The sequence below is a fragment of the Staurois parvus genome, unplaced genomic scaffold, assembly GCF_062004578.1.
Source record: "Staurois parvus isolate SC_StPar_1 unplaced genomic scaffold, SC_StPar_1.0 ptg000706l, whole genome shotgun sequence".
Lineage (NCBI taxonomy): Eukaryota > Metazoa > Chordata > Amphibia > Anura > Ranidae > Staurois > Staurois parvus.
This window is the reverse complement of record NW_028318502.1, coordinates 1697196-1769284: the sequence shown is the minus strand read 5'-3', so window position 1 is coordinate 1769284 and position 72089 is coordinate 1697196. Positions and strand designations below refer to the sequence as shown.

General features: G+C 43.2%; 1 protein-coding gene across 1 annotated transcript; it reads right to left on the bottom strand.

Annotated features, from left to right (window-relative positions):
• Nucleotides 1–26049: 26049 nt before the first annotated feature.
• On the bottom strand, nucleotides 26050–52609 carry LOC149445860 (vomeronasal type-2 receptor 116-like). Its single transcript, XM_089653312.1, has 5 exons — nucleotides 52355–52609; nucleotides 48428–49216; nucleotides 40863–41081; nucleotides 30489–30612; nucleotides 26050–27397 (listed from the first exon to the last, which is right to left on the bottom strand). The coding sequence occupies exons 1-5, from the start codon at nucleotides 52607–52609 to the stop codon at nucleotides 26505–26507; spliced, it is 2280 nt and encodes a 759-aa protein (XP_089509438.1). The 3' UTR covers nucleotides 26050–26504.
• Between the last annotated feature and the right edge of the window lie 19480 nt (nucleotides 52610–72089).

Sequence of the window (72089 nt, the reverse complement as noted above, 5' to 3'; positions counted from 1 at the left end):
AGATCATATCCCCCCCTTATGTATTATACATGGTGATCATATCCCCCCCTTATGTATTATACATGGAGATCATACCCCCCTTATGTATTATACATGGTGATCATATCCCCCCCTTATGTATTATACATGGAGATCATATCCCCCCTTATGTATTATACATGGAGATCATATCCCCTTATGTATTATACATGGAGATCACATCCCCCTTATGTATTATACATGGAGATCATATCCCCCCTTATGTATTATACATGGAGATCATATCCCCCTTATGTATTATACATGGAGATCATATCCCCCCTTATGTATTATACATGGAGATCATATCCCCCCCTTATGTATTATACATGGAGATCATATCCCCCCTTATGTATTATACATGGAGATCATATCCCCCTTATGTATTATACATGGAGATCATATCCCCCTTATGTATTATACATGGAGATCATATCCCCCCTTATGTATTATACATGGAGATCATATCCCCCTTATGTATTATACATGGAGATCATATCCCCCCTTATGTATTATATATGGAGATCATATCCCCCTTATGTATTATACATGGAGATCATATCCCCTCTTTTGTATTATACAGGGAGATCATATCCCCCCTTATGTATTATACATGGAGATCATATCCCCTTATGTATTATACATGGAGATCACATCCCCCTTATGTATTATACATGGAGATCATATCCCCCCTTATGTATTATACATGGTGATCATATCCCCCTTATGTATTATACATGGAGATCATATCCCCCCTTATGTATTATACATGGAGATCATATCCCCCCTTATGTATTATACATGGAGATCATATCCCCCCCTTTTGTATTATACATGGAGATCATATCCCCCTTATGTATTATACATGGAGATCATATCCCCCCTTATGTATTATACATGGAGATCATATCCCCCTTATGTATTATACATGGAGATCATATCCCCCTTATGTATTATACATGGAGATCATATCCCCCCTTATGTATTATACATGGTGATCATATCCCCCTTATGTATTATACATGGAGATCATATCCCCCCTTATGTATTATATATGGAGATCATATCCCCCTTATGTATTATACATGGAGATCATATCCCCTCTTTTGTATTATACAGGGTGATCATATCCCCCTTATGTATTATACATGGAGATCATATCCCCCCTTATGTATTATACATGGAGATCATATCCCCCTTATGTATTATACATGGAGATCATATCCCCCTTATGTATTATACATGGTGATCATATCCCCCTTATGTATTATACATGGTGATCATATCCCCCCTTATGTATTATACATGGAGATCATATCCCCCCCCCCCCTTATGTATTACACATGGAGATCATATCCCCCCCCTTATGTATTACACATGGAGATCATATCCCCCTTTATGTATTATACACGGAGATCATATCCCCCCTTATGTATTATACATGGAGATCATATCCCCCCCTTTATGTATTACACATGGAGTTCATATCCCCCTTATGTATTATACATGGAGATCATCTCACCCCCCCCCCCCTTATGTATTACACATGGAGATCATATCCCCCTTTATGTATTATACATGGAGATAATATCCCCCCTTATGTATTATACATGGAGATCATATCCCCCTTTATGTATTATACATGGTGATCATATCCCCCTTATGTATTATACATGGAGATCATATCCCCCCCCTTATGTATTATACATGGAGATCATATCCCCCCCTTATGTATTATACATGGAGATCATATCCTCCCTTATGTATTATACATGGAGATCATATCCCCCTTATGTATTATACATGGTGATCATATCCCCCTTATGTATTATACATGGTGATCATATCCCCCCCTTATGTATTACACATGGAGATCATATCCCCCTTATGTATTATACATGGAGATCATATCCCCCCCCTTATGTATTACACATGGAGATCATATCCCCCTTTATGTATTATACAAGGAGATCATATCCCCCCTTATGTATTATACATGGAGATTATATCCCCCCTTTATGTATTACACATGGAGTTCATATCCCCCTTATGTATTATACATGGAGATCATCTCACCCCCCCCCCCTTATGTATTACACATGGAGATCATATCCCCCTTTATGTATTATACATGGAGATCATATCCCCCCTATGTATTATACATGGAGATCATATCCCCCCTTATGTATTATACATGGCGATCATATCCCCCCTTATGTATTATACATGGAGATCATATCCCCCCTTATGTATTATACATGGAGATCATATCCCCCCTTATGTATTATACATGGAGATCATATCCCCCCTTATGTATTATACATGGAGATCATATCCCCCCTTATGTATTATACATGGTGATCATATCCCCCCCCCCTTATGTATTATACATGGAGATCATATCCCCCCCTTATGTATTATACATGGAGATCATATCCCCTCTTATGTATTATACATGGTGATCATATCCCCCCTTATGTATTATACATGGAGATCATATCCCCCTTATGTATTATACATGGAGATCATATCCCCCCTTATGTATTATACATGGTGATCATATCCCCCTTATGTATTATACATGGTGATCATATCCCCCCTTATGTATTATACATGGAGATCATATCCCCCCCCCTTATGTATTACACATGGAGATCATATCCCCCCCCTTATGTATTACACATGGAGATCATATCCCCCTTTATGTATTATACACGGAGATCATATCCCCCCTTATGTATTATACATGGAGATCATATCCCCCCCTTTATGTATTACACATGGAGTTCATATCCCCCTTATGTATTATACATGGAGATCATCTCACCCCCCCTCCTTATGTATTACACATGGAGATCATATCCCCCTTTATGTATTATACATGGAGATCATATCCCCCCTTATGTATTATACATGGAGATCATATCCCCCCTTATGTATTATACATGGAGATCATATCCCCCCTTATGTATTATACATGGAGATCATATCCCCCCTTATGTATTATACATGGAGATCATATCCCCCCCTTATGTATTATACATGGAGATCATATCCTCCCTTATGTATTATACATGGAGATCATATCCCCCTTATGTATTATACATGGTGATCATATCCCCCTTATGTATTATACATGGTGATCATATCCCCCCCCTTATGTATTACACATGGAGATCATATCCCCCCTTATGTATTATACATGGTGATCATATCCCCCCCTTATGTATTATACATGGAGATCATATCCCCCCTTATGTATTATACATGGAGATCATATCCCCCTTATGTATTAAACATGGTGATCATATCTCCCTTATGTATTATACATGGTGATCATATCCCCCCTTATGTATCATACATGGTGATCATATCCCCCTTATGTATTATACATGGAGATCATATCCCCCCCTTATGTATTACACATGGAGATCATATCCCCCTTATGTATTATACATGGAGATCATATCCCCCCTTATGTATTATACATGGTGATCATATCCCCCCTTATGTATTATACATGGAGATCATATCCCCCCTTATGTATTATACATGGAGATCATATCCCCCCTTATGTATTATACATGGTGATCATATCCCCCCCCCCCTTATGTATTATACATGGAGATCATATCCCCCCCTTATGTATTATACATGGAGATCATATCCCCTCTTATGTATTATACATGGTGATCATATCCCCCCTTATGTATTATACATGGAGATCATATCCCCCTTATGTATTATACATGGAGATCATATCCCCCCTTATGTATTATACATGGTGATCATATCCCCTCTTATGTATTATACATGGTGATCATATCCCCCCTTATGTATTATACATGGAGATCATATCCCCCCCCCTTATGTATTACACATGGAGATCATATCCCCCCCCTTATGTATTACACATGGAGATCATATCCCCCTTTATGTATTATACACGGAGATCATATCCCCCCTTATGTATTATACATGGAGATCATATCCCCCCCTTTATGTATTACACATGGAGTTCATATCCCCCTTATGTATTATACATGGAGATCATCTCACCCCCCCTCCTTATGTATTACACATGGAGATCATATCCCCCTTTATGTATTATACATGGAGATCATATCCCCCCTTATGTATTATACATGGAGATCATATCCCCCCTTATGTATTATACATGGAGATCATATCCCCCCTTATGTATTATACATGGAGATCATATCCCCCCTTATGTATTATACATGGAGATCATATCCCCCCCTTATGTATTATACATGGAGATCATATCCTCCCTTATGTATTATACATGGAGATCATATCCCCCTTATGTATTATACATGGAGATCATATCCCCCCTTATGTATTATACATGGAGATCATATCCCCCTTATGTATTATACATGGTGATCATATCCCCCCTTATGTATTATACATGGAGATCATATCCCCCCCCCCTTATGTATTATACATGGAGATCATATCCCCCCTTATGTATTATACATGGTGATCATATCCCTCCTTATGTATTATACATGGAGATAATATCCCCCCTTATGTATTATACATGGAGATCATATCCCCCCTTATGTATTATACATGGTGATCATATCCCCCCTTATGTATTATACATGGAGATCATATCCCCCCCCTTATGTATTATACATGGAGATCATATCCCCCCCTTATGTATTATACATGGAGATCATATCCCCCCTTATGTATTATACATGGAGATCATATCCCCCTTTATGTATTATACATGGAGATCATATCCCCCCTTATGTATTATACATGGAGATCATATCCCCCCTTATGTATTATACATGGAGATCATATCCCCCCTTATGTATTATGCATGGAGATCATATCCCCCTTATGTATTATACATGGAGATCATATCCCCCCTTATGTATTATACATGGAGATCATATGCCCTCTTATGTATTATACATGGTGATCATATCCCCCCCTCATGTATTATACATGGAGATCATATCCCCCCTTATGTATTATACATGGAGATCATATCCCCCTTATGTATTATACATGGAGATCATGTCCCCCTTATGTATTATACACGGAGATCATACCCCCCCTTATGTATTATACATGGAGATCATATCCCCCCTTATGTATTATACATGGTGATCATATCCCCCCTTATGTATTATACATGGAGATCATATCCCCCTTATGTATTATACATGGTGATCATATCCCCCTTATGTATTATACATGGAGATCACATCCCCCCTTATGTATTATACATGGAGATCATATCCCCCCTTATGTATTATACATGGAGATCACATCCCCCCTTATGTATTATATATGGAGATCATATCCCCCCCTTATGCATTATACATGGAGATCATATCCCCCCTTATGTATTATACATGGAGATCATATCCCCCCTTATGTACTATACATGGAGATATATATGAGTGGTGAGGCAGTGATCAGGGAAAATAATAAAAAGAAAAATTCCCAGCTCAACTTACCGACCAGCCTGCTACCAATCGTATTGTCCTGTTTAGCAGTTTGCATTAACCGCTTCCTCGCCACCATATGGCAGAAATACTGCTACATGGCATGCACAAAATCACGTATATACTGTATATGTGATTTTGGACTTCTGGATAGAGAGTGCACGCACGCGCCCTACCCGCACCCCCATTCGAGGCCTCGGCTGTCAATCATCGGGTCCCGAACGGTGATTTCTCTCCGGCACCCGGTGATCGGCGAGTATCTCTGACAGGGAAGAGACCTGTGTATATACAACATAGATCTCTCTCCTGTCAGCTCCTTCACACTGCTTTATATGGCTATGCATAGCAGAGCCATACAAAGCAGTGTGCTTACAGCGGAAAGCACAGACACAGCCTCATAGCAAAACAGCACACAGTTAACCCTTTTATCACCACAGATGTTAACCCCTTCCTGCCCAGTGCCATTAGTACAGTGTTAGTGCTTTTTATTAGCACTGATCACTGTATTGGTGTCACTGGGGATGTCAGTGACACCAAGTTAGTTCCCCCCCAGTGTCAGAATGCCCGCCGCAGTCCCACTATAAGCTGCTGATTGCTGCCATTACTAGTAAAAAAAAAAAAAATTCCAGTATGTATACCACAGTTTATAAACGCTATAACATTCACATAAAGCAATTAATTTACACGTATTGGGATTTTTTGGCAAAGACATGGAGCAGAATACATTTTGGCCTAAATTTATGATGAAATTTGATTTTTTTTATATTTTTTTCCTGGATATGTTTTATAGCAAACAGTCAAAAATATAGTTTTTTTTCTCAAAAGTGTTTTTTTTTGTTTAAAGAGCAAAAAATAAAAAGTGCACAGGTGATCAAATACCACCGAAAGAAAGCTCTATTTGTGGGGAAAAAGGACATAAATTTAATGTGGGTGCAGCGTTGCAATTGTCAGTTTAACGCAGCGCCTTATCGCCAAAAATGGCCCCGGTCAGGAAGGGGGGTAAGTGGTTAAAAACAGGGGTTTAGTTTGCACACATTTACAAATACATGAATAAGCTGCAGAGCATCTTCATGGCACCCCAGTATTCTGCAGTTCCTAACTCAATAGTTTGGAGAGCCTTCAATGTAGCAGCACATGTATCATAATGGAGGGACTGAGGGCAGGTGAGATTGAGGGAGCCCACCCCTCCTTAACCACTTGCCAACCACTCTATAGACGAATGATGGCTACATTGCGGTCTTCCAGTTCTGAGAGGGCGTATCTCTCTCCTCCATTCATAGAGAGAAAAAAAAACAAGGGGGCTGGGCTGTACAGTGACTGATCACTGTGATAGACCATCAGAGGCTATCACAGCGATCATGTGACCCAGAATCGGGAGTCCGGGGTCCCAATTGTTAGAACGGGACCCGGTGCTCTAAGTGGCACTATAGCCTTTGTGCTGGGAGCACGCCATGCGGTGCGCTCCCAGCAGAAAGACAGGTGCGCAAATGTGCAGCCCCACAGAAAAAATCCCAGTTCTGTGAGGCCGCATATTTGTGTTATGTCGGAGTCAAGGGGTTAAGACGTGTAAATTTCAAATTGATGTTCTTTGGTAAAAGAACAGATTCTGTGAAAATCCATCAAATCCCAGGGGGGCATATGGCCTTAATGAGGAACAGATGATTAATTTCCTTGAGGGGAATACTTGGATTGACTCCGACCTCCTTGACCCCCCACCTCCTTCAGGTTTAGCTAACAAATCTTCTTTATTCCCTAGTTTTGGTACAAATAGATATCTCCAATTATTTCTCGAATCAGTGACTGCTGAGATACGAGCAATGGATTGGGATTCAATTGTACTGACTACAGATGATTTGACATCGGGGGGAACGACTAGCCTTTTAGGAAATGGGTAAGTTACCTGGATGGATTGTTAAACCTAAAAGGGGGTAATGTAGTCCTCTGGCAGGAGAAAGATTATGTGGATGAAAAATGTAGTAGTAACCCCTTCCTGGGGCTTGTTGGTGAAATTAATCATTGGATTGATAGAGCATTTGAAGTGAGACTGCTTACTAAAAAAAGAATATCAATACCTCTTGTGGAGGTATATAACATTCCTACTTTTTATGTCACTCCCAAAGTACATCAACAAGCCACCAGGAAGACCTATTGTTTCTGGGGTAGGTAGCCCCTTGGAAAAATGGTTAAATATGTTGACCAGCGAATTAAACATCTTGTGAAGGAACTTCCCTCCTGTGTACTTGACTCTACCAATATTCTTTGCAGGTTTTCTGATCTATCTATTCCAAAGGATTGTATCCTGGCTGGTATAGACATTGAATTCTTTTACTCGTCTATCCCTCATGCGACTGGAATACATGCAGTTTCCCAATGGCTTGATATTTTCAATCCAATGGCAGGTCCCCATAATACATTTCTTGTTGAATTCTCAAATTGATGCTTACCAATAACTTTTTCATCTTTGATAAGAAGTATTTCTGCCAAATAAGAGGAGTTGCAGTGGGAGCTGCATGTACACCTTCCTATCATGCCTGCATCTAGGATGGTGGGAAAGGGAAAACATTGATGCTGAAGTGGCTTTTGACTTACATGTACTACTATGGGTTTGGTATATCGATGATGTGCTGGTGGTATGGAGAGGTACTGTGGAACAGTTTGAGAATTTAATTGCCAAGCTCAATAGGAATGATACAAATATTTTACTTACATATAAAGTAGATCCTTATCAGATTGAGTTTTTGGACTGGCTAGTAAGCAAGTCTACATCTACATTGACTACAAAAACTTTCAGAAAGCCTACAGCTGATAACAGCCTCCTTCATGCCACTAACCATCACCCCTGGCATTTAAATAGAGGGATCCCCACAAGACAGTTCCTTAGATTTCAGAGGAATTGCTTGAATCCTAGAGAATTTCATGAGGCAACTATCCATCTGGGTATCAAGGTTCTGTCCACGGCAGAAGTTCTGGAAGATCTGCTATTTCTGCCAGTACCCTGCATGGCCGCAGAAGCACACATTAGCCTCAGTTTGGTGTCAGACGGCCTTTATAAGGAGGCTCATCACTTTCCCAAGTTGCTGGATGATCTCTAGCTCCCCGTGCCTTGTTCCTTTTTTCTGTGTTATTGTGATTTCCTGACACCAACTCGACTTGCTCTTGGATCTGTCTACTCTGCTTATCCCTTTGAGGACCAAGGGACGTATTTGTCCCATGTTTTTAATTGCGTGTATCATCTGATTAAGAACTTAAAACTTTTTTTTTTTTCGTTTGAGTCAAAATATTAGTACTTATCAACAAACAACAAATGGATCTAGCTTTTTGCCAATTATTTCATGAAATGGCTTAGTTACAGCAACTGAAGTGTACGAACTTTAAAAACAAAAAAAATTGATTCTTTTGGCGTTCCAAAAACTTGCGGTCCTCAAAGGGTTAACACCTGATCTGACCTCAGCTAGGCTTACCGATACTGTCTCTCTCTGTCTCGCTCCTCTGTGTATGACCTCGGCTATCCCATCTGACTATGTCTGCTCTGATTCCCACCTGGTACCTGACCTTGGCTTGAACCGGCTATCCATTAAATTTCTAAATCCCTGAAGGGCTTGCATACCTCATACAGGCGCCATCTCTCTACAGACCTATCTCTGTACATCACCTGTGCTTTTGGTTGGATCACCAACCAGCACTCCTACAGGCAACCTGTGCAACTTTGGGCCTGACTCCTGCTGTCCCACTCTCAGGGGAGTCTGGAACTTAGCCACAAGGGAAGCCCGCTCTCGATTGGCCTTCATCACCAGGTACGTGACACTGGGTAAGAGATTGAAAGCAAGGGGGTACCCTAACTCTGTAGTTAAGGATGGTAAGCACAAGGCATGGCATCGAAGTAGGGAGGATATCCTGAATAAGTAAGGTGTATGCTCTAAATTCACACAGAATCGTCAAGACAAAATAGGTATTGTTACTACATATGGTACCCACTGGGATCGATTGCGATCAGTATTGGATAGACATTGGCATATATTATTGCTGGATGGTAGGCTAAAGGAAATTTTAGGCCCCAGACCCAATTTAATTGCCAGGAGAGCCCCAACTATCGGTGATGCCTTGGTCCACAGTGAGTACATTCCCACCAAAAAAACAAACACTACTTTACCTTTTACTAAACCAATAGTGGGCATGTATCCGTGTGGACATTGCAGCATCTGTAAATATGTGGTAAAAACTAAAGTTTTTGGAAATTCGAATAATATCAGACTTTTTGCTTGCCAATAAAAATTTCATTATTTTGTATACCTGCATCTGAATTTTAAATATAATACAGTATATACTGAATATCTAGCAAAAGAAACAACTAAACAGGTTAACATTTATTTCTCTCAGCATTCTTCATACTGGAAAACAGTTCTGTAGTAAAGTATTATTAGACATCTTCTCCAGAGAACAGCCGGAGTTCGTTCTATTGGATGGAAGTTTAGAGGCACATTTAGACTTTTGTATTTCATGTGTCTTATACTGTAAAATATTTTAACCTCCCTGGCGGTATGATTATTTCAGATTTTTTGGTGCTGAAAGAGGTACCATTATTTTGCATAGAAATATGTAGTTTTTTTTATTGTAGGCTGTAATATTTAGGAATAACTCACTGAAATCTGTCCGAACAAGAGTCTAGAAAAACATCCCGGATATGATAAAATTTGAAACACAAAATCATAAATTATATTTTAATAAATAATCATAAAAAATAATAATATAATAATAATACATTTAATTCAATAATATAATCAAACCAAAAACACTGAAATGTGAAATATAGCGCCAAGTTCGTACATCGCTGAGCTCAGTCGCAGAATCGTTTTCAGTGTCTGATGATGAATTTCCCCCACGAATCATTATCACTCAATTCTGCAAGTGGTTCTGATTTACTATCGCTGTTCTCTAGCCGGTCTAAAACCGCGTCTGACCTAAAGGGACGCTTTTTGGACACCATGGACGTTTCTCAGTTTCCAGGCAGAAAGGGCGGTAACAATGCAGGCAGGGTGCCGGACAAAGCACTCGGGACAAAATGTATGTGAAATGGGTTGAAACAGCAATGTTTTACTATGTAAAATTAGTTTTGAAAAAAATGACATTTTTTTAAAATTTTAAAATTTTTCACCGCCGGCGGCGCCCGTACGTCCCGACGTCACAGGGACCGGAACACAGAAGCCGGATGCCGGTATTAGCCGGAGGAGATGGCCGGGGACGCTGCAGGGGACACATCGCGGGAGCGAAGGACAAGTGCTGCAGGGACTCCCTATGCAGCGCCGCATGGTAAGCCCGAGTATAGCTCAGGGGGGGGGTTACCGCTTTTGGTACAGAAACTTTACCCCGAGCTACACTCGGGAATACCGCTAAGGAGGTTAATATCCCCGTAGAGTGATTCTAAGCCTTCTGTGTGCCGTTCTCCCGGGACTACCGACACCTGAGCTGAGCCGGCTCTGGAGACACCACAAGACCCACACATGATTACAGTGGTGGGACCGCGCCATTCACAATACAACAAAAGAACAACTAAGTCATCGAAGAACAAACCTGATATTTTATTGGATAAAAGTTTCTGCCAGATTCAGACACTTAATTTACTGATCACTTACTGATCACCATCTGCTTTCCAATACATATTGTCATTATACAGGTGTTGCCTTGTCTCCTTCACTTTAACTATTCATTCACCCATTTAGTTTAGATGAATAGCAATGAAATACAACAGAATAAATAAAATAACAGTAAAAGCAATATCATTGTTATTATTATTATTTATTTATTTATTTTTTAATAACAAGCACTATGCATTTCATTGATACAATTGTATAGTGACGTTTCATATGTACATTGCAGCCCTAGTTTGCTATCGGTATTGAACAGTCAGATATTGATGCTTTTGGACTTTTTTCCTGTTTAACCACTTGCCCTCCGGAGGATTTACCCCCCTTAATGACCCGCCTCTTTTTGCCACTCGACGCTGCACTAATTCAAGTGATAATTGCACGGTCATGCAACGCTGCACCCAAACAAAATTTACGTCCTTTTTTTCACACAAATAGAGCTTTCTTTCGGTGGTATTTGATCACCTGTGCGCTTTTTATTTTTCACGCTATAAACAAAAAAACCCCTAAAATTTTGAGGAAAAACAATATTTTTTACTTTACTCTATTGGACGTATATATTGGTATTAAATTCTTGCTATTTTTAAGGCTAATAGACTAGTTATTGTCACAAAGGTCACCCCCATGAGGTACATGTACCAATGCAAAAAAAATATTAGGAGTCTTCTCATCCATGTAAGGGTCTTCTCATCCAGCTTCGAGTGCTTACTGGAAAAGCACAAATTCTTTAAATGGCGTGCTTGGGGGATGCCGAAAAGCTGTACGTAGTCTTATGAAACAGTACATTGTTCGGTCTCAGTAATCTCAGAAATTGCACACACTGGCAATGCATTTTTGACTATGGAATTTTTTTCTTGGTTAGCTTGGTTTATACACAGTAGTTTCCCTAAGGGAACATGGAGTTCATCCATCCAGACCCTTACCCAGACATGAATCCTGGGTGGCCAGGAAAAGGGAAACAGGAATGCAGCCCCCCACTTCCTATATCAGACCAGGTCACCTGCCTTTAAACTTTTGGAGAAATTGCAAGCGATGGGAACAAAGTCTTCCCCCTTGCAAAGTACCCTTTTCCTAATGTTGAGGAACAAGGACCTCCACCCTACCTCCAATGCCCGAGAAGAATTAGGAATTTTTATAGTGTCTAGATTTTAGAATGGATAGTTTAATGGATGAGTTTATGTGAAATTTCCAATAACATGTAAATAATGTTGTAATTGGGAATATATTTTAGTTAGATAGGAATATTGAGTGTTTCTCCATTATACCACTTCTAGTGTCCCAATTGGTGTTACTGTGAAAATGTTTTCTACTTCATTGCTTTTCCTTATCACAGGTGATCAAATACCACCAAAAGAAAGCTCTATTTATGGGAAAAAAAGGATGTAAATTTCATTTGGGTGCTCCCTGCAAAGTACTTTCCTTTTTTGAAAGGCCTCTCTCTAGGGCAGCGGTCCCCAATAATTTGGGCATCGGGAACTAGTTTAGTGAAAGTCAATTTTTTCCATGGATCGGTGGGAGCAATATGACCTGCCACCACATGCAGTCACTTGCCACTCACTCCTTAGGTTTACACTCCTATGAGAATCTAATACCATTGCTGGACTGACAGGAGACGGAGCTCAGGCAGTAATGCAAGTGGCTGAGAGGGCTTATTCACACAGATGTGTTACTGCATTGTATACCATCTGTCACTGCAAGGACATACATGTACCACTCACAATGCAGTGCAGTCTATGGCTGAGCTGCAGTGTGCTGTGATAAACTGAAGATATGTTGTATTTTATCACCGTGCACCATGTTGAATCGCATGGCAATGTACAACAGCACAGAGTATTGCGCTGCTTTGAATTGCCATGAATCAAGGGTACTGTACATTTTATACACTTCAAATAAAGTTTTATACAAAACCAAAAAAAAAAGGGAGCTGAATCGTGCACCACACTAACCCCTATCCAGGGGCGAACTGACAACTCATGGGGCCTCCGGGCAATAGGGGATCATGGGGCCCCTGTGTCCTTGCCCAAATTCAAAAAAGCCTATGAAAAAGGTACCAGGGGCATCTCATGGAGCCCCCTACTGACCCCGGGCCCTCGGGCAGTGCCTGAGTTTCCAAATGGTCAGTCCACCCCTGCCCCTATCACAGCCAGGAAAGGACAGTTGCCAGAATGGTAAAGTGCATGAGATTACATATCAAGCCTCCTGCTGTGTGGTCTGGCTCTTAGCAGGCCATGGAACGGTACCAGTTCATGGCCCCGGTGGTTTGAGCACCTCTGCTCTAGGGACCAGTTTTAGATCAGGTAGTCCCTCCAAAATGGAGAGAAAGGGACATGGTATTTTACACTTTCCCCTGCATATTTCTCAGTACCTTCGTTGTCAGTTTCATATATATGATGGAGTCTGACTGAAGAAGTCAGTCCTTTCAACTTAGTCCTCTGATTCTAATGGAGGAACATCAGTATATTGTGCTTCTTGTAACCCATCATCCTGCTATGACTGAGTAATCATCTTCTCTCAGATGGAATTAGACCCTATGTCTAAACCCCTTCTTGTGCTGATGTCCTTTAATTCCTCAATAGATCCCTTGCTTTTGATCAAAGTCGTCTATTTCCAACTTCTTATTAACATCCTTTTTAGTAGCTTTAGCAGGGTAACATTCTGTATACCTCTATACCGAGCCTGATTCCATAACTTCGAATGAAATTGTTCTATTTATCAGTCAATACAGGCTGTTTGAATTCTATTGGGCTTTCCTGGGAGACTTTTAATATAAAGAGACTCTATATGGAGGATGATAATCATCATCAGGTATTATACTCTCATCAGGCCAGGTATAAAATATAGTTGCTCTAGTTGGATTAAACATTTCAGGAAGTCCCATTCCTGACATACATTTATTCTCTCTGAGCCATGTCTATGCTTGCTGCCAACAAGGGGCGGACTGACAACTCATGGGGTCCTCGGGCAATAGGGGATCATGGGGCCCCTGTGTCCTTGTCCAAAATCAAAAAAGCCTATGAAAAAGGTACCAGGGGCATCTAATGGGGCTCCCTACTGACCCCAAGCCCTCGGGCAGTGCCCGAGTTTCCAAATGGTCAGTCCGCCCCTGCTGCCAACGTCCATCACTAACTAGCTTTGGCCCATAATTTTGAATAAACTGTTCCCACTGTTGAATACAAAAAGATCCCTCTGTCTTTTTGGGGTCAGCCTCCTTCTAAGTCAATGTTACCCATTTAGAAAGAAGTTTGCAACACACAGAACCATGCAGTGCTTCCATATATGCAGCTGTGGTCATCTGCCCCATATTGGGACTAATCTTACAGGTTCCCTGATCTTCAGGATTATCCCAGGCAAGCCTATTCTACATATTTTGGACTGGCCAGTCACTTTATCTTCTTTTATTCTCAAATATTGAAACCTACTCCTACAACTGGGGGCAAAGTGTACCTTCCTTTTTCTACCCAACACCAAAGACTTAAAAATAACAACATCTAACATGTAATAACAGCTTCAATAAATTCCTCAAAGCCATTGCAACAGTTTCTGCAAAAAACAACATGTCCAGAATCATCACCAATCACACTATCAGCTGAAGTGGAACCTTCTGTTCTTAAACTCTCATGTACTTCATTCAGACTTTAATTTTTTAATTTTGAGTCCATTCATCAGTTACTTCAGTAACAGAGCAACTTACAAACTCTCCCATGTATTCACAATCACACAGCAACTCTCTTAGCACTTACCACTTGTCCCGTCCGAGCTTCATGGAATGGGTTTTTATGGCCGAGCAGCTGCATCCAAGCTTTACGTCACCAAGTGCAATGCAAAGCATTGGATGCCGTGGTATAAAGCACGCCGCCACTGGACTCTAGAGCAGTGGAGATGTGTTCTCTAGAGCTGGAGTGACCAAACATGCTTCTCTGTCTGGCATTCCGATGGGTGTGTCTGGGTTTGGCGGTTGCCAGGAGAACGGTACTTGCCTGACTGCATTGTGTCAAGTGTAAAGTCTAGTAGAGGGGTGTTAGGGTGTGGGACTGTTTTTCAGGGGCTGGCTTGACCCCTTAGTTCTAGGGAAGGGAACTCTTAAGGCAATATTTTGGAGAATTTCATGCTCCAAACGTTGTGGGAACAGTTTGGGAACAGTTATGGGACCCCTTCCTGTTCCAACATGACTGCGCACCAGTGCATAAAGCAAGGTGCATAAAGACATGGATGAGTGAATTTGGGGTGGAGGAACTTGACTGTCCTCAATTCGATAGAAAACCTTTGGGATGAATGAGAGTGGAGACTGGGAGCCAGGCCTTCTCATCCAACATCAGTGCCTGACCTCACAAATGTGCTTCTTGAAGAATGGTCAAACCTTCCCATAGACACCCTCCTAAACCTTGTGGACGGCCTTCCCAGAAGAGGTGAAGCTGTTATAGCTGCAAAGGGTGGGCCAACCCAACATTCAACCCTACGGACCAAAACTGGGATGCCATTAAAGATCATATGCGCGTAAAGACAGGCGTCTCAATAATTTTGGCAATATAGTGTATATGTGGATTGGATGCAGTTTGAACCACATCCAATCCACACGACATGTGAAAAAACATTGCTTCCTATGGTGCCTGTTCACATATGTCTGGTGCACTGCTGTGCAGATTCAGTGCAGTAAAGGGCACAAAGAAGTGAAATCAATCTGTATATGGCTGAAAGAATATATGGATATTCCCAAACCACCATCCAGTATAAACAAATGACTTACAAATCACTTGTGCAAGTCTCAGTTGGAAAAAGGGATGCCAGTGCCAAGATAGAAAGTATAAAATGGTGCCATCAATTACTAAATTAATACCAAGTCAAATGGGACTCATTAGTAATGTTTTACCCATGCTTAGATATAGCAGAACCAAAAATATACAGCTGAAAACCAATACTTATACAACTTAAACCCTTGGCACAGGTGTCTCCTTGCCCTTTAAGGGTTTTGTGATGCCGGGAGGCAGGGTGGGGTTTTGGGTCATGTAACCGCCGTAATTGGCTGTCACAGCAGTCATGTGATTGGAAAGGTCCCGGTTGCAAGTAGTGATTGGGACCTTTCCGTGAGCCGCCGATAAATGTTCCAGAAGTGTGCAGGGTGTGTGTTCTCGACACATGTGAGGGTTTTTTTGGGTACGCAAATATGCGGTCTCTTGGCATCAAGGCCCAGCTGCTGAGAGGCTATATTTTTGCGTACCATCGACACATTAACCTTTTTATCCAATGATGGGCAGAAATAGCAATCCAAAAGTCAGTGGTGGTTAGCTATACAGTCCTGAACAGGGGCGGACTGACCATATGGAAACTCGGGCACTGCCCGAGGGCCCGGGGTCAGTAGGGGGCCCCATGAGATGCCCCTGGTACCTTTTTCATAGGCTTTTTTGAGTTTGGGTAAGGACACAGGGGCCCCATGATCCCCTATTGCCCAGGGGCCCCATGAGTTGTCAGTCCGCTCCTGGTCCTGAGCATGAAATGTGCTAAAAAGCAAAAAATCAGTAATCAGAATTATAAACAAAAAGTAACAAAAGAGATCACTAAGACTGAGCAAGACAGAGATAGTCCTCAAAAGTACCTTAAATCAAAACCAGGTAAGAGTTTGTCTTCACATATCAAAACAAGATAGGTCTATGGGGTCAATCAGCATAAAAACATGAAGAAATTCAGGGATTTATATACCCAGATAGTCAGCCAATTAATTCAAAAGAGACCATCAATATGTGCATCCAAATTGAGCGCCAACGACCCAGCAATTTGGTGGGAGTTGAGGCAACTTAGATTGGAGCTGAACAGCTCCACTTTGCCCTCCGCCATTCCCTGACAGAAGTGATGTCACTTCCGGTGTGCTGATGTCATCATGACATCACATCCAGACCAAGGAGGAGGCACTGGCACACACAGGAAATCCCGGCGGTTACTAGGCAGCAAACCACCTCCCAGACACAGCCAAGGATGGAAAATTAAACCCGACTACTGTGTGCAGGGGCTGTGTGTCAGGTGACCACTGAACCAGAGCTACCCTAGGGAGAAGTAGGGAACAACCTAATTTATCTACAGAACAAAAATAAAAACAACAAAAAACCACTGGGTTTTTATTTTTTTATTATATAAACTAAGTCTGAAATTTTTTAAAAATAAACAATATTTTCTACTTTCTGTTATTAAAAATATCCAATAAAATCAAACTGTTTTCATAAATTTAGGCAAAAATGTATTCCACTACATGTCTTTGGTAAAAAATATCCCAATAAGTGTATATTTATTGGTTTGTTTGAAAGTTATACGTCTACAAACTATTGTATATACTGGAATTTATGCAGCTTTTACTTTCTGACTGCCTATCACCATTCTTGAAGTGCTAAAAGGCCAGGGCAGCACAAACACCCCCAAACAACCCCTTTTTAGAAAGTAGATGCCCAAAGGCATTTGCAAAGTGGCTTTTTGAGTGCACAGAAGATTGTATTTTTTCCCACAAGTTTTTAGAAAAGAAAAAAAAAATTTATGAGGTATTTCTCACACATGCCACGAGTATATGTGGAATTTTATCCCAAAACACATTCTGCTACCTTTCCTGAGTATGGGAATACCACGTGTGAGAGAGGCACGTTGTGTGCATGGAAATTTGATTTTTTTGTCACAAGTTCTTGGAAAATAACAAAAAAAAATGTTTTTTACACAAAGGAGTGACATATTTTGACAGCCTAGCCACATACAGGCCCCCAAAACCCAGTGACCACCCTCAGGCTTCCAAAGGGCGTTTTTCCTCATTACGCTTCTTCACTATTTATCAAAGTTTCGGAGGCCCTGAAATGAAAGGATATACAACCACCCCTCCCCAAATGACCCCTTTTTGGAAATTAAACACATCAAGGAGCCATGATGAGTATTTTGCAGATCTCATTTTTTTGTCACAACCTTTTGAAAAATTAAAAACGAAAAAAAAAATACTTTCTCATTTTCTTTCTTAATTTTTAAAAAACTTGTGACCACAAATGAGATCTGCAAATACTAATCATGTCTCCTCCTTGGGGTGTCTAATTTCCAAAAAAGGGTCATTGGGGGGTAAGTGTACTATTCTGTCATTTCAGGGCCTCCACATCTGTGATAGGTAGTCAGGAAGAAAAATGAAGGAATTATGCCCTATGAAAATTGGAAGTGGGTCATTGGATTTTAGACTCCGGTATATGGCTAGGATGCCAAAAAGTCTCTCACATGTGGTATCCCCATACTCAGGAGAAGCAACAGAATGTGTTTTGGGGTGCAATACCACATATACCCATAACATGTAGAGAAATATCTAATTAAAGTGAGACCTTTGTGTAAAAAAAAAAGAAATCTTCCATGAACTGTTTGAACTGCTCTGGCATTTTAAGCTTCTGCCACGCATCATCCACTCTTCTAACCACTTGAACACCAATCCTTTTCCAACACTATTACATGTAATAATCAGTATTTATTCCTAGAAAATTTCTTAGAATCCCCAAACATTATATATTTTTTTAAAACAGAAGCTCTAGAGTATAAAAGAGTGGGTGCTGCAATTTTTTATGTCACCCATTTTTTAATTTGAATGCACAAAAAACATAATATACTACCCAATTGCTTGGTAAAATATAAAAGATGATGTTACGCCGAGTAAATAGATGCCAAATATGACGTGCTTTAAACTTGCGCACACTCTTACAATGGTGACAAACTATGTACATATTTATTATTCATAGGCAAAGCCTTAAAAGCCTTTACAGGTTACCACTTTAGATTTACACAGGAGGTCTTGTGCAAGAACTAATGCTCTTTATATGATGTTTGTGGTTATAACTTCGATGCATGATGCGATCGCTGTTTACTTACAAACTCGAGACCGGCTCATGCATTTGCCTTTGTGCACAAGCTGGGGGGAGGTGTTTTCGATTTTTTTACATAATTAATTTTTTTTCTTTTTTATAATGTCCCTTTAATTTTTTAAATCACTTTTATTATCACACAAAGTTTAAATATTCCCTGTGATAACAATAGGCAGTGACAGGCATGTTTTAATGCAAAATATGGGATCTATTAGACCCCAGATCTCTCCTCTGAACTTAACAGCTCTGATCACACCAAGATCAGTATGATCAGATGTTTTCCCAATGTAAAAATGGTGCTGTTTATATTTGGCAAAACCAGAAGTGTTGAAGTGCTCATTGTTTCTGGTTTAGACCATAGAGATGTTCAGAGCCATTCCTGTCTCTGATCAGCTCTATGGTCAGCTGGCTGCATTCTTATGTTCCCTGGTGGGGCGGGAGAGTCCAAGAAAGCTGTGGAAGGTGGAAGGGGGACCCTCTCCCATTGCCTGACAAAGCAATCCAGCAGCTAATTACCCATCAGAATTGCTTTTACATGAAAGCTGACCGATGGCTGAAAAATCAATACCAGGATGATGCCTGCAGCTGCAGATTTCATCCATAATTAACCACTCAAAGTCCAATGATGTACCAGTACATCTCTGGTCCTTGCTGGGCATACTTTGGGCATGTTCTTTTTTTCATACAGCCTGTGGGCTGCCCCCCCAAAAAGAACCTAACATATTCCTCCATTCACATTGATCGACGTGGAAGAAGAAATCTCTGCCAGAAAAAGTATATGGTACACAGACCTTTAGAATATACCGACCTGCATCCACTTACTTCTAATGTTGGACATACATGCAATTTTCTTTGCTTGGGAATATACATTCTTCTTTTAACTGTGGATGGGAAATCTCCTTCTGCAACCACTATCGTAAAAATCCTGGTGCTGTCAGAATAAACAGACCTGAGCTGCAGCTGATTGGCTTTTCTGGAAAGCAAACAACAGCGGTTAACGATAAAACACAATAACAATATCACATTAACTCAATAAAACTACACCTTTCGTTTTCATTTTTTTTACTTTTTAATTCTTACATTTTTCTTTTAACTTTTTAGAACAATAACTTTGTAGCCTGTCATTTTAAAGTCTTTAAAATGTGATAGTTTCCTTACTGCCTGGTATCTTTCGAGACTCTATGTGAATGTGTAACCCAGATCATGCCACACTGTACCATGAACTAATACTGTACTAGTGTGTGGTAGCAACAAAAGCAGTCCTTGAACCAGAGACCAGGGTGGGCAGGACAGAAGGGATGGAAATACCACAGAATCACCAGAACACAGCGGTAATGTGATTCTCTATGTCCTGGTGACACACCGATCACTGGGCTCCAGGATGCACACTGTGTGAGATGTGCAGGAGCCATCGATGGCGGCTGATGTACAGAAACATTAGTCCTGCTTCCCGTCTGCCATACAATGGGTGGACGGGAAGACGTTAATTGGCTGATTTCTTTTATACAAAAAAAGCTGTTTGACCAACTTATTCATTGAAGTGGTCAGACTAGGGTGAGTGGATTACAGATTGGGGGATTCATGAAGAAAAGATTTGATGAACACAAAGGAGCGAGCTTCTACCATGTCACCTACGAGGGGATTTATTGTGCTTAGCATTGTGGGGAATTGAATTTCACGTTACACATGATTTGATGGAATTTGATCATTTTGCACATTCTTTGGCACTTTTATTATGAGATAAGTTTTTGTATGTTAAATCATTGGAGATCTGTGGATTCATTTTGTACTGTTTGGCACTTTATTGCTTCCACATGTAATGTTTAATGTAAGTGTGATTGTTTGAGGAATACTTATTATTATTGTATTGGAGGGTTGTTTATCGATTTTTTTTATTCTTATGCAGCACTGTTTTTACCATGCATGATTTGGATACTGTGGCAGTGCCGTACCCTGTTAGGGTCCAAGTTTTATGAACAGCCAGCATACTGATTGGTCAGGTGTGTGCTGGGATTTAAGTAATAATTTGACCATGGTTCTGGACCAGGGGCGGACTGACCATTTGGAAATTCGGACACTGCCCGAGGGCCCGGGGTCAGTAGGGGGCCCCATGAGATGCCCCTGGTACCTTTTTCATAGGCTTTTTTGAGTTTGGGCAAGGACACAGGGGCCCCATGATCCCCTATTGCCCGGGGGCCCCATGAGTTGTCAGTCCACCCCTGGGCATGCATGAGATTAATGACACCACCTCAACTGCTACACTACTCCCCCCTGGTACTTGTAGTTCTTCTGAACATTATGAAAAGATTGCACAAGCAGTTGCAGCCATATTACTGCCTACTATCACACAGGCTGTAGACAGAGCAGTTACAACTGGAATTGATCAGCTTAGAAAAGATTTGGGTGACCAATCTAAACGTCTATCTGAAGCAGAACAACGTCTTTCAGATTTAGAAGATGAAGTTCAAACGATCCAAGCGGGCACGCTTAACACTAATCGTTCGCAGCAAAGCATTCTAGAAAAACTAGATGGCTTGGAAAATCGCTCATGAAGGAATAACCTGTGCATTGTAGGTCTTCCTGAATCCTATAACTCAGGAACTCTTCCTGAATCCTATAACTCATGATCCCCTGTTTCCCGGGGGCCCCATGAGTTGTCAGTCTGCCCCTGTTCTGGACTCCACCCCAGAAGACAAAGGAGTTCGCTGCCAGGAGTCAGAAAAGCTCCACATGAGAGCCAAAGCAGCAAGCGGCTAAAAATTATGTGTACAGAGTTGTGTACGAAGACAGTCTGGAAGAGAAAGACAAATGGCCTGAAGGGAGTGCTGCGTGTATAAGTCAGGAACCTGAATGTGTATTTCTTTGGTTGGAAATGCTGAAATCTCCATGTGATGGAAACTCATTGATTTTCTTTTCTGGAAGCTTGTTGGACTTTGTTTTATTAATATTGGGCCAGAAAAGTCGTTTGATGCTGATTCTCACAATTGGTGGAGGATGCGGGCAGAACTGGAAGCCCCTGCAAAAGAAGTAAGTTCATCTGTTATACAAAGTGTGTTTGTTCCTGAGAATACACAATCTGTCTGTGCAGGTGACAAGAACCTGTGAGAGGAAAGTTTCTTGTCTTAAAGAGACAGTACACAATTTTTTTTTCTGAGGAACTGTGTTTATGGTGTGCATGAATGCAAAGATGGGTTCTGTTGCCCGTCACATCGAAGATGCAATCTGTGTGGCAGACTTCATACAGCCAATGTTACCTAATGAGTGTATTGAAGACTTTCATGGCTGAGTTTGAGAATATGGCTTCATTTAAAGCATGGCCAGGTTGCTGGGCTGAATTGTTACAGCCTTTCCTGCCAGCAGAGTCCCAGAAAGTCTACCCTTCCATGGGCCATGACCAGGATAGCTATGACAGGTATAAAGTAGCAATACAGTCTGGAGAAAGCTGGGAAAGCTCTGCTGGGAGAGCGCTGTTTCCCTTTGCAACTGGAGAAAGTGTTTAATTGGGGTGGTGGAGCTGCAGGGGAGAGGTGGCTCACCATCACTATAGAGATGACAGTGAGTTTCTGCATTTTGGGAGTTGCCAGTAGAAAAACTCCCTGATAAAAAGTCACCAAGTACCATGCCTGGAATGTGGTCAGCTGGGACATGGCATCATGACTTGCCCCAGGTTTTGGGATATGACTAGAGATAATGGAGCTTGGAAAAAGTCTTTGTCTGCCCACCAAGACTGTTGTTCACAGTCAGCCCTGGCAGTAAGGAAATTCCTGTTTTGCCTGCAGGGGGAACTTAACCCCTCGCCTACAGGGCACTTCTGCCCCCTTCCTGTCCAGGCCAATTTCCAGCTCTCAGCGCTGTCACACTTTGAATGACAATTGCGCGGTCATGCACAACTGTACCCATATGACATTTTTATCATTTTTTTTAGACAGATAGAGCTTTCTTTTGGTGGTATTTAATCTCCTCAGGGATTTTTATTTTTTCTTAAACAAACCAAAAACCACTGAAAAGTTTGAAAAAACAAAATTTTTTTTCTTAGTTTTGTTATACAATTTTGTAAATAAGTGATTTTTCTCCTTCACTGATGTGCGCTAATGAGGCTGCAGTGGTGGGCACTGATAGGCTGCACTGATGGACACTGATAGGTGGCACTGATGGGCACTGATGAGGAGGCACTGTTAGGTAGCACTGATGGGCATTGACAGGCATCACTGATGGGCACTGAAAGGCAGTACTGATACATGACACTGATAGGTGGCGCTGATAGGCAGCACTGACTGGCACTGATAGGCAGCACTGACTGGCACTGTTAGGCGACACCGACTGGCACTGTTAGGCGGCACTGACTGGCACTGTTAGGCGACACTGACTGGCACTGATAGGTGGCACTGACTGGCACTGTTAGGCGGCACTGATAGGTGACACTGACTTGCACTGATAGGTGGCACTGATTGGCAGCACTGATAGGTGGCACTGATTGGCATTGATAGGTGGCACTGACTGGCACTGATGGCTGACATTGAAAGGCAGCTCAGATGGGCACTGATATGTGGCATTGATGTGGCACTGATGGGCACTGGCACTTGGCACTGATGAGCACTGGCACGTGGCACTTCTGGGACCACACTGATCATCAGGGCACACTGATCATCAGTGCCCTGATGATCAGTGTACATGTCCCCTCCGCGGAAAGCCGATTACCGGCTCTCCTCTCCCCTCAAGCTGTCAGCGTGACAGCTCAAGAGGAGAGAAATGCCGATAACCGTCATTTACATGTGATCAGCTGTGATTGGACACAGCTGATCACATGACTGAGCCGACATCTTCAGCTCTTTCTGTGATCCGCTGTGTCCGAGGGGCACAGAGCACCGGCGATCGCCGCGCTACGCGCTCCCTGAGCCGCGCATGCGCAGTGAGAATGGTAGGACATCATATGACGTCCTATCAGAACGAGAGAACCACCTTGCGCCCGTCATTGTACTATAGGGCGGGCGGAAGGTGGTTAAAGTGTTACTAAACACCGGACCCGACATTCACTATATCTGCTCTCCCACAGTACACAGAACATGGAAATGCAATTAGTTTAGTAAATATAAGCTGTTAAATACCTTTTCTCATCAGCAGTATATAGCAATCTTGTGACTTCTATCAGTGTTCAGTAGAGCACTGGTTAAAGCTTGTAGGAGATGTTTTCATTCTGCTCTAGGAGGATGCAGAACACCTGACCTTTGTCTGGACAGTGCTGACTGGTCCTGTGCTGAGCACATGCACTCTCCCAAGAAAACAAAAATCTCCAGCAATACACACCAAACTGATCATGTGCAGAGTGTCTCCAAATGATATGTCTTATCAGGAGATAAGAGGGGAGCACTGGAAGAAGGGGAGGATCAGAGAAGTCAGGATTAATCAGCATTTTTACCTAATGAAGTGTATTAACTCCTTAGGTTCCACAGTGAGTATATCAGGCATGCTTTACTGCATCTACAGACTGATTGTACTGTTGTGCATTTAGTAAAACTTTAAGAGAGGGAGATGTCTGCTGTAATTTCATCCTGTGGCTACCTGGGGGAGTTGGGCAGTAGAAGTGCAGCAGAAGAAAGTCAATGTACTTAAAGCGGAGTTCCACTCATCCTGTCAAAAACTAAAAGTCAGCATCTACAAAAACTGTAGCTGCTGACTTTTAAAAAAAAGCCACTTACCTGATCAAGGGTCCCGCAGTGTGTCCCCCACAGCCCATTTCACCTGCCATCCTGGATTCCTAGAGGCTGGCATCTTCAATGTGGGCACCCGGCTGTGACTGCTTGCGGCTTCACAGCCGGGTATCCACTGCGTATGCGCGAGTAGCGCTGCACTTCATGAATGGTCCTGTGGTCTCCTGGGACCCGTCATGTGTCCCAGAAGACTACTGGGAGGGAAGGAGGGAAAACACCTTCCATTTCTTCCATTTCTGATCGCCTAGGCAGTCCGACCAAAATTGGGAGCCGGTATCTGTCAAATGCGAATACCCGCCCCCCCCCCTGCCCCCCAAAGGTGCCAATCCTTAATGGGGAGTGGGGGAGCAGTCCTTAAAGCAGAATTTCCCCTTTTGGGTGGAGTTCCGCTTTAAATGAAGATGGCAAAACCTTTCACACTTTTGGGTAAGACTGTTGATGGAAAAGTCATGAGAAAGACTGACTGTGTGATTGCCCAAACTGCTTAGAGAGTGACCCCAACTGGGAAACCTGCCATCTGTGTGAAAAAGGACTTGCCTCAGTGCAGTGCCCTGTGTAGTGGGGAGGAAAGGGTTAACAATTAGTCTGTTGATGTGATGTCTATGGATGAGTATGATATTGCTGCTGTGTATACACCTGTGTCAGCTGAACAAAGTTCTGAATTGAATGAGGTGGGGTGGCCGCTAAACAGGGTATGCTATCTCCCCTAGAAACAATATATGAGGCCGCAGAGCTGTCCCTAGAAACCTCCAGGGAGCTCTGTGTGTTGGAGCCGGAGGTTGCCCAGGACAAATATGGTGCTGATCTGATGGACAAGAGGGTACTTGAATCTAATGAAGAAAATGTGTTAAATGCTAATGGTTACTTCTTAATCTTTTTTAGCTTTTTCTTTGACGTGTCTGACCAGGAGATCTTAGAGCTTGGAGACATACCACCTTATGGGTCCTACATTAAGCTCCTTGGTTGTTGTAATTCTGGGAATAAACCTCTGATTGATCAATGCGCCCCTGGAATCTGTTTTTACTTTAGAAGTTTTCATATCAGGATCTGGCAAGGTCTGGCGTATGAGAGTTGTCTCTGCAGCATTGTATGGGGAAGCCGTATACTCCCTTGTGGCAGCAGTTTGCAAATAAATGTCTACAAGGAGAAAGATTTAGTAGGTCCTATAATGAAAATGTCCTTTAAAATGAAGTAAACCTTTCACTTTAAATGTGATCTTCCTGAGAACACGCTCTCATCAACTTTACCTAATATTAAAAATGATTTTTAAATTAAACCAAGCAAAATGTATTTATTAATATAGACAAATACATCTACATACAATATAATTACAGTGACCCTGACACCAAACTAAACTACATTAAAGTCAGCTTATGAAAGAACATGTATAATATTTATCTCTCTGGAAGGTGGTGAGTGAAATCTTCCCTCTCTTGAAGAGTGATGGGTGTCTCTGGTATCTGACACTTTAGGATGTTTTGGATACGTTCCCCCCTCTGGTCACTGTGCTTCCTCCTCACTAAGTGACTACATTGTTCTGTAGTGATGTAATGGATGGTGGGAGGAACCACTACACCCAGCAAGGTTTCTAACAAACCCAAAGTATTTGATACCAATGGTGTCCAGAGCAAAAATTACTCTCACTGTCCACCATTTTACTTTGTTCCAGGGAAGTATTAAATGTTTATATCTAACAGTGTTCATTCTCAATACACTAGCAAAATACTAAAATGAACAATAATAGAGATAATGCCATAACGACTGGTAACCCAGTGTGCTCCTCACATATCAGTGGATAACTGTTTTTGTATTCAGGTCAGGTCTGAACAGAATTATGTAACATTTTGGTAAAAATATACAGCCAAGAAGTCCAATACTTGATGCTATTATAGCAAAAACCTCCACAGCCACCATGTATTTCCCTCTGGTGCTCAGATAGGCCGGGATCATGGCAATCCAGACACTGCAGAACACCAGCATGCTGAAGGTGATGTACTTGGCCTCATTAAAACTGTCCGGTAATGTCCTGGCTATAAAAGCTATAATGAAGCTCACAGCTGCCAGAAGCCCCATATATCCCAGGACTGAGTAGAAGCCGATAACTGAACCCTCATTACACTGAATGATGATCTTCCCCTGATAAGAGTGAGTGTCTCGATCCTGGAAGGGGGGAGAAATAGACAACCAAAGGACACAGATTATGACTTGGACCAGTGAGAAGACACAAATGATAAAATTGGGCAGTTTGGCTCCCATCCATTTCCTCCAGGGACTCCCAGGTTTGGTGGCGTTAAAAGCAATACACACCATGATACTTTTGGCAAGTAGAGAAGAGACGGCAACTGAGAAGATGACACCAAAAGAGGTGACACGCAGCATGCAGGTTACATCTACTGGATGGCCGAGGAACAAGAAGACACAGAGGAAGCTCAGCATGATGGAGACCAGAAGAAGATAGCTCAGGTTCCGGTTATTGGCTTTAACAATGGGGGTGTCCTGGTAATATATAAATATCCCCAATATTAAACCAGTCAGAAGACAACAGAGGATGGAGACGGCTGAAAATACTGCAACAATGGTGTCATCAGTGTAGGAGAGAAATTCCACCACTCTTGGAACACACCGATCCTTCTGTTCATTTGGCCATTCATCATCAGGACATTTCATGCAGTTTTCACTGTCTGCAGGAAGAACAATACAAACACAATGAGCATCGGGGTCAGAGCTTAGAAAACAAATTAAATATATTAATTAATTTAGGAGATAGATAGATAGATAGATAGATAGATAGATAGATAGATAGATAGATAGATAGATAGATATTGAGTGTGCCTAATGGGAAGTGCTAAAAAAAATGTTGGTTTCATAAGGACACAAAAAAGGGTGAAAAGACAAAAAGTGGAATGCACAAGAATTGTGTTATAGGCAGAAATGTGATAATTGGGAGTTTCAGTTTAAATTGTCAGAAAACCCTGATAATGAACATATTTGCTACCCTTTTGGTCTGTTAAATACACAACTGGAAACATTTGTTATATCTGTACAAGTGCAAAAAAAACACCTGTTGATCATTTTGATTTATTTATTTTTTTTCTGTTGGTTGAATTGGATGGACTTTGTGTCAGCAACTCAAAATGGTCCTCAGTAGTTTGTATTGCCCCACGTGCTTGTATGTCTGCCTGACAATGTTGGGGCATGCTCCTAATGAGACCACTGATGGTGTCCTGGGGTATATCTTCCCAGATCTGGACCAGGGCATCACCGAGCTCCTGGACATACTGAGGTGCAACCTGGCGGTGTCGGATGGACTGAAACATGAAATCTCAGAGGTGTTCTATTGTATTTAGGTCATGCAAGCATGGGGGCCATTCAATTCCTTCATCTTCCAGGAACTGCCTGCATACTCTTGACACATGAGGCCGGGCATTGTTGTGCACCAGGAGGAACCCAGAACCCACTTCACCAGTGTAGAGTCTGACAATGGGTCCAATGGGTCAGATTGCCATCGTCTAGCCTGTAGAGGTCTTTGCTTCCCTCCACGGGATATGCCTCCAGACCATCACTGACACACCACCAAAATGGTCATGCTGAACCATGTTACAAGTGGCATAATGTTCTCCATGGCTTCTCTAGACACTTTCACGTCTGTCACATGTGCTCAGGGTGAACCTGCTCTCATCTGTGAAAAACACAGGGCACCAGTGGCAGACCTGCCAATTCTGGTTTTCAATGGAAAATGCCAATCGAGTTCTATGTTACTAAGCACAGGGCCCACTAGAGGACGTCGGGCCCTCTGACCACCCTCATGAAGTCTGTTTTTAATTGTTTGGTCAGAGACATTTACACCAGTGGCCTGCTGGAGGTCAGTTTGTAGGGCTCTGGCAGTGCTCGTCCTGTTTCTCCTTGCACAAAGGAGCAGATACCGGTCCTGCTGATGGATTAAGGACCTTTCTACAGCCCTGTCCAGCTCTCCTAAAGGAAATGCCTGTCTCCTGGAATCTCCTCCATGTTCTTGAGACTATGCTGGGTGACACAGCAAACCTTCTGGCAATGTCACGGATTGATGTGCCATCCTGGAGGAGTTGGACTGCCTGTGCAACCATGTAGGGTTCAAGAATCGTCTCATGCTACCAGTAGTGACACTGATCCTAGCCAAATGCAAAACTAGAGAAAAACCATCAGAAAAGATCAGTAGGGAAAAAATGTCAGTGGTCTCCGCCTGTAAAACCATGCCTGTTTTGGGGGTTGTCTCGTTGTTGAGGATATTTGATGCACTCCAAGACAGGAGTAAATAGTATGTGTAAGCATATAATCAATGTTGATGGAATTAGGGAAAATAAATCATGAACACTATACTGTAATAAATACAGAAACAAAATTTCCTTAGAGTCCTATTGGTAATTCTGATGCACCATGGAGTGGAGGCAGCCGGCCAATAACAAGGTAGAGAGGCTCTGTGGAAGATCAGGAAGAAAGAGGCGGCACCCTCTAGTATGAAAGATTTTTAATGTATAAAAAGTGTAGTAATACAGGCCACTTACAAAGCGTAAGTAGCCTCTAGATGGATGGTGGTCACCAGCATCTGGCAATGGTGCTGGTGGCTTCCAGCATGTCCTCCTAGTTCCGGGCAATGAGGAGGGAGCATGCATGCTCTGAATGCGTGCCAACCCCCACCATCACGTGACTGGAAGTGACATTTCACCTGAGGGAATCCAGGAACTATGAGGACATGCTAGAAGCCACCAGCACCACCACCGCCACATGCCGATGACCACCATCCATCCAGAGGCTTCACACTCCTTCACTACAGCGGATACCTATTAATTTACATTATTATGATTTCAGTATGTAATAAATAATTTTTAACAAATTTTTGTATAATAAAGTATCTATAATTTTGAATTGGGCGCCACAGTGGCTTAGTGGTTAGCACATCTGCCATGCAGGAAATGGGTCATGGGGTTGATTCCCGACCGTGGCACCTCCTGCGTGGAGTTTGCATGTTCTCCCTGTGCTTGCGTGGGTTTCCTCCGGGTACTCCAGTTTCCTCCCACACTCCAAAGACATGCTGGTAGGTTAATTGGCTCCTGCCTAAATTGTCCTAGTTTCATCCCTGGCCATGTAGGATCTCCTGCATGGTAGGAGTTGGGGAAAGACCTGGCAACCTATCCTGTAAAAATAATTGCTAAGAGAATTCATGGCAAAAAGTTGCTTATGAGTGACGGTCCATGCAATCGCCAAGGGTTGGATACGACTGAATAGATAGATAATAGATAGATAGATAGATAGATAGATAGATAGATAATAGATAGATAGATAGATAGATAGAATTTTGAATCAATATATATGTGGTGATGTTTTATTAGATGCATTAAAGTCCCAAGGGAGTAATTTTTTCTTGTATGTAGTAGTATTAGTAGAAGTAACAATAGCAAAATACAACTAGGCAGGGCTGACACCATTTCAATTCACAAACCCCTGTGTGTTGTCAGCCTACAACAGTATTAGGAGCTAATTACATTTCTAGCAGGACCAACAGGTATCTTTCTGTACTTGCAGTGGCTTTACAGATATAAAACATGAGGGAATGTACACACTTTGCAGGTACATACTTCATATGTTTTTCTCTGACAAACACTTTAAGTACTGAGGTTACTTCTGACCAGGCCAAAAATAATATACTTCATATATTTTATCCCTGACATACGCTTTAACTACAGGGATAACTTCTGCCCAGTCCAACAGTGACTTAGTAACAAATACAAACTCTACCAGAAATGTTGGATATCTCTCCTTCTGGACATGGGATGCACTCATAGCAGCATTTATGAATTGAAGATCCAAACTTTTTTCTGCTGCCAGGCAAACAGGGATCTGAGCATCGAGATACCGGGATCTGAAATCAGATATTATTATTCATATGATGATGGTCATTATTATTATTATATTGTGACATTCCATCATATCTCATGAGGATATACAAACTAAGCGTTACAAATAGCAGAGGATCAGGTTTGCCCCAACCATGGGTTCAAGATCAAATCTGCAGGTTTGAGATCCATTCAGGGGTAATAGTTCGGTGTTTTCATGAATTTGAGGGGGTTCATTAATAGATTTTTCCAGCACCCAGCAACAATAGACCCTTCCCTCAACAGAAGATCTCTTCCACAATTGACCCTGCCCTGCAACAATAGATACCCCAGCAGCCAGCATCAATAGACCCTCCAACACAGCCCAGCACCCTTTGACATTATATACATTTAGTGCTGGAGGTGCCGAAACTGCGTTCCTCGTGCTCCCATTGAAAAAATAGCCCCGGTCCTTTTACTGGCTCTGGGGTATGAAACAACATTGTAACACAACTTTTCTGGGCACAAGATGTCATGAGAGTAACCACCCTTGGGCCTGCCCCTGCAGAGCTGACAAAAGCTCTTCCCCAGTGTGGCTCCTATCTCCTAGGAACAAGCTCCAATGCTGCATGGCATTGTTTTGCCTAACCTTTGTCTAGCCTCTTAAATGCCTGAAGAGGACCGGTTGTTCATAGAAAAACTCATCCAAAGAGGGTATTGAGGGGAGCAGGATATGGAGGTGACTGGCTGTCACCATCACCAGCCATCCAAATGGAGGGCAGCACAATCAGCTCCAACAGTGTGTCCTGTCCTGTACCCATCACTGTTCATAGTTACTCAGTTGGCCATGAACTATATATATACATAACATTCCTGTCTATACTTGCTGGATCATGTTCCTGTAGTCATGTAGAATCTTCAGCTGATCCCATGGTCCAGTGCTGTAGAAACCTTGCCTTCCTCATGATGGTGGTTGTTAGGGATGGTCTTACAGATAAAGAAATGTTGGCTGGGAACCTGCTACTGCCAAGTCATAAAGGGGTCTGAATCCACCAGCTGGAAAGGCGCAATCTGTAAAACCACCAATATTTCAAAGGTGGCTAGGAGTAAACAGAAAAACTTGCCTGCCCAATGGTATAGCTGAAATAACAGGATGGGGTTGGCAGAATCTGAGCAAGGTCATACCCTAATCTCTCTGTATGTTAACTTATTCGAATGGATAGAAGAATAGCCAAAATGGCGCAGACTCACCCAACAATCAGCTCCAGGAAGATGAAAGAAGGTGTGACGTTCCCTGTGAGGACTGTTACAATTAGAAGACTCCTATGTGAAGCCAAGCTATCTGCAAGAAGTCCCCGCAAAGTCCCACTGTTGGAAAAAAGACGTGTGCTGAAGAGGTTACAATTTGCCAAAGAGCACATTGACTGGCCTAAAGAGAAATGGCGCAACATTTTGTGGACTGATGAAAGTAAGATTGTTCTTTTTGGGTCTAGTGGGCGGAGACAGTTTGTCAGACGACCCCCAAACACTGAATTCAAGCCACAGTACACTGTGAAGACAGTGAAGCATGGTGGTGCAAGCATCATGATATGGGGATGTTTCTCATACTACGGTGTTGGGCCTATTTATCGCATACCAGGGATCATGGATCAGTTTGAATACATCAGAATACTTGAAGAGGTCATGCTGCCTTATGCTGAAGAGGAAATGCCCTTGAAATGGGTGTTCCAACAAGACAACGACCCCAAACACACCAGTAAACATGCAACATCTTGGTTCCAGACCAACAAGATGGACGTTATGGAGTGGCCAGCCCAATCCCCGGATCTTCATCCAATAAAAAACTTGTGGGGTGACATCAAAAATGCCATTTCTGAGGCAAAACCAAGAAATAGAGAAGAACTGTGGAATGTGGTCCAATCATCCTGGGCTGGAATACCTGATCACAGGGGCCAGAAGTTGGGTGACTCCATGCAACACAGATGTACAGCAGTTCCCAGAAACAGTGCGACTACAACCAAATATTCATGAAGTCATTCAAAGGAAAGCAAAATCTTCAAACATTTCTCAGTTTATATAGTGAATGTTTGAGTTTGTAAAGAAGAATACAAACACTGCCATTTTTTTGAACCGTCTAATATTCACTTTTCTTTAATTTTTTAGAGGAACAACACAAATTTGATGTATTTTTCTTCATGTTGTGATTTGGAATAGAATGTGTCGTGTTCCCAATGCATTTGTGTGGATGGAAATAAAAGCTATTAGAAGGATTTTCAGCTTTATTCACTTTTTCAACACACTGCTATTATTTTGAACACAACTATATATATATATGTGTGTGTGTGTGTACAATACTTTTAATCCTGTACAATCAGAACTGCTTTTTCTGGGCTTGATCACAATGGCAGAAAGAACTGCCACTCCTCTGAAAAGCGATCCATGTTCAGATTGTTTTTCAGAAGAATTTGACAGGTGGCGAAGAGGCACTATGTTGCCTCCTCAATGCCCATTTTATGCCCCTAAATGCAGCAGCACTGCAGGGCGGTTATAGCATGGCCCCATTCACCTTGGGGCATACATCTTGCCAGGGCCACAGCATGTGTATGACCTCCGCAGCTAAAGGTAGAGCAGTTGGGGGTAGTAAAAACACAGCTCAACCCCATGGCTTTACTATTCCCCAACTTTGCATGTGAACAAGCTCTTGCATGTTGTGTGTAGGGAAGCCTGTTCATTTAAATGGGATAGCCCACCCTCATACATTCAGGGACAGAAGTCCCTGACCCATTTTTTAAGTCACGCTGCACCAAAAACATGTAAATTCAAAACACGGGTGGTGTAAAAGGTGCCACAGCCTAGTAGTTACAATCACAGAATACCAAAACATTTCAGCTTTTAAGGCTCAGGTATCAATTAATGACAACTATGTATCAACATACAAATTTTTATTTTTACACAATAAATAATATACATAAAACACATTTAAAAAGGAAAAAATATTCTGAATCATTATTATAGGTGCACTCAAAACAAATATTCATCCCTCTATAACCGTATTATACTTGTAGATCAAGATAGTCAAATGTTCTGTCCAAGAAAGGACCATATACAGTACTTATTAATAGATTTTATACAAAAAGGGGGGAGAAGAGGGTCACTGATGAGCTCTACGCATTTCGCGGTCCAAGCTGATTTATCAGGAGCAGTACAGATCAGAATCTATAAAACGAAAAACACAAAACAAACAAAACAAAATGAAAAAATATAACAACATAGATACCACTTACCACTTCTTTTTCTTACCCAAGAGGCATGTGGCTATCCAGGCATAACCATCAGCCCAAGACCCCCCAGTGAGGAAGAGACATCCCCAACCATGCGCCACCCCCAAAGTGAAACCATTGAAGCATACTAGGACAGACTGGGCCACCACCCCACCAGCTTCCAACATTTGCAATGGTATAAATATATAGTATGCAGCAATATATTATAATTATTATCATTATACAGGATTTATGGCGCCAACAGTTTGCTCAGCGCTTTACAAAATAAAGGGAGACAATACAGCAACAATACAGTTCAATACAAGAGGGTTAGGAGGGCCCTGCACCTTGGAGCTTAGAATCTAAGAGGAAGTAGCTGGTGGTACAAAAGGTAATAACTGTGGGGGATGGACTGGTAGAAGGAATAGAAGATTCCATTATTAGGTGAAGGCAGGATAGGATTCCCTGAAGAGATAGGTTTTCATAGATCATCCAAAAGTGGGCAGAGTAGGCAATAGTCTGATAGATTGGGGTAGAGAGTTCAAGAGGATGGGGGAGGCTCTGGAGTGGTCCTGGAGAAAAGCATGGGAGGAAGAGACAAGGGAGCTAGAGAGCAGGAGGTCATTGGAGGAGCAGAGAGGATGGTTTGGGTGATATTTGGAGACAAGATTGGTGATGTAATTTGGGGCAGAGTTATAAATGGTTTTATATGCGATTGTTAATGTTCTGAATTTTATTCATTGGGCAATTGGAAGCAAGTGGAGGGATTGGCAGAGAGGGGTGTTAGATATGGAACGGCTGTAAAGGTGGATGAGTCTGGTAGCAGCATTCATGATAGACTGAAGAGGGGTTAGCCTGCGATGAGGTCAGCCAATGAGGAGGGAGTTACAAAGGCAAGAGATAACCAGGGAGGGAATAAGTTGCTTAGTAGTTTTATAGATTAAGAACGGCCGTATCTTGGAGATGTTGCGGAGGTGAAGTCTACAAGATTTGGACAGTGATTAGATTTGGGGCTGAAAGGACAGATTGGAGTCTAGGATTACACCTAGTACCCTGGCATGAGGGGAGGGACTGATGGTTGTATTATTGATCTTGATGGAGAAGTCAGGGGAAGGGCCATGGACTGGAGGGAATAGTATGGGCTCAGTTTTAGAAAGACTGAGTTTGAGGAAGTGGAGAGACATCCATGCTGATATGTCACTTAGTAGGTTAGGAGAACCAGAGCAGAGTCTCAGGGGCCAAGAGAGTGGAGTTTTTTGAGGAGGAGGGGATGGTCAACAGTTTCAAAAGCCACAGTGAGGTCAAGTAGTAAGAGTACAGAGTAGTGGCCATTGGTTGGGATGAGTACAGAGTAGTGGCCATTGGTTTTATCAGTTAGTAAATCATTAGAAAGTTTTAGTAGGGCAGTTTCAGTGGAGTTTAGTGAGCGTCAAGAAGGTTGTTGTCAGTGAGGTAGGAGCTCAGGTGATTGTAGACTAAGCGTTCTAAGAGTTTAGTGGTAAACGGAAGCAGGGAGATGGGTCTTAAGATGTTCAGGTTGGTGGGGTCCAGGGAGGATGTTTTAAGTATGGGAGTGATGTGTGCTTGCTTTAGAGGGGTGGAGAAGGTCCAATTAGAGAAGGAGAGATTGAAGATGTGAGTGAGGGAGCATAGGATAGAAGAAGAGGGTGACCATAGTAGTCGCGAGGGGACAGGATCCAGGGGGCAGGTGATGAGATGGGCTTCTGAGAAAACTTTAGTGACCTCTTCAGTAGTAGCGAGGTCAAAAGAGGAAAGTGTTGAGGGAGGTTTAGTATGAGGTATGCTAAGTGGGATGGATGTCTGTGCAGTGGAGATGCCCCTACAAATTACATCAATCTTGTTTGTGAAATGAGTTGCAATGTCGTAAGCAGTGAGTGAGTTACTGGGTGGAGGTGGAGAAAGTAGAGAGTTAAAAGTAGAGAAGAGACGACGAGGACTGGATGACAAGGTATTAATAAGTGTGACAAAGTAGACCTGTTTAGCAGCATGGAGGGAGGAATTATATGTTAAGAAAGCAGATTTATATAGGATGAATGCTTGCTGAGATTTGATTTTACTCCACAATCGCTCTAGAGCACGTCTGTCTCTTAAGATTTCTGTTGTCGTCAGACTGCCACTGTTGTAATGGTCGGGGCCTGATACTTTGTGTAGTTAGAGGAGCAACTGAGTCTAGTGTGGATGAAAGCAAACTGTTGTAGACAGCAGTGGCCAGGTCAGGGCAGGACCGGGGAGAGATTCCGTCTGCATAGAGGCGTTCAGTTGCAGAGTGGAAAAGATAAGGGTTAAAGTTGTGAAGGTTTCTGCGGGTAATTGTTTGCTGCTTGGAGGGTAAGTGTTTGAAGATGAGGACACTGTGAAGGTGATGATATTGTGATCAGAGAGAGGAAAGGGGGTGTTTGTGAGGTTGTAGGGAGTGCAAAGATGAGAGAAAACAAGGTCTAATGTATTCCCATCAGTGTGAGTGGAGGACTGTGTCCATTGTGTTAAGGCAAAAGATGAGGTTAGGTTGAAGAGTTGGGATGTAGCTGGGTTGTTCACATTAATGGGGATGTTAAAATCTCCAAGAATGATAGTGGGTATTTCAGAGGAGAGAAAGTAATGTAGCCAGGCAGAGAAGTCATCAAGAAAGCGAGACACCGGTCCAGGAGACCAGTAGATCACTGCAATCCTCAGAGAAATAGCCGAATGCAGTGAGTCTCAAAAGAAGAGAAGGATAGAGAGGGAGGGTTATGGAGGACTTGGAAAGGTGCTCAGTGGGGATAGAAGCAAACCAACTCCACCACCTTTGCGACCACAGGGTCTGGGTGAGTGGGTCCAGAGAAGGCCTCCATAGGAAAGTGCTGCGGGAGAAGCAGAATCTGATGCTTGAAACCAGGTTTCTGTAATTGATAGCAGGTTAAGGGAGTGGGAGACAAAAAGGTCATGGAAAGAGGTGAGCTTATTACAGACAGATTATTAATATACAATAAGTACATCCCTAATTATAACACAAATACTATGTAATACCATTTGCACCCAATCTCTGGAGTTCATTATCAGCAGTATCCAGTATACACCAAATTCATTGGTAATATCCCCTTAAATAACCCAAATTCCATTACTGCCCATTAGCAACTGACCAATATACACTGCTCAAAAAAATTAAAAGAACACTTTTTAATCAGAGTCTAGCATCAAGTCAATGAAACTCCTCGGATATTGATCTGGTCAGGTAAGTAGCAGAGGGGGTCGTTAATCAGTTTCAGTGCTTTTGTGTTAATGAAATTAACAACAGGCGCACTAGATGGGCAATAATGAGACGACCCCCAAAACAGAAATGGGTTTACAGGTGGAGGTCACTGACATTTTTGTCCTTACTCATCTTTTCTGACTGTTTTTCACTAGTTTTGTATTTGGCTAGGGTCAGTGTCACTACTGGTAGCATGAGATAATACCTGGACCCTACAGAAGTTGCACAGGCAGTCCAACTCCTCCAGGATGGCACATCAATACGTGCCATTGTCAGAAGGTTTGCTGTGTCTCCCAGCACAGTCTCAAGAGCATGGGGGAGATTCCAGGAGACAGGCAGTTACTCTAGGAGAGCTGGACAGGGCCGTAGAAGGTCCTTAACCCATCAACAGGACCAGTATCTGCTCCATTGTGCAAGAACAGAACGCGCACTGGCACAGCCCTACAAAATGACCTCCAGCAGGCCACTGATGTCAATGTCTCTGACAAAACAATCTGAAAAAGACTTCATGAGGGTGGCCTGAGGGCCCAATGTCCTCTAGTGGGCCATGTGCTCACTCCCAGCACCACAGAGTTCAATTGGCATTTGCCATTGAACACCAGAATTGGCAGGTCCACCACTGGCGCCCTGTGCTTTTCACAGATGAGAGCAGGTTCACCCTGAGCACATGTGACAGACGTGAAAGGGTCTGGAGAAGCCATGAAGATCATTCTGATGCCTGTAACATCATTCAGCATGACTGTTTTGGTGGTGGGTCAGTGATGGTCTGGGGAGGCATATCTATGAAGGGACACACAGACCTCTACAGGCTAGACTACGCTGGTGCAGTGGGTCCTGGGTTCCTCCTGGTGCAGTGGGCCCTGGGTTCCTCCTGGTGCAGTGGGTCCTGGGTTCCTCCTTGTGCAGTGGGTCCTGGGTTCCTCCTGGTGCAGTGGGTCCTGGGTTCCTCCTGGTGTAGTGAGTCCTGGGTTCCTCCTGGTGCAGTGGGTTCTGGGTTCCTCCTGGTGCAGTGGGTCCTGGGTTCCTCCTGGTGTAGTGAGTCCTGGGTTCCTCCTGGTGCAGTGGGTTCTGGGTTCCTCCTGGTGCAGTGGGTCCTGGGTTCCTCCTGGTGCACGACAATGCCCGGCCTCATGAGGGGAGAGTGTGCAGGCAGTTCCTGGAGGATGAAAGAATTTACACCATTGAATGGCCCGCACGCATGCGTGATCTAAATCCAATAAACCACCTCTTGGATATCATGTTTTGGTCCATCCGGTGCTACCAGGTTGTACCTCAGACTGTCCAGGAGCTCAGTTATTCCCTGGTCCAAATCTTGGAGAAAATACCCCAAGACACCATCCATTGTCTCATTAGGAGCATGCCCCGACGTTGTCAGGCATGTATACAAGCACATGGGGGCCATACAAACTACTGAGGGCCATTTTTAGTTGCTGCAATGAAATGTCAGCAAAATGGACTCGCCTGCTGCATCATTTTTTCACTTTGATTTTTGGGGTGTTTTTAATTTCAGTCCTCTGTAGGTCGATCATTTTCATTTCCATCAAATGATGGGGCATCCTTACGTTCCTAACACATTACCCCATCCATATCAGTATAGATATCCAGGATGATATTTTTCCCCATTGAGATCTGATGTGTTTTCAAAGAGTTCCTTTAATTTTTTGATCAGTGTACATAATCTGTAATAAATTACAAGCAATATAATTATCTAAGGCTCGCAATGGGGATGCCCATGGTTTTAGCTAAATGTCAAAAGTCCAGCAATACAATAATAACTTGATCCCTAATCTAATATAAAAAATATATGATAACTATCAAATCCTAGGGACAAGTACTAAGATATACATACAAAATGAAACAATGTATACATACCATGTAGAATAGACTGTTAATCCCTTTGCAAATTAGGAAGATTTTCAACCACCACTACCACCATCAGGGACATGCAACATAGTCAAAAACAGAGGAAATGAAGCCCAGGATTGGCCAATATATACTCCCACAGAAGTCCACCCACCAGCATCATCAAAAGGAACCAGTGTTGTCACTTCCTTCGTAGGAAATAGGACACCTATGCCGAACACAACTCCCAAATGCCAGTAAACCAAACAGAGGGGTGGATAAATGAACCAGCCCAAGCGTTGGGTGCCCGATTGGCCCACCAAGCAGGAGACAGTACACAGCACCAAGAAGCCCCTACACTGGTGGATTAAAGCCAGGCATTTTGCTGAACACCCCATGCACCCAGAATATAAATAAAAAGAAAGACAATCACATATAATATGTATCCCATAACAAGTATTACATTGGCTAGTCTCCAAGTTCCGTATCCACGTGACTTATACTTCTTGCATGACCTATGTGTAAAACAAAAAACTTGAAACTGCTACCCTCACTTGAACTGGGAGGTTAAATAACCATGGGGGTCCCCATTGCTTGTAATTTATTATAGATAATGTATATGGTCAGTTGCTAACAGTCAGCAATTACATTTGGGTTGATTAAGGGGATATTACAAATGAATTTGGTGTAGACATTGTTGGCAATTAACTCCAGAGACTGGGTGCAAGTGGTATTACATAGTATTTGTGTTATAATTAGGGATGTACTTATCATAGTATATTACTGCATACTATATATTTATACAACCATGTAGGATACATTGAAAATGTTGGAGGCTGGTGGGGTGGTGGCCCCTTCTGTCCTAGTATGCTCCAGTGGTCTCGCTTTGGGGGTGGCACATGGTTCTGGGGATGTCTCTCCCTCACTGTGGGGTCTTGGGCTGATTGTTATGCCTGAATAGTCACATGCATCTTGGGTAAGATAATGAAGTGGTAAAGAGAAGATGTGATGTGTATTTGTATCTATGTTGTTATGTTTTGTCATTGTGTATATACTTACTGTATATTGTTTTATAGATTGTAATAGATTCTGATCTGTACTTCTCCTGATGAAGCTGCTTGGACCGCGAAACGTGTAGAGCTCATCGGTGATCGTCTTCTCCTCCCTCTTTGTATAAATTATAGTACTGTATATGGTACTTTTTTGGACAGAGCATTTGACTATCTTGATCTACAAGTATAATACGGTTATAGAGGGTTGGATATTTGTATTGGGTGCACCTATATTAATAATTCAATGTTTTGGTATTGTGTGACTGCACCAAAAACACATGGCATTTTCCAATATGTGGGGGTACTATTAAGAATGAATGGCACCCCTGTGCATCTGCTAAAGAGCAGTGTGTGTGTCTGCGTGTCAGGAACATGCACAATTTTGCACGTATTACTGACAGCAGTAATGGGAACCAAGCCTTAGACTGGGAGGCCTCAAGACTAAAATTTCTTTTCAAGGGTGCCCTGACTGGAAAATGGTTGAAAAATACGGTTCTATACTATTGAAAAATGTCTGAACCCAGAGTGTCAGATGTCAGGAGGTATAGGTATAACTTGCAGTGCCATTCTAGGCCGAGACAAGGATGTCCCTGCTGGTTGCAGTGAAGGCAGCAGAGGCCTATGCACCATTCAGGGGTGTAGAAGCATCATCAGTGAATGGAAGAAATACCGCTCATTGACCCAGGCCATGAATATGTGGATGAGTGTGGCATCAGCCAGTGCTGCTCCATCCAGGCCCCCTGACATGTTTCGCCCCACACACCGGGGCTTGGTCAAAGAAGTGTTGGAAGACTTGCAAGGTCAGGGCAACCACTGGGGACAAGCGTTATCAAGCGGCCCCTGAGGAGGTAGAGCTACATATATAAACAGAAAACAATCAAGTCATTTCTTACTTTGCCATTTTTCCACAACCAGGACATACTCAGATTTGGAAACCTTTCAGGCACATAATCTGGGCCTTCCATAATGGAAACTATGGCATAATAAAAGACTCTATTATTCACAGTCAAGTAGTGTAACAGAAGATCGGTTGGAATTTCTCTTCTCTCGTTGAAGTAGACCTTACCTTCTGCTAGGTCCATGAAGTGAACTTTTCTCACATATTTATGCAGCTTTTCATGGAAGACAAAAATTCACAGATTACTATATACAGATAGAAGAGTTCTGGAATTTCTTAACAAAACACAAAACAGTGAGAGAGCTCCATCCAAGTGACTCGGCGGTCTTTCTATCAATGAATGAACCAGGAGAATCACTTATTCTTCACTTTTGGTTCTCCTGCAATGTCTCCTCTGATATGAAAAGAATCTCCTGTCCTAATAATCCAGAGAATCATCAATCATTCATTTTATATTCAGATTGCACAACTCTGTATGTATATATTTAGTAGACTCAAAAAATGTACATTTTTCTGTCTATTCTATTTATATTTTTGCTTCAAGAGAGGTAAGCAGAGGACCGAAAAAGTTTCATATGGAGTGATTGAAATTGATTATTATGAACTGTTCATAGCCATTTTTTTCAGAGCCATTTTTTGTATTTTTTGCAATGATTAAAAAATCATTTAATCCTAAAGATTATATAAAACTCCCAATTTTTTATGTCACACAAGATTGGTGCACCAGTTTAGGAAAAACAAAATTTCAGTGCAAACTACACTAGAGATATATTTAGGGCACACAGACACAATGTATTTACCAATTTTTTATAAAATATAAAAGACCAAATATATAACCAGCATGTCAAACCTTAACCACTTGCCCTCCAGAGGATTTACCCCCCCCCCCCCACCTGACCAAGCCATTTTTTGAAATAAGGCGCTGCGGTACTTTAACTGACAATTGCACGATCATGCAATGTTGTTCATAAAGGAAAAAGAAAGCTCTATTTGTGGGGAAAAAGGGGGAATGTACAGTGTTGCATGACCGCACAATTTTCAGTTAGGGTAATGCAGCACCGTAAAGCAAAAAAAAAAAATGGCCTGGCCATGAAGGGGGGTAAATCTTCTGGAGGGCAAGTGGATGGGCAAAGCTTTACAGGTCATCGGTTCAGAGTTCTCTAGGAGCTCTAGTGCCAGAATTTTTGGTCTCCCTCCAGCATGTACGGTGATATGTAAAATGTGTAGCACAATCAATGTTTTCCTTCATAGGATTTCCTAATGCATGCAATTACGTTCATACATGCATATGTGCGGGGGTTGGGGGACTCAGAATTTTGAAGGGGTTATTTTAAGTTCTTTGGTGTAACTTTCATTCTTTCCAATTTTTTTTTTATTGTTTTTTAGGCGGCTGTTACTGGGGGTGTTTGAAAGTGATTGTGTGGTTGCCTGGCCTCCAGAACACTTCCATCTTCTGTTGGGAACACTTGCAGCTGCTGTGAGTGTGTGCAAAATCCCCCCCCCATGTCAGGGCATAGAAAGGGTTAAGAATTTTCAAACCCATCATTATGTATGGCTAAATAATTATTGCCACACTGTTACCTTCTTTGTCTGAAGGTTTTGTAGGTAAGTAAGGTAAGGTTTTGTATAGATTCTAAGGCCATATTCTTGATCTCCTCCACCATTCATATGACAAATAGCTCTACACTCGGGTTAATCTCAGTTGGAACCCATTGGATTTCTTTTTATATCCCTGTTGTTTTTTGCAACTAGAGTCAATATCAATAGTCTGTAGTAGCTGCAGAAGAAAACTCTTTTTTGAAGAATGTTTGCAGTATGGCAGGGCAAATTATATTACTGAAAGAGTGTCAAGGTCCTACCTTTTCCCAGAGGTTATGTTACTCCATGTGCTGGCATCCATCTTGGATTTTTGCTGAGCATGGTGGGAATCTTTTATGCCTTCAGGTCTCTGAGGTCCATCCCCCAGAGGGGTGTGGCTGAGTACATATAAGCCTGTGATCCGCACATGCTCTTTGCACTTGTGTCTTGTGTCTTTGTCTTGCTACAGCTCTGTGTATACTCTCGTGACTCTTCTGGTATTTGACTCGGCTTGTGACTAAGACCATTCTCTGCTTTTTACTTCGATCTGACCTTCCGTTGCTGAACCCGGCCCGTGACCTGTTATTCTCTGTCTACTGTTCTGTACCGTTTTGTCCCGTTGTTGTTGACCCGGCTTGCCTGACTACGCTATTGTCATTCTCACCAGCTACACGCCATTGGCGGCGGCCATTACCGCAGCCGGGGGGTCTCGGGGGCCGCGACCTGGTTCCTGGCTGCGTCAAGTCCATCCCCACCATCAGGGGCCCTGGTGAAGGGCAGCCTGGGACTTAGACTCCGCGCCCTGAGGGACTTCGGTCTGTTGGTGGTGGTTGTCGCCAGTCAGTGCGTTACCCTGCCACTAGGCCTACCTGTCCGTTCCACAGCCCTGCCCTGACAAAGAGGCAGCTGCCATCAGGGAACATAATTTCCATGAAGGGGTGTACTTGGTCAACAACAATGTTTAGGTAGGTGGTATGTGTCATGTAACATTCACATGAATGGCATGACCCAAGGTTTCCCAACAGAACATTCCTGGCAAAACAGTAGAACAGGATGCAGTATGGCAAGAAAACAATCTGGGGCATCACCCTGCTTCCACTGGCTTGTCTTCTTCCCTTACTGTGTCCTGGTGCCATCTCGTCCTACACACACCCAGCCATCTTCATGATGAAAACAAATGTGGTTCATCAGAGCAGGCCACCCTTTTCCAGGTGCACCATGGGCCACTAATGAAGCAAGATCAAAAAACTGCAAATTCATAATCAAGGATATGTGTGTGAAGGTGTAACCATAGAAAGAGGTGTAGGACAGGGCTGTCTTAATGAAGGGGCACACCTGGGCACTGCCCTGGAACCCCAGGTGCATGGGGGGCCCATGATCAGGCCCAAGACAAACAGGGGTGGGAAGATGCTGTATTGGGGGGGGTGCACTGGCGATTTGGTCACTCATGCCGCTCTAATTTGTCAGGAGTAACTGAACAAGGAGCAACATCTGGTTTCTGCTGGAGAGAGGATTCAGCTTTCATCTCCCTCCTGCATGGGTAGCAGAAAATGGGCACTGAGACTGAGAACTCATCTCAGTCTCAGTGTGGGAGAGTAAGGAGGAACTGTCTTCATTGCAGATGGCTGTGAGTTCAACAGTGAAGGGGGGAAGGCATAACTTTGATGTATGGGGACATCTGATGTATGAGGATACTATGATGGGGAGCACCTGCTGTAAGGGGACCCCTGTGGAGAGGGATCCCGGCTTTGTGGGGACACTGTGGTGGGGGACACCTTATGTATGGGGACACTGTGATGGGGGACACCGGATGTATGGGAACACCTGATGTATGGGGCACTGTGATGAGGAAACCTGATGTACGGGGACACTGTGATGGGGACACCTGATGTATGGGGAGATTGTGATGGGGACATCTGATGAACAGTATATGGGCACTGTGATAGGGAAACCTGATATAGGCTAGTAGGAGCCCCAGTGCACTACTTTGCCTAGGGGCCCATGATGCTATTAAGATGGCACTGGTGTATAGGAGTGGGAGTAGATCCAAGTGATTTTGTGTTATCATAGACTGGAGACATCATTTTCTGTTTAATGTGATTTAAATTTAAAAAATCTCGGATTTGGTAGAACAGTTCATGATCTTCAGTCCAGTCAGTGAAGTCCATTGAAGGGCTTTATTTGCCCACGTTCATTTAAAGCAATTTAAAAGTAAAGGTTCCTCACATCAGGATTCCCAAACAGGGGTTCAGCTTCCACACAGAAATGAAAAGCAAAAACACAGCCCCTGGCTATAAGGGAGCTCACCTCGGACTACACGGCTCTCTAGAACTCAGACTCCCAATACAGAACACAATGGTGTTCACACGCTGCTACTGTGACAACTGGAACTGTGTTGTCCTGTTCCAAAGAGACAAACAGCACCCCAGCCTAGTGCATTATCCCAAGGATAGATGAATGAAAAAGGATAAAAACAGACTCACCAACAATGTCTGTGAAGAGCAAGTCAGGCCACTGCCTCGTGCTACATTGGTAAGTCAGAACCAGAAGAAACAAATGCCAAAGAACACCATCCAAGGTCCAAATAGCGGCTTATGTGTTTCAAGGATAAACCCGTATCCTCAGAGACAAATGATTTGGCTCGGAAGTAGAGGGTTTACCCTCAAAATGTGTAAGACAGTTTTTGGATCATGGACGGCGTCCCTTTGGCATTTGATTCTTCTAGTTCTGACCCACCACATGTACCACAAGGCAGTGGCCTGACATGCTGTTCACACACATTTTGTTTAATTAACCCCTCGCCTACAGGGCACTTCTACCCCCTTCCTGTCCAGGCCAATTTCCAGCTTTCAGTGCTGTCACACTTTGAATGACAATTGCGCGGTCATGCAACACTGTAGTCATATGACATTTTTATCATTTTTTTGAGACAGATAGAGCTTTCTTTTGGTGGTATATAATCACCTCTGGGATTTTTATTTTTTCTTAAACAAACCAAAAACCGCTAAAAATTTTGAAAAAAAAAAGTTTTTTCTTAGTTTTTGTCATACAATATTGTAAATAAGTGATTTTTCTCCTTCACTGATGTGTGCTAATGAGGCTGCAGTGATGGGCACTGATAGGCTGCACTGATGGACACTGATAGGTGGCACTGATGGGCACTGATGAGGAGGCACTGGTAGGTTGCACTGATGGGCATTGACAGGCATCACTGATGGGCACTGAAAGGCAGTACTGATACATGACACTGATACATGGCACTGATAGGCGGCGCTGATAGGCAGCACTGACTGGTACTGATTGGCACTGATAGGCGGCACTGACTGGCACTGTTAGGCGACACTGACTGGCACTGATGCGCACTGATAGGCGACACTGACTGGCACTGATAGGTGGCACTGATTGGCAGCACTGATAGGTGGCACTGATTGGCATTACTGATGGGTGACATTAAAAGGCAGCTCAGATGGGCACTGATATGTGGCATTGATGTGGCACTGATGGGCACTGGCACGTGGCACTTCTGGGGCCACACTGATCATCAGGGCACACTGATCATCAGTGCCCTGATGATCAGTGTACATGTCCCCTCCGCAGAAAGTCGATTACCGGCTCTCCTCTCCTCTCCTCTGTCAGCGTGACAGCTCAAGAGGAGAGAAATGCCGATAACTGGCATTTCCGTGCTTACATGTGATCAGCTGTGATTGGCAATGATGGGCACTGATGAGGAGGCACTGGTAGGTGGCACTGATGGGCATTGACAGGCATCACTGACGGACACTGAAAGGCAGCACTGATACATGACACTGATATATGGCACTGATAGGGAGCACTGACTGGCACTGATAGGCGGTACTGACTGGCACTGTTAGGCAGCACTGACTGGCACTGTTAGGTGGCACTGACTGGCACTGATAGGTGACACTGACTGGCATTGATAGGTGGCACTGATGCTCACTGATAGGCGACACTGACTGGCACTGATAGGTGGCACTGATTGGCAGCACTGATCGGTGGCACTGATTGGCATTGATAGGTGGCACTGACTGGCACTGATGGGTGACATTGAAAGGCAGCTCAGATGGGCACTGATATGTGGCATTGATGTGCACTGGTATGCACTGATATGTGGCATTGATGGGCACTGGCACGTGGCACTGATGAGCATTGACTGCTGGCACTGATGGACACTGACAGGTGGCACTTCTGGGGCCACACTAATCATCAGTGCCTTGATGATCAGTGTACATGTCCCCTCCACGGAAAGCCGATTACCGGCTCTCCTCTCCTCTGTCAGCGTGACAGCTCGAGAGGAGAGAAATGCTGATAACCGGCATTTCCATGTTTACATGTGATCAGCTTTGATTGGACACAGCTGATCACATGACCGAGCCGACATCTTCGGCTCTTTCCGTGATCCGCTGTGTCCGAGGGACACAGTGCACCGGCGATCGCCACGCTGTGCACTTCCTGAGCCACGCATGCGCGGTGAGAATAGAAGGACGTCATATGACGTCCTATCAGAACCAGAGAACCACCTTGTGCCCGTCATTACATTATATGGTGGGCGGAAGGTGGCTAAACTATCCTTGGGATAATGCACTAGGCTTGTGCCCTGTTTGTCTCTTTGCAGTCACTATTTGGACTACCCCAGCCGTTTGAAGGCAGAAAGGCTTTTTCATATTCCCTGGTGCTGTATCTATACAAATATATGAATACTGTCTCTAGTCCACCACACTCATGCACAGCTGATTTTGACACTTTTTTTAATAAACTGTTGTGTAATTCCATGCAGATAGGTACATGTCCTTTGTGTGTTCATGTTCGTGCTGCTCAACTTGCAGCGGTCTCCTCGGGAGGGAGGAGCCATCAACCATCGTCAGTTTTCTAAAAGGGCTGTGCACACCTGTACAATCAGAATGCTGGTTGTCTGAAAAAACTGGACCCAGGATTGGAGATGTCATCCCTCCCAAGTATCCAGAAAGTCTCAGGGTTCCAGAGCCCAAACCGGGTTTTATCAAACTTTGAGGAAGTTTCTGCTGTATTATACAAGCGCCTTGGATCCCCTCAACTTCTATGGATGAGAACCTTGGGTAACACAAAACCCCTTTCACACTATGACAGGGCACAGGATTGTTACTATATAGAATTGTTATATCAATATTTGTAGATTATTCTATGTAAGGATGTATACTGTATATACCAGGGTGTTCCATAGACCCTGTCCTGAAGAAGTGGAGAAGATCGCAAAAAAAAGTTTTTAATATTTGGTGATACAAGAGTACTGGAAACGTATTTGCACAATGCACAGCTTGGAATATGTGTCTATGTGTACAACCTTTTGACCAATCTCTTTATGAATGATTTTATTACTTACACAAATAAATATAATGAATATAAATGTACATAATGCATATAAAATATATATATAATCTGGACTACTTGAATGTGACTCCTAACATGCCGTGTATAAAGCAATTCATTTAAAAGATCAATAAAAGAATAACATTCCCTTTATACCCCCCCCCCCCCACACACACACACACACTCCTATTATAAAGGCTGCCCATTTGTTTTATAATTTTTAAAACAGAGAAACCCAGACAGTGATTGCCCAGACAGTGATTGCCCAGACAGTGATTGCCCAGACAGTGATTGCCCAGACAGTGATTGCCCAGACAGTGATTGCCCAGACAGTAATTGCCCAGACAGTGATTGCCCAGACAGTGATTGCCCAGACAGTGATTGTCCAGACAGTGATTGTTCAGACAGTAATTGCCCAGACAGTGATTGGCCAGACAGTGATTGCCCAGACAGTGATTGCCCAGACAGTGATTGCCCAGACAGTGATTGCCCAGACAGTGATTGTCCAGACAGTGAGAGGAAGGGTGGAGATAGCTGTCCATCTCACCTAAATTACGTAATTACTTGTATTTTATAATATAGGATCCTAGTAAGATAAACACGTATTCTCCAACTTACTCTGTGCTGTAATCCATTTTGCTCAGATGTATTTTTCTTCATGTATATTCTGTGTAGAGCATTGGACAGAACATTTACAGCCACGACCACACAGGAGGGCATAGTTGAATAACGAGAAAATATGAATGACAAATCTATTACCTTTGTACAAGGTTTTGCGGAAATACTTTGATACTTTGATCTGAAAAAGTTATTTTTGTGTGAGTTTGGGGAAAGGCAGTGAAACTCATAAATCCAAATATCTTCCAGTATTGGGTCAGTTAGACAGTCGGAGATGTTGGCACCATCACCATAAATATTAAAGTTTATTGCTCCTTTCGGTTGCCATATAAATATGAAGCTGCAGTTGAGTGGTGTACAGTCATAGGAAAGTATACTTCTTACTTTATTCCATGATTGTGAGAGAATAAATGTGATATTGTTTATAACAGAGCGTATACCAGAAACTAAATAAAAAAAGTTTACTGTAAAAGTTCCACATATTATGACAACCTCAGCTGATGATTCACTAACAGTTCTCCTTTTCTGAATATAAGAGGCTTCATCTGAAGTGAGTTGAATAATGTAATCTGTGCAGATCCCATGTAGTCTCATCATCTTACTCAGTTCTTGGGACTCATCATCCCCGTCACCACTCCCTGATGATATTATTCCAACCCAGTTCCACCCAAAATGCTGGATAAATTTAATAATAGCTGTAAAACGGGCCCCATCATCTGGTGTCATACGGAATAAAGTTGGAAAGGTTTTTCCATCACTCAGGCGATGGTCAGTGACTTGATAATTGATCTAGATGAAATGTTGGGAAATATTTTATTGGGATGTTATTATTCGAACACTTTATGTTGTTTCTATGAATGCAGAACTTTCCTTATTCTCAATATGACAACATTCAGCATTTTATTTGCCATAGCCTGGGAAGACAGTGGGGAGTTGGAGAGAGATTTTGGAAGGTTTGGGTGCATGTGATTGTTTGTGATGACCTGTGCTGTTCCAGACCGGACCGGACTGGACCAGAGCAAGCACAGCTGCTGGAGGAACTGGAGAGATTACTGTCAAGACGAGCATCAGGTGACAGAGGCCACCTCTAGGAAACCTGTTAGGTGTAGGAGCGTGAGAGTTGCTTCCATCATAGCCACATCTTAAATCAAAGGGGGCCCCCACTACCTGCCCCCCATTGACTCTACTGATCACCACACAAGGATTGGATGAGAGGGTTCCTGGCACACATATCATCATATTCAGTTATAATCAGCTTGCTACCATTCAGGTTCTTCAAGTTTCAGACTGCCATCCTTCATTCTGCCATCGTGATCTCTGCTTGCAGGTTGCCACTGTAATTAAATAATGTTATTTCCTTAACCTGTCAGTGGTCATAAAGTTATGGCTGATCGGTGTATGTTCAAAATTCTTTTTGCAAAACTCTGCTTGCAGGTTGCTGAACTGAGTTAACCCCTTGTTCCCTGCTAGGCAGAGTCTGTTTCAAGTGACTACATCCAGTTCTGTCCAGGCCATCTAAGGAGGTTGCCTTTGCGGTTATTATCAAGCTTATCTTAGAGTCCATCAAGCCCATAGAATCACCCCCTTAAAGTGACTTTGCTAACCATGTCACACCTCAAGGTAAACTGGCCTACTGCTTCATATCCTAGAGTGACTTTTTCCAACAGCTACATATCTTATATTAACTTCAGCCTACCGCTCCTCATTCTAAAGTGGATGTTGTCAGCCACCTCAGCTCACCTTACCTAAAGTGATTTGTGCCAATGAGTCTGTCTCTCAAAAGAGAATAATGCTGTTCATCGCACTACCTAAAAGGACAGCACTTTGCATTGAGCACCAATTCAGGGCCCCAACTAAGCCGGCAGAAGAGGCAAGATTTCATACTGTTTTATATTCAGAGTTTATTCTTTTTGGGGACACTGGTTGCAGGTGTTTTACTCAATTCTCAAGATTAAACTAAGACTCTCCTGACTGAGGACCTACAAGTGAGCTAGCCAGCCTAATTAAGACATTCATGGTTTACAATTGTCATGTGATCTGCTGTGATTGGTCACAGCTATCACATAGTACTGGCAGCTGGATAGGACAGTGATCTGTCATGGACACAGTTGGTGACAGATTGCACCTGCAGCACAGCTGCATGGGAGCATATGAGGAGCATTCCGGGAGGACGTCAAGTGACATCCACCCAGAATGACAAAAGCCCCAGCGGAATTTTGGGTTGAACACTTTCCCCTAAATGTTAAGAGGACCTACATGATAATAGGTTGTTGACAAGTACAGGAGGAAACCTCAGATAGTATGGTATAAAAAAACGATATTTCCTTCAACCGTATATTACAGAAAAGGAGGAAGATGGACAATGTAATGACAAGTAGGTTGCCAGAAGAAATAGAATTCAAACTGACTTTAGAGGAACAAAAGAAAAAAAAGAGAGACAGTCAATTACAATGAAAGCTCAAGCCTTCCTACATTAGAATGATTTTCAAATCTTACCACAAACGCCACTCTCAAAACCATGAGTCTCCCAGATTCAAACAGCACTACATCAAGGATGATAATAGTGTATCCAACCAACATGTAAAATGCTCAAAGGAGCCCATTGAAATAGTTTTGCATTTGGTTAGGGTCAGTGTCACTACTGGTAGCATGAGGCCATACCTGGACCCTACAGAGTAGTCTAACTCCTCCAGGATGGCACATCAATATGTGACATTGCCATAAGGTTTGCTGTGTCTCCCAGCACAGTCTCAGGAGCATGGAGGAGATTCCAGGAGACAGGCAGTTACTCTAAGAGAGCTGGACAGGGCCGTAGAAGTTCCCTAACCCATCAGCAGGACCGGTATCTGCTCATTTATGCAAGAACAGAACTAGCACTGGCAGAGCCCTACAAAATGACCTCCAGCAGGCCACTGATGTCAATGTCTCTGACCAAACAATCAGAAACAGACTTCATGAGGGTGGCCTGAGGGCCCAATGTCCTCTAGTGGGCCATGTGCTCACTCCCAGCACCACAGAGTTCAATTGGAATTTGCCAATGAACACCAGAATTGGCAGGTCCACCACTGGCGCCCTGTGCTTTTCACAGATGAGAGCAGGTTCACCGTGAGCACATGTGACAGACGTGAAAGGGTCTGGATAAGCCGTGGAGAACGATCTGCTGCCTGTAACATGGTTCAGCATGACCGTTTTGGTGGTGGGTCAGTAATGGTCTGGGGAGGCATATCCATGGAGGGAGGCACAGACCTCTGCAGGCTAGACAATGGCACCCTGACTGATATTAGATATCAGGATGAAATCCTTGGACCCATTGTCAGACGCAGTGGGTCCTGGGTTCCTCCTGGTGCAAGACAATATCCAGCCTGAGGTGGCGAGAGTATGCAGGCAGTTCCTGGAGGATGAAGGAATTGATACCATTGAATGGTCCCCACGTTTGCCTGATCTAAATCCAATAGAACACCTCTGGGATATCATGTTTCGGTCCATCCGACGCCGCCAGGTTGTACCGCAGACTGTCCAGGAGCTCAGTGATGCCCTGGTCCAGATCTGGGAGAAAATATCCCGGGACACCATTCGTTGTATCATTAGGAGCCTCCCCCGATGTTGTCAGGCATGCATACAAGCATGTGGAGCCATACAAACTACTGAGGACCGTTCTGAGTTGCTGCAATGAAATGTCAGCAAAATGGACTCGCCTGCTGCATCATTTTTTCACTTTGATTTCTGGGGTGTCTTTGAATTCAGTCTTCTGTAGGTTCATAATTTTCATTTCCATCAAACAATGGGGCATTCTTACATTCTTAACACATTATTTAGTCCATATCAGTATAGATATCCAGGATTATATTTTTCCCCATTGAGATCTGATGTGTTTTCAAAGTGTTCCTTTAATTTTTTTGAGCAATGTATATTGCAGTGATCACTTACCTGTGTATACCGATACAGACTAAGTAACTGGGCCAATGCATAATTTGAATTGAAATTACTGTCACCAATAAAGCCGGCCACTTCTCCATGTTCCTTACAGCAATAGTTAGCAGCTTCCTTCTCTCCAGACAATATCTTTATGGCATATCCCAAAGTTTTCTTTGCATCACGACAAGTACTAAATATATGATAGCCCAGGGTGACATTGGGCAGAACATCGGGATCCTTGTTAATCTCATTGATAGCATAGATCATCGCTATGATGCTTCTGTACTCTTCAAAGTCAACTCTGCAGGATATTGAGAGGTTTTCAAACCACACAAAATGGTTAATTCTGAGATTACAGTTTAGGCACAGCTCATAAAACTAAGACTCTCACAGGAAAAAAAATGATTTAAATGGCAATTGCAGACAACATAAATTACAAACAATGAACTGCTATTGGTAAACAGTAACTACATTTTGAAAGTGCTGTAATGCAGTACCCCAGGGGTGCAAGGATGCAGAAGGGAGAGAACTGAGTAGCATTAGAAGAGTGTTGCAGAAGGTGCAGTAAGTCTACTCAGTTTTTCCCAAACAATCATGCTGTATGGCCTGCTTTATGTCTATGACAGTCAGACTACCATAAACACCCTTAAAAAACATCATGCATCCCTCATGCTCCACAACACCTGGCGTACCTCAAATCCTTTGGTCAAGGATTACTCTTTTTATTCTGCACCACATTGTAAGTATTCGCAGATAGACTATTTATTTTTATTGCAACCAAACCTGTCATATTTGTCAGCGGCCTCCATTGATCCAATGTATCTATTGGACCATAACCCAATCTCACAATACAATTTCCAGAGAGGGACTGGAGGACAAAAAAACTGGAAACTGAACCCCTCTCTTTTGAGTGATCCTGCACAGATCGCTATGATCAACACTCATATAAGAGATTATTTTCATGAAAACATGATCTGGGAGGCACATAAATGTGTGTTTAGGGGTACCTTTATAGCCCTTGCGAAATGGCGCAAATCAGAAAGTCAAGCAAAAGTTAAGACATTGACCGACAAAATACAGAGACTGGGACTTAAACATAAGCGCTCGCAATTATCATCAGTTATGGCTTCCCTGACTAGGGCAAGAGAATCCTTGTTAGAGGAGTGGGGAAGAAGACTAAGCATCAGTTGATTTTGAGTCAAAAGCTGTTCTATGAACATGCTAATAAGAGTGGCAAGCTGTTGGCCAAAATGGCTCAGGCTTGTAAAGTGAGTATGAATGCATAAAATCAGAGACCAGACTGGCACTGACCATCATAGTATGCAGGCAATAGCTTCTCAATTCAAGACCTATTATGAGGCCCTCTACAACCTATGACCTTCCTTGATTATTGATGAACATTCTAGAACCTAAATGACTGAGAACTACTTGTCTAAGTTTTGCCCTCGCACAATCCCCATAAGAAGATGGCTAACTTGGAGAAGCCACTCACTGAAGTAGAGATTAAGTGGACCTTCCAGAAAATGAAAGCTGGGAAAAGCCCTGGTCCAGATGGACTACATGTGCAATATCATAAATGCTTTAATGAGGTACTACTTCCCCGTTTTCTATCCGCTTTTAACACATGGTCTCAGGATGCTTTGGTTTCTAGTCAGTTGTTGGAAGCTCATGTAACGGTTATTCATGAACAAGGAAAGGATCCAGCAATCGTCCATAATTATAGACCCATACCCTTACTTAATATGGATGTTAAACTTTACGTAAAAGCCTTAGCTAACCATTTGCTACCTTTTCTCGCATCCTGGATCTCCTTGGATCAAGTAGACTTTGTGCTTTTGTGGGATAATACGATCAAGGCTGTAGGTATCACCCACCGGGTTAAACATCGTGGGGTCCGGGGCTTCCTTGTGTCTATGGAGGCTGAAAAGGCATTTGACAGGTTGGCCTGGGATTACATGCTGTCGGTCTTATCTCATTTGGGTCTGGGGATTCAGATGTGCAAACATATTGTTGCGCTGTATTCCACCCCTTCAGCCAGAGTCAAAGTAAATGGCCACCTGTCGGACGCCTTCCAAATTCATAATGACACTCAACAGGGTTGCCCAATTATTTTCGTTCTTACCTTAGAATCATTTTTAAATTGTCTTAGGCAAGTGGAGTCTATCAAGGGAATTCACATTAAGAATAAGACATACAAGATCAAGGCTTTTGCCGATGATATGCTTCTTTTTCTGTCTGATCCTCTATCTTCTCCCCCATCGCTGTTGGGGGATCAAGATGCACCATTTTGGTGATTTAGCTAACCTGGCAATCAAGATCTCCAAATCTTACACTCTTAATATTACTCTGGATTCCTTGTTAATGCAGAGAAGTGTTCACCAATTCCCCTTTAGCTGACAAATGGACGCAATTACATACTTGGGCATACAAATGACGGCAAATCCCCAGTCACTGTACACACAAAATTTTCTACTTAGATCTATTCAGCGAGATCTGAAAGACTGGGATAAGCCATGTTTTTCATGGTTTGGTAGGAAAGCAATTGTAAAAATGATTGTTCTGCAACTTTTATAATACGTCTTTACGACGGTCAATATAAAAATCCCAGCAGCATTTTATAAATCATTGAGAACCGCTTTTAGATCTTTTATATGGAGTTCTAAAACTTCCTGACTAAATTTATCCACCCTTGTTTTACCCCGCCATAAAGGTGGTATAGGCTTGCCAGACTTCAAATTGTATTACAGAGCATGCCACCTAGTGAGAATCGTAGACTGGCATCTTCATAATGCCCAGAAAGACTGGATTGCCATTGAACAAGTGTGTGTACCTAATCCTCTGGCCTGACTTCTTTGGTTGGTCATTAGAAATATGCAAGCAGTTACTACAGACCACCTCTTGACAACAGCCTCTCTGAGCAGCTTCCACGAGGCATGAATCTCGGATCATGAGTTTTCTTTCATTATAGGCCCATTAACACCCCTGAATTTTAACCCCGATTTTCTACCTGGCATTGAGGGTGGAATCAGAATCCCAGGATGTTCTGAAGACCGCTTAGAGGCCACTCTGTTTTTTGAGAGAGGAGTATTTAAAAATAACCTCCAGTTGATAGACCTTTCTACTTCCTCTTCTTTCCCGTGGTGGCTTTATTTTCAACTGAGACGCTAAACTCCCAAAAGCCACAAGCATTTGGCAGACTGCTTTCTTGATATGAAGAACTATGCTGCTTGAAATCCCACCAATGTCAACTGATTTCCACGATCTATGTGACTTTCTTTGAGGACAAGTCCCCTAAGACTCTCAGATCAGTGAGATCATGGGAAAAAGACCCAAACATTTCCCTCCCGGAGGAAGAGTGGCTATCAGGAATGGACTTGCCAGTAATGGTGGGACTCACCTGCCTTGTGGGCTGCAGTACCAGGGCTGGCCAGCGGGTGCTCTCAGCAATCAGAGACTCAACCCTGCAGCCAGCCAAACACCTGAAGCTGATTATGCAGGTGTATTTAAGGGATGGCCAGACCTGCAGTCTGGGCCTTGGTGTGTGTTTTTCCTGGGCCCCTGTATCTTGTTACCTGCATCCCTGTTCCTGTTCCTGTTCCTGTCTGACTGATTCATTGCTGCCCCTGCCTGATCTGGACCTCTGCTGACTTCTCCTGTTTGATCCCTGGCTTGTGACCCCGACCATTCTCTGCCTGACCCCCTGTACCTACCTGCCCGTTAGTTGCTGTACCCGGCTCGTGACCTGACTACTCTCTGCCTGCTCCTCCTGTTCCTACCTGCCCGATTGTTATTGACCCGGCCTGCCTGACGACGCTTGCATTGTATGTATTGTTATCTGTGGGTGGTTTGGTTCGTTTGCACTGTGTTATGTTTTGGTATTGCACTGCGTTTATGTTTGTATTGTTAGTCTTTAATAAATTGTCTTATTGTTTATACCATATCTGAAGCCTGCGTTTCCCTGCGTCAGTTCACATACCTCTGGTCATACCCTGGAGCCCTGACATTACACCAAGGCCAATCTTGACCAGAAGTGGCTGCACAGGGAAGCCATCTTGGCTTGTTGCTGGGAAAGATGGATCTTGATGAGGTTGTGTATTTGTCGCTGCTGGTTTTTGATGATATATGCTTATCAGACTCTGAGGGAGTATACCCGGGATCAACTGCTAGAATGTATACGGATCGCTCATGTTCTAGTAGATCAGGGCACAGAGTTCTCTGAGGTGCAACCTTTGATTCAGGTTTGTGTAGAGTTGGCTTCATCTGGTACCCCTGAAAGCAGGAATGACTTTTTGCCACCATTTAGTGCAGACCATGTAGAGTCCCTGGTATGGTTATTAGAGGATGATGTGGATTACTTCTTGGAGCATTATGCTGCATGTTCACCACAGATACTAAGAGATTGTATAAACGCAGTGCAGTCTTTGACCAGACAGGCTTTGTGTAAGCGGAGCTTTGTTCAATACCGCAGACATGGTCAGATTTGTTACACCCAGCCTCAGTCAGCTTGCAAAAACCCAGTCCTGCTTCTAATCTATTTCTTCAAAGCTCTATTCCTGCATTCCCAACAGCACCTCCAGTTACAGCCCAGTATACCCTGCTATCTACCGCATGTCAGTACCCTGTTCCCACTCGCTGCACCTATCCTGCCTTTAACCCTGTAAAGAAGCCCTCCGTAGCAACTGTTCCCTCCCCTGTTCCATCCTCCAGCTCTTCTCTGTCTCCAGCTGCTCCATCCGTTTACAAACCTGCGCTTACTTACAGTGCCCGCGGTCATGCCAGTTGACTCGGAGCCCACTGTCGTGCCTGGTGACTCGGTGCCCACTGCCTTGCCAGATGATGCGGTGCCCGCTGGCGAGCCAAATGACCTGATGCCTGGTGACCCAGTGCCCGCTGTCATGCCTGGTGACCCGATGCCCGCTGTCGAGCCAGACGATCCAACGCCAGATGACCCGGTGCCCGCTGTCGATCCTGACGATCCGGTAACTGCTGACCCGGTGCCCGCTGTCGTGCCAGTTGACTCAGAACCCAATGTCGTGCCTGGTGACTCGGTGCCCACTGCCTTGCCAGATGACATGGTGCCCGCTGTCGAGCCAAATGACCTGATGCCTGGTGACCCGATGCCTGCTGTCGAGTCAGACGATCCAATGTCTGACCCAGTGCCCCTGGTCATGCCAGTTGACTCGGAACCCACTGTCGTGCCTGGTGACTCGGTGCCCACTGCCTTGCCAGATGACGCGGTGCCCGCTGGCGAGCCAAATGACCTGATGCCTGGTGACCCGATGCCCGTTGGCGTGCCTGGTGACCCGATGCCCATTGTTGTGCCTGATGACCTGGTGCCCGCTGCTCCGCCTGGGGGCCCGGTGTCTGCCGTCCCTCCTGGGGGCCCGGCGCCCGTCGCTCCTCCTGGGGGCCCGGCACCCGCCGTTCCGCCTGGGGGGCCCGGCGCCCGCCGCTCCGCCTGGGGGCCCGGCGCACGCCGCCCCGCCTGGGGTCCCGGCACCCGCCGCTCCGCCTGGGGGCCCGATGCCTGTCGCTCTGCCTAGGGGCCCAATGCCTGTCGCCCCTCCTGGGGGCCCAGTGCCCGCCGCTCCACCTGGGGGCCCGGCACCCACCGCCCCACCTGGGGGCCCAATGCCTGTCGCTCCGCCTGGTGGCCCGGTGCCTGCTGCTCCGCCGGGGAGCCCGGCGCCCGCCGCTCCGCCTGGGGGCCCAGTGCCTGCTGCTCCACCTGGGGACCCAGTGCCTGCTGCTCCGCCTGGTGGCCCGGAGTCCTGCCCGATGTGCCTCTGCCCGGAGTCCTGCCCGATGTGCCTCTGCCCGGAGTCCAGCCCGATGTGCCTCTGCCCAGAGTCCAGCCCGATGTGCCTCTGCCCGGAGTCCAGCCCGATGTGCCTCTGCCCGGAGTCCAGCACGATGTGCCGCTGCCCGGAGTCCAGCCCAATGTGGCAGTCTTTGATATCCCGCCAGTTACCAGACCCGGGCGGTGGAACATTTTGCCCAGCTAGGACTGTTTGGAGTGTCCTGAGGCCGCTCCTTGAGGGGGGGGGGGTACTGTCAGGAATGGACTTGCCAGTAATGGTGGGACTCACCTGCCTTGTGGGCTGCAGTACCAGGGCTGGCCAGCGGGTGCTCTCAGCAATCAGAGACTCAACCCTGCAGCCAGCCAAACACCTGAAGCTGATTACGGAGGTGTATTTAAGGGATGGCCAGACCTGCAGTCTGGGCCTTGGTGTGTGTTTTTCCTGGTCCCCTGTATCTTGTAACCTGCGTTCCTGTTCCTGTTCCTGTTCCTGTCCCTGTCCCTGTCTGACTGATTCGTTGCTGACCCTGCCTGATCCGGACCTCTGCTGACTTCTCCTGTTTGATCCCTGGCTTGTGACCCTGACCATTTTCTGCCTGACCCCCTGTACCTACCTGCCCGTTAGTTGCTGTACCCGGCTCGTGACCTGACTACTCTCTGCCTGCTCCTCCTGTTCCTACCTGCCCGATTGTTATTGACCCGGCCTGCCTGACGACGCTTGCATTGTATGTATTGTTATCTGTGGGTGGTTTGGTTCGTTTGCACTGTGTTATGTTTTAGTATTGCACTGCGTTTATGTTTGTATTGTTAGTCTTTAATAAATTGTCTTATTGTTTATACCATATCTGAAGCCTGCGTTTCCCTGCGTCAGTTCACATACCTCTGGTCATACCCTGGAGCCCTGACAGTGGCAAATATCGCTTGCTGTGATACATAAAGGATCCAGTAATGTAACGGCCCAGGAGCACAATTTTAAAGTGTTTTCTAGATGGTATAAAACTCCTGAGCTTCTTCATAAGATGTTCTCAAACACTTCTGACCTTTGTTGGTGCTGCGGACTAGATGTAGGTGATATGCTACTGTACATGCCAGGTGGTCATGCCCAATGATTAAGCCCTTTTAGAACAAGGTGCATGATCTGATTGCACGCATTACAACTTTTGACCTGGATTTCAGTTCAACTCAGTACCTGTTCCATCACTCTTCCATCATGGGATCTTCTTATCGCAGATCCATGCCCATGTTTTTCATCACAGCAGCGCGAATGTGTATCTCAACTCACTGGCGCATGACAATTCTACCTACCCTGTGGAAATGGATCCTGCACGTGAATAGATTGGCAGAACTGGAGGAACTGATCCATATTGCCTGAGACTCCATCCACACATACTCCCACCATTGGGCATGCTGGCTCCATTTTCAGATTACTGAGGAGTACCGTGCTATCTGGGCGGGATCAAACTCAAACTGAACTATGCCGGTTGCACTATACAGGATCTTATGGGGAATCTGAGCTCTTGTATGGAATCGGGATCCGTCACCCCAAGTTAATAGCATCTCATACAAGATGCATGCACCATATCGTCATGATTTGAGGAAGCAACCACAATGGTGAGCTGTGACAATGCGGGCATCAGCATCACTATTCCTGCGGCATTTCTTCTGAAACAGACAGTGCATGACGTTATAGACAGAGCACTGGGGGCACAGTAAAATTAGAAGGTGAACTTCCCAGTGTCTCAGGGTCGGATATATCTGGGCACCATCCCTGTGAGGCCTTAGTAGGTACAGGAGCAACATTAGGAGGAGAAGGAATATAGTTGCCAGGTGGCATTGAGGAGAAGGAGGGCATGGGACAAGCTTCGGGTTATTGGTTTCATTCCTCACAAATCCTTGGAGTTGTATGTAGATATGGGGAGATAGCTGAGGAAATTATTATGTGACAGACCAGTTATTTCATCTGTCCCTGCACACAGTTGTGTGGCTGAAAATGATCCAGTCCTGAATCAGGAACAAATAGCAAGCCGCTGCTGCAGATGCTTCTGAATAATTGGGGAATTCTGCTAAAGTATTTATTTTCTGTACAGCCTAAACCTCTCCTTTCATCACTACAGGAATGAAATAAATCCCACCGTCCTCCACTATTGCTGTCTCCTGCCCCCATGAGCACAGCTGGCCACCATTAACACTTTCTTCTACCACTACTGGCCTGGCACTGTTAGCATCTACTACCATCACTGTAGCCCCCACCACCACCACCACCATTCCCAGATCATACTGGGCCCATGTGCTGAGTATACATAAGGATGAGGTTCTATTTTGCTATGCCCCAGCCCCTACACTCTCTCCTGCACCAGCTCTTGTCAGTGATCCCCCCGGACTCCTCTGGCTCTGCTGCAGGCCATGGAGGCCAACAGAATGATGCATGGAACTCTCAGAATGTTTCTAATCTCCAACCCCCTTTTAATTGCAGTGCCTATGACAACTATATGAAAGCTTTTTGCATACTATCTACCAATCCAGGTTCTTGTTATGAAAACAAAGGAATGTTCCACCCCAAGTGGGGGGGTGTAGGACATGCTGATTGCAAGACTGCTTCCGCTAAAATAAAATGGGGCGTAGGGCTGTTGTATTAAATAATTATTTAAGGATTTGTCTAAGAGAATATCATAAACCATATTATAATATATTTAAAAAAAAACACAGATGGCAATACAAACTGACAGGGGCTCTAATCCATCTCTACTCTGTCCAAAACAACAAAAAAAGTTTTGTCTTTAATTAACTTTAACCCTTTGATTGCCCCAGATGTTAACCCCTTCCTGCCCAGTGTCATTAGTACAATGTCAGTGCATTATATTAGCACTGATCACTGTATTAGTATCACTGGTCATGTCAGTTAGCCAGCGTCAGAATGCCCGCCATACTATCACAGTCCCGCTATAAGTCGCTGATTGCTGCCATTACTAGTAAAAAAAAAAATCCACTATATACTGTATACCGTCATTAGAGATGCTATCATTTTCATGATTTTTTTTTTACCAAACACATATAGCAGAATAAATTTTGGCCTTAATTTATGAAGAAATTGTATTTAAAAAAAAAATTAATATGTTTTATAGCAAATATTAAAAAAATATATTGTTTTTAATTTTTGGTCTTTTTTCATTTATAGGGCAAAAAAAAAAGTCCAGTGATGATCAAATATCATCAAAAGAAAGCTCTATTTGTGTGAACCCCCCCCCAAACAATTTCATTTGTGTACAGTGTTGCATGACCGCACAATTGTCATTTAAAGCAGCGCAGCTCCGTTTACCAAAACATGGCCTGGTGATGAAGGGGGTAATTCTTCCCGATGGCAAGTGGTGAAAAAAACTTGAGATATTGCTTCATCCTAAAAACATATTATTACAATTCCTCTACCCTTAAAAACATCCCTCACGTTGTGCATGTGATAACAAAGCCCCTCATATATCCATTCCTATGGGGGGAACACACATCAGTAATCCACAGCTCTCTTTCTTTTAGAAATACCATTGATCAGCTTCTCTGTGTGTGACAGGAGACTTGGGGGTTGATTTACTAAAGGCAAATACTCCGGGCAGTTGCACTCTGCAAGAGCAGTTGTTCCAGAGCTTAGTAAATGAGCACAAGCTCTGCTGACGTTCATCATCCAATCATGTGCAAGCAAAATTTCTGTTTTTTTGTTTCCCTTGCATGTGATTGGGTATTCTTTGCAAAGTGAAGCTTTTCCTCCTTTAATAAGCTCTGGAGCAACTGCACTTTGCAAAGTGCACAATCTATTTGTCTTGCCCAAGGGAACTGTAATTGAGGACAAACTCCTTAGCAACTATGTCCAAGTCCATAAACAACAATTCTTTTCTTGAAGAGCTCTCCAGCCCTCCTATACCACTCCTGTACCACCTCAGACCCCAGATAACTTCTCCTCTTTACACAGCTGCCTGAAGGAATCTCTGGGCAAGGGGACCCAGAATCGTCCACTTTTAATCAACAGACCCTTATGGGGGCTAGTTATGTTTCCCACCTGAATGCCCTCCCCACTTATCTAGAACAGGGGGTGTAGGATTACTCACCCTCCCTCTCCTGCAAGCTTGTTGGGTTGGTGGCTGCCTCCAGACCTTCTGCTGGGCTGGCTCCTTCCCTGCTACAAAGGTGGTCCTCTGTCACTGCTGAAGTTGAGAGATCCTCCTTTCCAGCACTCCTGCCTCCCCCCACTCTCCACACTCCAGCATCCTCACTTCATCTTCCACCCAACTGTCAGAGCCTGGGCCTTCTGAGGTGAGGGGCAATGTTTCTTCTTGCTGAGCCACCTGGAATGCTGGACAGCTCCCTTGACAATTATTTGGATGATCCTACCTTGACCTTGTTTATCATGAACCTTGAACCCCTTGCTCCTCTCAAGAACTTCCTGATATAAGCCATGTTCCCTTTGATGACAAAGTCCAGGAAGTGACGAAACGCGTCGGGGCACGTGACGTATGACGCAATTACGCTAGACCGGAAGTAGGTGTGCGGCCATCTTTGATTAGGGAAAATGTGATTTCCTCCAGGAAAGTGCCTGTCCATGTGCTAAACAAGCCGAAAGCTGGAGTTTTTTATGTAAGTGGATGAAATAAAGTGTTGTACCCTTATTACTCAGTCTCTAACTGCCTGTTTCACCTTATGAGAAATATGGAAATATACCGAAAGGATATGGGTATACGTATAATGGAAGTTTGAGAAAATTGGAGGTGCAGTTATCTACCATTCCAGAAAGTGGATTATTACCTCCATAGGGTTTTTTCTACTGGATCATCGTATTTGAAATTTCATGCAAAATATCACAAGGGGAAGCGATTGAAGTGGAGAAAAAGTGATTTGGACTTGTTGTATATAAAAAAGACACTTTTTGGACACTAAGTTTTGTTTTATTTTATTTTTTTATTTTATTTATTTCATTTCATGTAATTTTGTTGTTTATAGATGTGTATTTGGGGTAATTAGCATTGCACATTTAGGTTTGGATATCTTTATAGATTTATTTAAGAAAGGGAATTTAGGGGAAATGAAAAGAACATTTTGTTGAAGCCATGTTTCTGCACTTCCTGTTTGCCAGATTATTGTGCTCTCCAGCCAGTATCGTGCTCCTTATCGTCTCTGCTGTTATCCGTATTGTGCTATCACTTGTTATTGACCCTTGGCTTGTTCTCGGCTACGCTTCTGCCTGATTCCAACCTGCGACTGCTCCTTACCGACCTTGGCTTGTTACTGACCACGCTTCTGTTTGATCCTTACCTGCTTATACACTACTGGACCTCCGCTTGCTCACCTCCTGGTGGGGTGATCATGAGAACCGTGACCTGGTGCTAACACGCAGCCAAATCCATCTCCACCATCAGGAGCTCTGGTGAACACCAGCAAGTACTTAGTCTTCGCACCTCGGGTGATCCCGCTCCTCCGCCACGGCCTGTGTACCTGTCCTGCTGGTTTCAGGTAAGCCTTTCCACTGTTATAGCAACTTGTCTTTGAGCCTGACCCCTGATCGTGACAGAATAATCTGGTCCAAACATGGAGGCCACTATAGCAAACGTAGTGGTTCCTCTTAGGCAGCAAATTGCTGAGCTGCAGGAATTCGGAGTTACCCATCAAGAAAAAGTTGCCAAACTAGAAAGCATAGTGGATAGGCAACAGGGAGAGATTCAGACTCCGCAGAGACAACTGCTGAACCGAGATGATACTAACTCACATATGCCCCAACCATCTAAGTGTAATGGAGACCGCCACTACAGGGGTTTCCTTAATCAATGTCGTATTTATTTCCAAATGCACCCTGCTGCATTTCCTTCAGAGAAAAAAAAGAGAATGTTTCTAATTGAAAAAACAAAAAAACAGCGCAAATCAACACCCTGACTCAAACAATGCTTTAAATAACATACAGTGTAAAAATCAATACAAATTTAAAATGACCTCCAAAAAAAATATAAAAAAATAATAATAATAAATGTTTTTCCATAATAAAGTGTCCAAATTATTATAAATAAAGGAAAGTCCTTTCTCCCCAATAAATTGTGAAATAAACAGATATCCAAACGAGATAATGCTTCCACCAATCACCAGTGACCGTAAGTGCGTCGATGCGTTTCGCCCCACCCACTGGGCGTTATCTTATTATCTATATTACGCTATTATATACTTCTTTCCCTGGCACTGCTGTGGAGTTTGGTGAGAGGAGAAGGCAGGAGCAAGTGGAAGAAATACCTTTGATCCTGTATGGTGGGAAGGACTCCTGAAGGCTTCAAAAAGGGGGCTTAGGATCCCAAAATTTCCTAAAAGGCGCATTACTCACTGAAAGAATCTAGATAACTTCCATTTTGTATTATGTACGCCATTTTAAGTATTAAGTATTAAGTTAGCTTTTTGTAGAAATATTAGAAGTTTAATGAAACTGTTTTTGGTTGTTCAAGGATGTATCAACAGAAGCTAACACGACCCTGACAATGTCTTTGTCTGGCTGTTTTCCCAGAAAGTTAGCCAAAATAATTTGTAACAAGAAATGTATATGTTATGTTTCATGTAGTTAGCTCATGATGGAAAGTTACAAGTTACAGTTTTGAAACTCGCTCCCCCCTCCCTTATTATTATCTGTAGTCTATATAATCTTATTAATGTCTAATAAACTTTGAACATCTCTGAACATAAGCTGTCGTGATTTCCGTGTTCAAGGGGTGTTCCCAGAATTCTGCTGATAAACCAGGAATCTCTCCACAGACCCGGGGTCTCTGAGGGGAAAAGAAAATCATTCCTTTCAGCTGGGGGCTCGGCCCGGGATGACCACCCACCTCACTTGGTAAGTAAACCTTTTGTCTTTTTATGACTAAAAGCTCTTTCTTGCCCTGTGTTGAGGAAAGGTCTTGAATCATTCTGTATTGTCTATATAGACCCGTGATAACCTGTAGCTGCTTTTGGTAAAGCAGACTTAACTCTTTGGTAAGAGTTACAAAATAGTGCACTATAATATAAAAAAAGGTGTTTTGGTAAACACAGTTCTCTGTTTTTGGTAAAACAGTGAAGAGATAACTTTTGGGAAGTTATCAAGAGGTTAATAAGTCTGTGGAGCAGATTCTGGTTTATCTGTCTTTTGCTTTTTCTTTCTGTTGCGTAGAAGTATAAGATAATTTGTTGTGTGGAACAAAATAAGATTTTAAGCTAAAATTGTTTTATACACTGTCTAAATATGGGTCAAGGAGGTAGTTACCCGCCAGGTCCCCCAGAAAAGGGAGAAAATTGTAAGGATTATGTCGCTAGAGTTTGTGGAACGGACTATTATTTAATAAATCCCTGGGTGGATTGTATGGCAGGCTGGACAGAAGCTATGGGGAGTACAGACCCATTCCCAAGAAAGGGGGAGAAAACTGGTTAAAATGGTCACCGTATTGGGTTGATAATAGCAAGGGAAAGTTCAATTTGATTTTCTCTTTAAAACAAAAGAGGAAGTTGAAATTGGATACATTAAAAATATTCCAGGAAAAGCATCAATCTGAAAAGACATGCAGACCCAAAATTGGACTGAAAACAGTTCAGACACCAACCCCACCCCCTCCGTATAATATATATCCTTCATTAAGTGGTTTTAAAAATGCTGCTGATGATGATTTTTTGATTAGTTTGGGGATGATTACTCCCCAGCCTAATGCCCCTCCAGCCCCTGCTCCTGTCTCTGCAGCTCCAGCTCCTGCCCCTGCCCCTCCAGTCCCTGCCCCTGTCCCTTTGCCACTTCCCGTCCCGGATCTACAACCAATACAGCCAGGCCCCTCCACTAGACCCAAACAGATTATTAGTATAAAATCACAAGAGGAGGGTAGCCAAGTTCAAGGCATCCTTACAGAGAATAATGACAACGAAGGAGAGTTGGAATACGAAGAACAGGGACAGGTAAATATAATAAAATTACAGAAAAAGGATGGTCAATGGAGAAGAAGTGACACCAGTCATAGAAAGGGCAGAGAGAGGTGGAGGAATTTAGAATGCAGCTTAGATCCATGGATAAGAAACCAGAGGGAAAAAGAGAAGATGAGGGGGCCGTAGGGAGGAAAGGAGTTGGCTATATTGACACTACCTTTTCTCACAGCAGGAGAACTAATTCTAAAAAAAACCCATAGAATTAGAAGATATTAATAAGATTGTTAAACATTGTCCCAAGCCTACAGTATCTCCTGGAGGTACACTTGCTTATTTAAAAAAGGCATGTTTAGGAAGAAATTACACGCAGGAAGATATGAGATTGATCATTGATGGTATTCTGGGAAATAATCCAGCTTGGGATTGGATAAATGTAAAAAGCATTAGTCACATAGAACCAAGTAATACACAGGCTACTGCCTATAAACTGAACACCACAGAAGGGAGAGAAACTATGTGGGAGGAGCTTGACACAGAATTAAAAAGGGTTTTCAAGAATAAGGCTTCCCTCCCTATTGCTACAGCATGTAAACAGAAGGAAGAAGAAACGGTTTCTCCTTACAACACACCTATCAATTCTGTTAAGAAGCCGGATGGCTCTTACAGGTTTGTACAAGATTTGAGGGCCATAAATAATTTGGTGGTTCCATTAGCCCCAATAGTGCCTGACGTGCCATCACTCCTCACCTCCATTCCGTCCCATGCAGAATATTTTACAGTGATTGATTTAACAAATGCATTTTTTTCGGTTCCTGTGGACCACCAGACAAGGGCACTATTTGTATTTATATTCTGAAAATTGCCAGATGAGCTGGTGTAGAATGCCTAGGGCTATGTAGATTTGTTTGCAGTCTACTCACTTGCCCTCCAGACCACACTGAGGTCCTGGACCCCTCCCAATGGTTCGGTCCTCATTATATATGTGGATGACCTATTGATTTGTAGTTCAAGTCAGGAGGCCAGTCAGGAGGATAGTTGGTCTCTGTTAGAATGGTTGTCAGGGAATGGTCACAAAGCATCTAAAAAGAAATTGCAATGGTGCCAAAAACAGGTTGAATACCTTGGTTTTATTCTGGGTCATGGTGAGAGGAATGTCAGTCACAAAAGAGCTGCGGCTCTCGTGGGTCTGCCCCGCCCACAAACAAAAAAGGACATGCTAACTTTTCTTGGTATGATTGGTTACTGCCGCCAATGGATACCTGATTGTTCATTCTATGTTCACACTCTGAGGTCTGCCACACTTTCAGAATCACCTGACATTCTCATATGGTCAAATGAAATGGTTGATGCCTTTGTGTACCTGAAGAATGCTATGGTAACGGCCCCTGGTCTTGGACTACCTGATTATAAGAAAATGTTTCATCTGTATGCTAGGGAAAATTGTACAACCATGGCGGGGGTCCTGGCTCAGGAACATGGAGGCAAGCTCCGCCCTGTAGCTTTTTTTTCCAAAGTAGTGCCAACTCAGGTTCAGGGCATGCCTGCTTGTCTGAGAGCTGTTGCATCGTGCGCAATTCTGGTGGAAATGGCTATTTCTTTCACATTGGGACATGAAACTACCCTACACACCACACACCAAGTGTCCTGAAAAACATACACACTCAACACATGTCAGCACAAAGGTTGAGCGGATATGAAGTGATTCTTCTATCTGATCCCAACTTGATTATTAAATATTCTTCAGCAAATTCAGGTCCTACTCCAATTTTGAATGCCCTACTGGGGCTAAAGGGGGAACAGGATGAAGTGGCACCAGAACACAATTGTATAACCCACATACAGCAAGACACTTCCCCTAGGTCCGACATGTCAGCTGTGGCTCTTGATGGGGCCCCAGATGTGTTTGTAGATGGTTCATGCTCTAGGCCAAATGATAGTACTTACCATGCAGGATACGGCATTGTGCAACTTCCTGACAAAATACTCGAGGCAAAGCCAATTCCATATCAGTCAGCCCAAGCAGCCGAACTGATTGCCCTTACAAGAGCATGTCAATTATTTGCCGGACAGGATGTCAACATTTACACAGACTCCAAGTACGCCCATGGTGCTGTACATGATTTTGGGGTCATTTGGGAGAGAAGAGGATTCATTGCTGCTGATGGCAAAACCATATCTCACTCTTCTTTGATATCTGATCTACTCAAAGCCATACAGTTACCAAAAACATTAGCCATTCTACATTGCAGGACACATACAAATCACAGAGATCATATTGCCAAAGGAAATGCATTAGCAGATAAGGTAGCAAAGGAAGCCGCATTACAACAGGTGGCCAGTGAGCAGATGCCTTTGCTCACTTCAGGCATCACAACCACCCCACATGACCAGATGTATGCAGATTTACAAACATTTGCTACAAAAATCGATTTAGCAGACTGGGATGGTTCTGGAGCACAACTAGATCCAGCTTCTGGTCTAGTGTGCTTAGAGGGGAAACCATGCATTCCCATGTCAAGTGCCCCACTGTTCATTGCACAGTACCACGGTCTAGGACATAGAGGATGGAAAACAACATGTGAAACATTATTGCAGGATTTTTACATTACAGGTTTATCTAGGTTGGTGAAAGAATATGTTTCTAGGTGCATTACATGTATAAGGAACAATCCACAGAACGCAAAGAAATCACAACACCAGCAACTAGTGTACCCAACTACACCTTTCACCCATTTACAAATAGATTTTACCCACATGCCAAAAACAGGACAGAGGCAAGAGTTTTTGTTGGTAATGGTGGATATGTTTAGCAGATGGGTGGAAGCATTTGTCACTAATAAAGAAGATGCACAAACTGTAGTCAGAATTCTTACACAGGAGATAATACCCAGATGGGGATGTCCGCTGCAGATAAATTCTGATAACGGACCAGCTTTTGTGGCCAAGGTATGTCAAGATTTGGTAAAAGTACTTAAGATAGATTGGAAGTTTCATATTCCCTATCATCCTCAAAGTTGGGGTATAGTAGAAAGGATAAACAGGACAAGGATAAGTTGAGGAAGGCCACTGGAGGAACCTATACCCACTGGAAGAAGATGTTACCTGCAATTCTAGCAGAGGTAAGAATGACACCTAATAAGACTACAGGGTTATCTCCTTTTGAAATATTAATGGGAAGACCGTTCCCCACTCCTTGGGCTAGACAGCCACTTATGTTAGAAAGAGGGTACCTTGACCTGGTACAACAAGAACATGTGAGAAAATTGATTCAGAGTTTAGATAAGGTTGAAAGAAATGTTGCTCGCACTTTTTCTTTATCTTTTCAGGAACCAACACACCTTTTCCAAGTGGGAGATGTCGTAGTGGTCCGCCAACTCGCTAAAGACAAGAAGCAAGGCTACCCCTTTGGACCACCTACTACGGTGATAGCGGTTACCAGAACAGCTGTTCTGGTGGAGAATTCCCAGTCCTGGATCCATGCTAGTCGAGTGAAGAAGGTGAACCAAACACCTGAGAAACATGAGATGGAAAAAGGAGGTGAAGTATGAGAGAAAAATCCTCGAAGAGTGGGTGAAGTAAGTGAAAAAGGCCCTGAAGATGAAATTTTTTACTGCCCCTCATGGTGCTGTGAAACTCTGGGTCCTATTGGGCACACTGACTGTGCTCTTTTTCCTGCCAGTATGGATCCTAACTAACTGTATTTATCACCCTGAGGACTTGGGCCTAATAAAAGGTATCTGTGGTCAAGGACTAGTTTTAAATGAGACCCAGATAACCAAAAGTGAAAGAAAGTCAAAAAGGAAGTTTTGAAGAGAACAATCCTTTTTCAGGAAAAATGTTGATGATGCAGTTTAAATATGCTTATGCTCAAAAGTCAGGTTATGATAAATGTTGGATCTGTAGTAAGTTACATCCTAGCACATATGAAATTCCTCTTCTGGCCGCTCCAGTCAAAATATTTTTGTTAATAAAAGGGAATGTAAGTATTGGTTTGACCAATATTACTTCTAATGCCACCATATCTTTTCCAACTCTGGGAGTCACTCAACTCCCCGATTGGTGTTTTAGACTGGGGAATACTTCTCACAAGGAAAGGGGAATGTGCTCTCAGTCCATATTAAATATATCTGATCCTGCAAGGAGGGATGGAACTTCTTCTGTGAAACTCTGGCAAGTAAATGCTAAAACCCTGAATGAAAGTTTAGAAGGGATACAAGATAATGTGGGGAAAACTATGTTTGGAAAAGTTTTTATTTTACACTTGTTGTCACCCCTGAATTTCATTCTGCAATACAAAAATTGCCGATCTCCTTGGGAAACAATACCTATATCTGTTGTGGTAAGATCTGTTACCCTTGGATACCGAGTAATGTCCAGGGCTGGTGCTATGTAGCCCAATTAGTGCCAATTATGGCAGCTATAGACCAAAAGGAACACCAGGTAAAAGCCAGTACATACCCAAAACACCAACTAACTTTGAGACAGAGAAGGGAAACCAAACAAGAAAAGGTAGATCTATTCTCTACAGGGGATAAGGTTTGGTCATGGTTTCCTATTTACACTGGATGGGGAATAACACTTATGAACAAAATAAATAATTACACAAACATTATTGATGACATACTGGAGAGGAACTCTAAGGACATAGGGTTGCTAAATACTGAGACCAGAGCTATTAGAAAACAGATGGAGATGCAAGAATTAGCTATTGAAAGTATGAGTGCTGCTCTGACAGGTTTGTGTGAGATGACAGAGGATTATGAATGTTGTACTTGGATATATAATACCACAATGACTGTTCCAGATTATTATGAAATAATAAAGCAACACAGGGAACAGGTAGATGGTTTGATGGAAGAAGCTAGAGCTATAGGAAAAGATGGATGGACTCTTTTTGATTGGTTAGGATCAGGATTTGGTTCCATCTTTTCATGGAAGAAAGGTATCGCTGTAAGAATAGTCATGATATTGTTTTTTGTTTTATCTTTATATCTATGTTTTAAATGCTCATTATATTGCATTGCTAGAGCTATAAAGCTGCAAAATACAAATGAAGGTTATCTGGCTATGTAAAGAATTGAGATCATGTTCATGATCTTAGAGGGGATTGAAAGAATCTAGATAACTTCCATTTTGTATTATGTACGCCATTTTAAGTATTAAGTATTAAGTTAGCTTTTTGTAGAAATATTAGAAGTTTAATGAAACTGTTTTTGGTTGTTCAAGGATGTATCAACAGAAGCTAACACGACCCTGACAATGTCTTTGTCTGGCTGTTTTCCCAGAAAGTTAGCCAAAATAATTTGTACCAAGAAATGTATATGTTATGTTTCATGTAGTTAGCTCATGATGGAAAGTTACAAGTTACAGTTTTGAAACTCGCTCCCCCCCTCCCTTATTATTATCTGTAGTCTATATAATCTTATTAATGTCTAATAAACTTTGAACATCTCTGAACATAAGCTGTCGTGATTTCCGTGTTCAAGGGGTGTTCCCAGAATTCTGCTGATAAACCAGGAATCTCTCCACAGACCGGGGGTCTCTGAGGGGAAAAGAAAATCATTCCTTTCATCTGGTGAGTGCGGTTGATGTTGGTTTTTTCATTGGTGATTGGTGGAAACATTATCTAATTTGGATATCTGTTTATGTCACAATCTATTGGGGAGAAACAACTTTATTTATAATAATTTGGACAATTTATTATGGAAAAACATTTATTATTATTATTTTTTTATATTTTTTTTGGAGGTCATTTTAAATTTTTATTGATTTTTTTTTTATATATTTATATATATATATATATTTTTGGAGGTCACTTTAATCATTTTATATTTTTATTGATTTTTACACTGTATGTTATTTAAAGTATTGTTTGAGTCAGGGTGTTGATTTGCACTTTTTTTTGTTTTTTCATTTTTGGTTTAATTTATCTGTGCGCAGCAGCAGCAATCTACAACCTGGGTGTATATTATGGGGTTATTCCTGTGCGCTGGGGTTTGCTGTAAATTTAATGTTTATTATTGGACTTCTGACTGGGGAAGCTCTAGC

Bases quoted from the DNA above. Each gene is read 5' to 3' on its own strand.
- LOC149445860 (XM_089653312.1), bottom strand. From the start codon at position 52,609: ATGATCTATGCTATCAATGAGATTAACAAGGATCCCGATGTTCTGCCC. The intron at 41,082-48,427 runs GTAAGTTGGAGA...TTCCATGAAAAG, and splicing joins AAAATGGATTACAGCACAGA to CTGCATAAATATGTGAGAAA. The intron at 27,398-30,488 runs GTAGAGTTTGTA...TTCTTCCTGCAG, and splicing joins AGAGATATCCAACATTTCTG to ACAGTGAAAACTGCATGAAA.